The 71881-nt window shown below is 40.0% G+C and overlaps 2 protein-coding genes across 5 annotated transcripts; one reads left to right on the forward strand and one right to left on the reverse strand.

Moving 5' to 3' along the window:
* Window positions 1-277: 277 nt before the first annotated feature.
* On the forward strand, window positions 278-32298 carry LOC128074160 (N-acetylated-alpha-linked acidic dipeptidase 2-like). 4 transcript variants are annotated; one of them, XM_052669758.1, is made up of 20 exons: window positions 278-376; window positions 2198-2309; window positions 3180-3366; window positions 4713-4814; window positions 5595-5720; window positions 7346-7532; window positions 8637-8730; window positions 9008-9106; window positions 10958-11043; window positions 12849-12968; window positions 13391-13473; window positions 15627-15690; window positions 18385-18452; window positions 20875-20966; window positions 22165-22255; window positions 22906-23170; window positions 26597-26678; window positions 27720-27812; window positions 29178-30136; window positions 30503-32298. In XM_052669758.1, the coding sequence occupies exons 2-19, from the start codon at window positions 2278-2280 to the stop codon at window positions 29365-29367; spliced, it is 2061 nt and encodes a 686-aa protein (XP_052525718.1). In that variant the 5' UTR covers window positions 278-376; window positions 2198-2277; the 3' UTR covers window positions 29368-30136; window positions 30503-32298. The 4 variants fall into 4 exon arrangements, with proteins under 4 accessions (XP_052525718.1, XP_052525726.1, XP_052525712.1 ...); XM_052669752.1 differs by lacking the exon at window positions 278-376 and adding an exon at window positions 912-1115; XM_052669766.1 differs by lacking the exons at window positions 278-376; window positions 29178-30136; window positions 30503-32298 and adding an exon at window positions 910-1115 and having other exon boundaries at window positions 26597-26717; window positions 27720-27810.
* A 7027-nt stretch (window positions 32299-39325) lies between these two features.
* CHORDC1 (cysteine and histidine rich domain containing 1) lies at window positions 39326-52476 on the reverse strand. Its single transcript, XM_052670198.1, has 11 exons — window positions 52272-52476; window positions 47825-47874; window positions 46059-46115; window positions 45395-45555; window positions 44713-44813; window positions 43818-43876; window positions 42731-42801; window positions 42410-42515; window positions 41163-41282; window positions 40582-40644; window positions 39326-40060 (listed from the first exon to the last, which is right to left on the reverse strand). Exons 1-11 carry the CDS (start codon window positions 52333-52335, stop codon window positions 39917-39919), a joined length of 996 nt encoding a protein of 331 aa, XP_052526158.1. The 5' UTR covers window positions 52336-52476; the 3' UTR covers window positions 39326-39916.
* Window positions 52477-71881: the final 19405 nt, after the last annotated feature.

The raw sequence follows: 71881 nt of genomic DNA on the forward strand, positions 1-71881 counted from the left end.
GCCGCATGCTCAAGTTCATGGCTTTGAGTGGAATAGAATCCCCAAGTCTTGCAACTCTTCTGTATCTCAAGCCTTCTTGAAAGGCCCTTCCTGCTGTGACTGGGATGCTAAGCAGCCTTTCCAGCTATTTCTGATTATTTTCCTCTCGGTACAGTCTGAGACATTTGATTTACTTGATACTTGGAGCACTGCCGTTTCTTTCACAGGATCTATCTCCTTTGGACCTTTGGGATTGAGCAGTAAGAACAGCGTGCATGTCTGGGTTCCCAGAAAAGCTTTCCTGCCTTCATCCTGAGAAGCTGTCTCGTGGGCAGGCCCTCAGTTCCAGAAAGATCTGCCTTGGCTTCAGTGGCAGGGAGAGAGATACAGAGCCAGGGTAAGTTTCCACAAAAAGAATTGGCTTTTCCCTGGGCTGAGGCTGCATCCTTTCCCACGAAATACTGATGGATTTGGTAGAATTAGACTGTCAAAACTAGATCCGAGGGACCTCGTAGTCCAAAATGTAAGAAGCTAAAGGATGTAGGAAATCCTTTGGCAACGTATCTAAATTGGAAAGTGACATCTGGAAGTGTCCCCATTGGCTAATTTAAGTGTTTATTGCTTGCCAACATAACCACAGATTACAAAGAGGAGCGATTCAATGCTTCCTCAGTAAAGAGAAAGTAATTTTCCCTTCCTCCATTTCATCTTGCGGTCACTTCCACAGATTGTGGTTTCAGCTTGAAACAGGAACTTTCAAAAGCAGAAAGTTCTGATAATTAGTAGAAAATGTTTTTAAAAATAATAGTTAAGCACTGCTTGCTGCACAGCCTTTGTTCTGATACACAGACTGTCATGTGGGGCGGTTTGCTGTGCTCAGAAAATCCTCCCATTCTCATCGCCGGGTTGCAGCTTCCTAGGCAGGACATGAGCTGAGGATCACTGAAGCTAGAGGCAGCCCTGGTGCCGAGGGGTGAAAGAGGAGGGGGAGAGAAAGGAGGAGAAAGAAGGCAGCAGCTTGCCTGCCCTCTTTGCCTGTCACAGAGCTGCCCGTATGGCCAGGAGCCGGGCCACCCTCTGCACATGGCTGGGCTGCCCTGCGCTGCTGGGCTGCTTTGTGCTGGGCTTTCTCATAGGTGAGTACAGAGCTCTGGGACTCAGCCTGCAGCTCTTGTCCTCCACAGACACTTCTATGCGACCCGTGTTGTGACTAACTTCCCATCTAGGAGCTTGGGCTGCTGTCCATGGACTTCAGATAATGCTCACTTGCACCAAGAGTGTTCATCTCTCAGATTTGTGTCTTTGGGGAGGGAGAGGAATACAGCAGTCACGCTTCAGCAGAAGAGGAGCCACAGTGAGCTGACAGCTCCCTGCAACAGGCAATCCAGAGAGGAGAGGTTAACAGAAGAGTTTGAGATTTACATGACTGCAAAACCTCCAGGATTTTTCTTTCTTTAATTTTTATTTTGTGATTCCTTCTGAAGGTCTATTGAAATGCTCCTATTCTGTTAAAGGAATGCAGACAAGGAGGAGTGCTGTCTAACAGCCAGGAGCGGAGCTGCTGAATTTTCCATTGTGTCCAATGCACTGCACTACAACTTCAGATTCATTTCTGTAGTCACATGCAACATTTGATTTTATGTCTAAAATTGCATGTCTGCATCTGTCCTTTCTAACCTTGTGTTGCAACCGAAGCAAAGGGCTAAAGCATGAAGGAAGGCTATGAAATATAAAAGTTGTTGCTTTCATTTAGGAGATCCCTAAACAGCAAATTTCTGGTGGTTTTGCTACAGGGGCTTTTGAGTCCTAGGCTTTTGCTTTGAACATGCTCATACACAGGTTTTTAAATACCTGTAAAATTAAGGAAACTTCACACATAATTCAGAATCTATACCATAGTTAAAAACTAACAAGAGATGAATCTGCCTTAAAAATCAACAATATTTACCAGAGGTTTAGCTTATGTTCTTTTAATGATGTCACTTATTTTGCAATTCAGCCAGTAAAATTTTTTTTGCTTCTCTGTTTCACTCCTCTGTTTGAGTCAGCAGGCACTGACAGAGAACACTTTAAGCCCCAATCATCCTCTTGACTTTAATGTGACGCTCTGTACTTGAAGTTCCACGTGGGCCCATATATGTGAGAGCTGGGGCTCTTGCTAAATAGGATCTTTTCAATAATGACTTTTTCATAAATAACTTTTCAAAATGTCTTTCAGGATGGTTTACAAAGCCAACCGAAAAAAACCCCAACTCTTCAGATGTCTTTCAGAATGTGAGACAGAAACTTGTGGATGAAATGAAAGCCGAAAGCATCAAGCGATTCCTTCGGTAAGCCCTGCTCATCTTGCCTTGTGATTAATTTCATCAGCCAGGAAAGCTGGGAAGTGATAACATCAGCTCCAAGAAACAGTCCCTGAAAGCAGAACTGCTAAGATGCATTGAAAATGCCTGGTTTGTGCAGGCTGCCTGGGGAGAGGGGAAGGGAGAGACCCACAACCCTTCTGCTGCTTTCCTCCCCATTTTTGAAACTGTCTTTTCAGCACATGGGTACTTCCCTCAAGCTCTATTGCTTCCAGTGCTCATCATAAAATTTTGCTATGAAGATTTTCTATAGTCTACATCTAAAATAGTACAACTGCTTTTTTCTTCATGATTCTCTGAAGCTCTAGCATCAGAGATGTGAAGAATTTTGTTCTTTGTTCTCTGACAGAGATTATTTTACTTTATTTGGTAAAGACTGATTGCTATTAATTACATTTGATTGATAATCTCTCTAATGTGTCCTTGATTTTTCAGTATAAGCAATAATCCAGTTAATCCAGTTAGTCCAAGTAGAAAATCTATACATTCAAAAGGTTACAATGCTTGCATGCCACTGAGTTATGTGTGTAGTTACAATTTGGAACAAATGATGATGAAGAGAAGTGGTTCAGGTTTGATATTAGGAAAAATTTCACCTCAGATAGAGTGAAGTATTGGCACAGGCTGCCCAGGGAGGGTGTGCAGTCACCATCCCTGGAGGTGTTCAAGAACTGTGTAGACGTGGCACTGAGGGACATGGTTAGTGGTCATGGTGGGGTTGGACTGTTGTTTGCATTTGATGATCTTAGAGTTCTTTTCCAACCTTAATCATGATTCTGTGATTCTTTGATTCAGTGAACTGATAACTACTACTGGTGACCTTTTGTTTTATTCTAGCTCCTTTACCAAGTTGCCTCATCTTGCAGGAACTGAGCAGAATTTTCTTCTTGCCAAACAAATTCAAGGCCAGTGGAAGGAATTTGGATTGGATTCAGCAGAACTTGTTCATTATGATGTGCTGCTTTCCTACCCAAGTGAAACACAGCCAAACTACATCTCAGTAATTGATGATCAAGGGAATGAGGTGATATTTTTAACGATTAAGCTATATTTATGTAAGATCTCTTTTAAGAAATAACGTCTTCCTCTGTCTTCACACTCCCTGATCCCAGCACTGGGCTTTATATTCTGATAAAAAATCCAGTGGAAAGAGAACTCAAATGTAAAAATAGTTTTCCAGTCTGTGCAGCAAAACAGAATGGTGTGGCTTAAATCTCAGTGCCTCATACAGAAGAGAAAGGACGTGAGGATGGGCAGGGACTCAGCACATGTATGCCACAACATGTAAGAATGACCACCACTGGTTCATATTAGAGGTACATCTAGACCAAAATCCTCTTCCTGCAAACAGCTTTAAGTAGATGCCCAGGCAAATTTAAGAAAAAGAAACGTGTCAAATGTGCATAATTCTTCCAGTGTCTAGATGTTTTCAGTTCAAATATGATTGTATCACATTCAGAGGACTTGTTAGACCTCTTTTTCAAGTATTTAATTGGTTAGTACTCTTATTAGCTCTCTGTTCCAAGTGCCTATCCAGGGTCTGCTTGAATGTCTGTACAATTGTTTCCACACAGCTGAGGAATGCTGTGCAGTGCTGCTCACTGTATGGAGTACTGCCTCTTTTCAATTGCTCTGAATATGATCTTACTGCCTTCCTGGGGTGTTGGAAGTAATAACAAATGACTCGTATGTAGTCACCTTCTTCATTTTTTACACCCAGGAGAATTAATAGGTAGCAGTGAAGAGGGAAGATGGAGCTGCTAGGGAAGCATCATAGCACACTGTCAGGAATGGAGACCACTGGTAGGAACTGAGGAATATGTGCTCAGGAAGGAATGAACTTAAAGTTAAAAGAGTGGAGAAAGCCTTCCAGAAACTTACAATCACAATCTCTGGGAAACACAATCTCTGGGACTCTCACAAGGTAACAAAGAATAAAAGTAAACCTTGAGACAACATGAGTGTTACAGATAGGTAGTGGTGAAAGGCTGCATGTTTAACTGGAGTGTAAGTACTTCAGAGAGGTGAATAATGAATAATAACATAGGTGGGAGTTCTCACAAGAAATGCCTGTGAAGGCATGGATGAACTAGGTGTCTCTGTATTTCCATCACCTCTTGGCATTTTTCAGCTACTTCTTTACTTAAGTGACTGATGAACATCTTCTGACAAGTGATCTGTATTCATAGCAGCGTTGTGTTATAAAAATTCAGCCATGTATCCTCAGCTGATTTTTCTTTGAAGTTACGCATGATGCTTAGCATTCCATCTTTTTGCTGACAGTTTAAGGAAATTAGCATATCATTTGCATTAGCCAAACTTACACCTTGAGTTGCACTGCTTGACCAAAGACATGTTATTTATTGATAGATTTTCAATACTTCATCATTTGAACCACCTCCTGAGGGATATGAAAATGTTACTGATATATCGCCACCATATAATGCTTTTTCAGCGCAAGGAACACCAGAGGTGAGAAAGAAAAGTAAGAGATTTGTTGACTGAAATCATGTTTTGAGAAACACTTGGTGGAGTGGATTGCTTCAACATTTCAAAATATTCCTTGTAGAAATTTTAATTAACCACTAGTAAAAGGGAAGAAAAAGACAGCTAGGCCACATATTGTGCGAAGTTCAGAAGGCTATTTAAAAGAAGCCTTTCTGAAAGTGTTAGAAATGTGGTTGTGAAACAAGTGAAGAGCTTCTATTTCTATGGAAAACTGGATACATCTCAGATTACTCCACATTACTCAGTCACGTGGAAAGGTTTTCCATGAGTGGAAATAACTATAGAAATCATTTTGAAAGACATTTCGGATTGAGTGTGTGTCTTTAGAGGTTAAAAAAATCACTCAAACTAATAATTCTTCATGGATAGATCAGTCAGGGGCAGCACTGTTTTATATATATATATGAATAAAATTATATAATAGCAAGTGTCTATGTGTACAAGAAATAGCGTTATCTATCCATGGCCACAGAACTTTGTTACGTTAGCAGACTGTGTTGCTTTCATTTGCAGCCTTGCTTTGTACGGCTGCTGGGCAGCATTTAAGTGCAGGGTAATACAGGAAGGTCAGCTGCCTAAGACAAGATTTCCTGTAGATATGATGGAAATATTTTGCCATTACTTTTATCGGGGCTGGAACTCATGTATGGAAATGCAAAGTATATCACACATGAAGAAAACTGAAGAGGTATTTTGTTTGTTTGATGACCAATTGCCAACAAACTGATGTTCTTTACTGTACAGGCAGATCTGGTATATGTGAATTATGGCCGCACTGAAGATTTTTTTAAGCTGGAGCGTGAAATGGGAATTAACTGTACAGGAAAGATTGTCATAGCCAGATATGGGAAGATCTTCAGAGGAAACAAAGTGAGTACTGTGTTTAATTTTTTTTTTTTTTTTTTTTTTTAATTTTATTTTATTTTTTTTGTAGGTAGCTTTGTCTAATACTGCTCATAGTAAAGCCTAATACTGCTCATAGTAAAGCCTGCAGGAGTTAACGACAAATGTAAGTTGCAATATATGAGCAGAATCATAGAATCATAAAATAGCTTGGTTGGAAGGGACCTCAAGATTCATGAAGCTCCAACCTCTCTGACACAGGCAGGATTGCCAACTGCTAACCTGGCCTTAAACACCTCCAGGAACCACAGCCTCTCTGGACAGCCTGTTCCAGCACCTCACTCCCATCTCAGTGAAAAACTTCCTCCTGACATCGAATCTAAATCTCCCCTCCTTTGATTTAAAACCATTTCCTCTTGTGTAAGCACTATCTACCCATGTAAAATGTTTATTTTCCTTCTGTTTATAATCTCCCTTTAAATATTGAAAGGCCTTAATGAAGTCACCCCACAGCCTTCTCTTCTTCAGTTGAACAAGCCGAGCTCCCTCAGCCTGTCTTTGCAGGGGAGGTGCTCCAGCACTCTTATCATCTTAATGGCCCTCCTCTGGATGCTCTCCAACAGCTCCCCATCTTTCCTGCATTGGGACCCCTAGACCTGGAAGCAGATGGGACCTCATGAGGGCAGAGTAGAGTGGGACAGTTATCTCCCTTGCACTGCTGCCAACCTCTTCTGATGCAGCCCAGGATATTGTTGGCCTTCCAGGCTGTAAGAGCGCACTGCTGGCTTGTGTTAAATTTTCCATCTACCAGAACTCTAAGTCTTCAGCAAGGCTACTCTCAAGGATTTCTTCCCCCATTCTATATATACACCTGAAGTTACCCTGACCCAAGTGCAAAATTCTGCACTTTGCTTTATTGAATCTCATTAGGTTGATATGGATCCATCTCTTGAGTTTATCAAGGTCCCTCTGGATGGCATCCCTTCCTTCTGCCCTATCAACTGCAATAGTCAGCTTGGTGACATCAGCAAACTTGCTGAGGGTGTGCTCGGTCCTATAATCTGTGTCATTGATAAAGATGTTGAAGAGTCCTGGTAATGCATTCAGCATGTCTGCCTTCTTTACTGTAACTTGTAACAGAAGGAAAATTGTTAAGCACACTAATCTTGTGAGAGTGATATGACTACAAACTCTTTAGACAATTCTTGCAAGAGATTAGTTTGGGGAATGGAGTATTATGTAGAGCCAAAATATTTACTACTTTTCATCTAAAGAACTGCAGTATTTTGGAGAAGGATTCAGCATGGATTCTGATGTACAGACATTGAGTAACTACTCCTCTGGCTTTGGACATCAACTCCAATAAAATTCAGGATAGAAGGAAAAGGATGGTAGTGGTTAGTTTTTTTTTTTTCTCTCAGTGTTATGCCGTGTGCTTTATCTCACAGCTTTGAGGTATGATTTAAAGGTGTGACACAAATAATGAACTTAATGTCTTTTGTTGTGGTTTGCTCTGATGAGTCTGTGATCATTTTCACTTTTCCACATATATATCTTCTAAAACTACGTCCCCATGGGAATAAATCACAGCACTCAAAATTGTTATTGCACTTAAGAAAATCTGTATTTCTTAATGTCAAATCATTTTACAGGTTAAAAATGCCATTCTAGCAGGAGCCATAGGGGTCATACTTTATTCAGACCCTGCTGATTACTGTGCCCCAGGAGTAGATCCTTACCCAGATGGCTGGAACCTTCCAGGCAGAGGAGTCCAGCGTGGGAATGTGCTGAACCTGAATGGAGCTGGGGATCCTCTAACACCTGGTTATCCTGCAAAAGGTAAGTGGCAGATCTGTACCTTGGACCATCAAGTACTTTCTAAAATGATACTGAAAGTTACTGTAGCTCTAGAAATTCGTCTGGTTTTGGTACAGATGCAAAGAGAAAAGCTACTTAAAATGTCTTCTAGCAGTCATTCATTTTCCCGGTGCACAGTAGATTCTGCCTGTATATCATGGGGATGGTTACGTTTTCTGGAAAATCTCTTTGCATTTTCTCAGCCTTACAACACTCAGATGAATGATTTCAGGTTCACAGACTGCAAAGTAGTTGAAAATGAGTAACAATTTACAGCTGTTTTTAAATCTCTATGTTTCGCAAGAGGACAAGTTTAAACTACATTATATTCTATGATCAAAGAGAAGTAATAGTTTTGCTTGGAGGTATGTTTTCTTTCTCATCCGAAATTCCAAGTAGAAAAACAATTTAAAATTCTCTATACAGGGTGTAAATTTCTGTAATAAAAAATAACAATAGCCTAAAGCCTTTTGAAACTTGGCACCATATGCTTGTCTTGTGTCTATAGGCATCCTGAATTAAGGTGCCTACCAGTCCTGTCTGCCAAAGGGTTGGCAACAAAACAGTGCTTCTGGCTTGTGTGATCACTACTGGAGGCATCACACAACACCATTCAGCTTTGAAGAGACACAATAATGTAGATGGACATGCTAGCATGTAGATGGAAGGCTAGCAAATCTAGCCTTCAGTCAAATGTGCATTCAGATTAGGGATTCATCCACACCAATAATCTCTTTCTACAACCAACTTTAAGGGATGCCCATGCAAGGTTAGAAACAAAGAAGTGTGTCTGATATGCATAATTCTTCCAGTGTCCAGATGTTTTCAGCTTGAATGTTCTCTGAATGTGAAGCAGTCAGTCTCTTTCAGAGTCCTCTTTAGACCTCTTGTGGGGGCTGTGCAGACTCTCTCATTACGTTTTGGTTTTCTAGAAGCAATATCTGAGAAATGATGTAAGAAATGATTTAGGAATTGATGTATGCTTGTGAGCGATATGTGGCTGCATCGATCAAAAGAAATCTCAGTCTAGTTTGGTGAAAGCTGATAAGAATGTTGTACAATGGATATTTTGTTCTGGCTTTTTAGAGTACACTTTCCGATACAAAGTGAATGAAGGTGTAGGGATTCCAAAAATCCCAGTTCATCCCATTGGATATCATGATGCAGAAGTGTTATTACAGTGAGTATACGTCAATGCTCTTCACCACAATTTAGCATTCACAAATGTACTGTGAGATTTTCTTGTTCTAAGATGGTGGAATCTGTGTAGTTACTTATATTTATTGTTATTCTGTAGTAGTGTGTGCTTCAGAAATTTCAAAGATTTGGAGCAATGTTTCTGGCATGATGTTTTTAAGAGTTTTGTAAGCCCACTTTGGTTTAGGCGCACCAGCTTTTAAAGGAATTTCTGGTTTTAGCCCACTGTTCAACTGCTTTTCTTGGTTTTCACTTAACAGTGCAATGGGAGGACCTGCAGCTCCAGACAGCACCTGGAAGGGAGCTCTGAATGTATCATACAATGTAGGGCCAGGATTTGCAAACAACTTTTCAACAAGGTCTGTTTTAATGCTCACCTGTTCATAAAAACTGCAAAAATGTCCACAAGAAAAAGTCTGTGAAACAAAACAACCAGATGTGTTCTAATAGCAACATACAATCATAGAATGGTTTTGAATGAGAGGGACCTTGAAGTCAAATCTAGTTCCAGTCACTCTGCCCTGGATAAATTAACTTCATTCTCAGTGGGGAACACTTAATGATAAATATTAGAATTTGGAGGTAAATGGTCAAAACTGCAGTGTTGCTCAGTGTTTCCCAATGTAAATGGATAGACAGATGCAAAGAGTATATATCCAGTCCATCTATCTATTACTTTTCTTTCGTGTTTCTATTGACCAAGGGGAAAATAGTTAATTTGTAAATGTCCAAAAGGGAAGCACTACTAATTAGGTAGTCCTCTTCTAGATAGCTTTCCATTGTCCACTGGAAGCCCCCCCAGTGTTTCTTTGAACATAAGAGCTGTGGAATGGTTTGTGAGTCCATCAACTGTTTCCCAAAGTTGGTAGTTCCCACGGTGGAAAGCCTGTAAAATAGTAGGATATAAGAAAATGAAGCTCAATGTCTGACTAATTTGAATAGGGAGAAATTGGACGTGGAACTATTGGATTAGCAATAGTATTTTGCTCTTTGCCTTTTTTCATCTCTGATGGAGAAATAAAACTGGTCAGGTCTCCAGCAGTTGCTGGAGCAACTTTGAGCAACTTCTTCCTGCAGAACAAGATATTATTTTGACACTATATAATTCTGCAAAGACTTCATTTATCCTTTTTCTTTCCTTGTCTGTTCTAACACTATCTGAAAATGAGCAAAGTAGGAACAAAGTAGGAAAAAAACAAGAAAGCGTAATCAAGGTGCTGTTTTAAATGTCTTCAAGAGTAATAAAACCAACAGTTAGGAAAGAACTACCATGATTCATTGTGAACACGTATGCAAAGGAAATATTTTTGAATGCACTTTTTAACATCTTCCCACTTGATAGGAGAAGTAGTTTTTGTAGAGACTAATCCTGCATATACTTTTCTATCAGAGTAATTCCATATCGAAAGGAGACTTTTGAGTCTAGGTCGACAGTCACTTGTACATGGAAATGTGTAAGTATAAGCATGTTCAAGCCACAGGTGCCAGTTTCTTTCTGGGCAGTGATCCAGTAGCTGTCTTGAGAAGTGGGTCTCGATTTTGACAGCCATGCAGATCCACTGCCGAAAAGATGAGAAACTCTTGGAGTTTTGCCAGACCCCAAATCAGTGCTGTTTCATTCTTTGTGTCTTCTATAGGTTAAAAGGGGCTGAATAGTACATTATTTTTAGTTCTTCTAATACCTGAATTCCCTTTCTTTTTATGAAATTTCATGAGAAGTTTTTTTTTCAATGTTGTTTTGCTTTGACAAATTTTGATCACTTTGATCTGCTGTCTTAAACAGAGATTTCAGTGTATTTGTGCATAACTGTTTATAATGACCATCTCTCCAACTTCTATCACAATTCATGTAGTTTTGCTAAAAAATCACAGTGTATTCCTTGTAAAGATATTTATATCTGCAGTTATCATTTTGATCAAAATTCAGGTTCATTTTTAGTTACTGTGTAGGCTTTTCATTTCCTGCTCTAACATACCTTTGACCAATTGTCACCCAGAAATAACAATTCAATAAATTCTGTCACCATTTGAAACTTCAGAAGCTGACCTGTATAGACCTCTTCCTGTCAACAGTTTAACTTGAAATATGAAATGGGAGGCTGATGCAGCATGATGGATTAGATAACTGCTGAACACACAAAGCAAAACAGGAACATAAACTTTCTTAGAATCTTCTCAGAGATGGTTACACCAACTGCTTTTCATTTCAGAAAAGTCAGAATGCACATTCATACAAACAATGAAATTGCTCGAATTTACAACGTCATTGGTGTCATCAGAGGAGCTGTGGAACCAGGTGAGCATAAGAATTCCTTCTTTATTGCTGTTTGGTGAAATTGTCATCGGGTTTCAAGAAAAAGTCACTTTCTAGGATAGCCAGAGAGTGTTGGAACCTGAGAAATCTTTAATAGCTTGTCCCATCCCTCCACTACACTGTTTTTAATAGGCATTCTCAAGAATATACTTGAATTATGATGCTAGAATGATAGACATAATTCTTTACATGCCTGTCCTTTTACCATGGGATTCTGCTTATATAATTAATATGCTTTGTCTGGCAAATCTTGACAGAATGCAAAGCGCAGAAAACTGGTTATGATTTAGGACCTTAACATCCTATTGTTGGGACTGAGTAACAAGACGTGCATAAAAGAATGTTAATTCAAAAAGTGTGTAGAATAGATTTGCTTGCATTGGAAGGGGCAGTAAAACCCACCCTGTTCCAACCCCTGTCATGGGCTGGTTGCCCCCCACCAGCTCAGGCTGCCCAGGGCCCATCCAACCTGGCCCTGAGCACCTCCAGGGCTGGGGCACCCACAGCTCTTTGGTCAGCAGTGCCAGGGCCTCATAAAAAAGGCCCTGCCAAAACTGCCAAATAAAAATTTTCTTCCCTATATCTAATCCAACTCTCTTTTAGTTTAAAAGCTTAACTTGTTGTCCTATCTGCATGCTTTTGTAAAAAGTCTTTCTTCATCTTTCATATAAACCCCCTTTAGGCACTGAAGGGCTGTAGTAAGTTCTCCCCAGAGCCTTCAGTTCTCCAGGCTGAACAACCCCAGCTGCCTTAGCCTTTCTTCGTAAGAGATGTGTTACAGCCCTCTGACCATCTTCATGGTACTCTGGACCCACCCAAAGAAATCCTTGTGTTTCTTTTATTGGGGATCCCAGACACAGATGCAGTGCTCCAGGACAGTACCCTCCCTCACCCTGCTGCCTCCCTGCTTTTGATGCAGCACAGGAGACTGTTCTCCATCTGGGCTGTAAGAGCACACTTGGCTCATGTCAAGCTTCTCCATCCTGAACACTGGCTTCTCAGGGCTGTTCCTCAATCTACTCATCTCTCAGCCTATATCTGTGTTTGAAATTGCCCTGAGCCAGATGTAGGACCTTGCACTTGGCCTTGTTGAACTTAATGAGGTTTGCTGGGTCCATCTCTCCAGCCTGTCCTGATCCCTCTGGATGGTATCCCTCTCCTCCAGTATTTCAACCACACCGTGCAGCTCGGTGTCACTGACAAAGCTGGTGAGGGTGCACTATCAAAGAATTACCAAATCACAGAATGGCCAGGGTTGCAAAGGACCTCAAGGATCATGAATCTCCAACCCCCTGCCACATGCAGGGCCACCGACCTCCCCATTTAATACTAGACCAGGCTGCCCAGGGCCCCATCCAACCTGGCCCTGAACACCTCCAGGGTCGGGGCATCCACAGACTCTCTGGGCAGCTGTTCCAGCACCTCACCACTCTCTCTGTGAAGAACTTCCCCCTGACATCCAACCTGAATCTTCCCTCTCTCAAAACCATTTCCCCTTGTCCTGCTGCTATCTACCCTTTCAAAGAGTTGATTCCCCTCCAGTTTGTAGGCTCCCTTTAGGTACTGAAAGGCTGCAATGAGGTCACCCTGCAGCCTTCTTTTCTCTGGGCTGAACAAGCCCAGCTCCCTCAGCCTGTCCTCATAGGAGAGGTGCTCCAGTCCCCCCGCTAAATCCCACTGTCCATGTTACTGACTAATATGTTGAATAATAATGGTGGAATCAATAGAAATGCAAATAACCTAAATGCATTTTTAAGTCAGGATTGATATTGTGTGCTTGTTTGCAGATAGATACATTATTTTAGGAGGTCATAGAGACTCCTGGGTATTTGGTGGTATTGATCCAAGTACGGGTGCAGCTGTTCTTCAAGAGGTTGTTCGAAGTTTTGGTAAAATGAAGATGGAAGGTAACTTAATTATTATGGACTTAAAGTGATGGATGTGGAAAAGAACAGCTTTGAGAGACTGTGATGAATATTCCCAGTAGCAGCTGCTTTGATTTAAGCTTCACCTTTACAGAAAGTTGGTTGTATATTTCATTATGAAATATACACATTCGTTGAAGAGATGCAAATGCAGCATTGCATCTTAGTTGGCTGAATTTATTCCCTCATCTTTCTTGTCAGTGTAATATTACTGCTTTAGTTGTACGGAATGAAAATGTTACATTAAGAAGAAATGTCTTTGCAGTAATATGTTTCTCTAAAGAACCTAGAATTGTTGTTTCTTTTTTTTTTTTTTTCCTGCTATTTCAATTAAGTCTATTTTTTTTAAGAGATTCAATTAACTGTGGTGAAATTAAACTTGAAAATTAATTTGGTGACTGCAGGCTGGAGACCTAAGCGAACTATCATTTTTGCTAGCTGGGATGCAGAGGAATTTGGATTGCTGGGTTCCACAGAATGGGCTGAGGTAAATAACATGGTTTATTAGCACTGGAACATTTAACAGATTATTTGCTGTTAAAATTTCATTTATTATACATATTCTGTACTTATAGAACTTGGATTTTGCTTTCACAATACGTAAAAGAAAATACTTAAATGTTTTTATTGAGTTTGTTTATCAGTAGAACACAAAATTGCAGAACAAAAACCAGAAACATGAAACAGCATCATTCATCTGTTAACAAAGCTGAGATTTCTCTTTCCTTGGACTTGCACTAACCTTTTCTCCCATGAAATTATGTTTTGCTTCCAGCTGCAATAGACACTCTGCCCCTTAATGTTGTTTTATGGGATATTAGACAAAGGAAACATAACATAAATTACTTTTAAAATTATTTATTGACTAGAGGGAGTTGGTTCTAAAACTTCATCTCTCCTGAATTCCAGTGGTAACAGAAGTGTACTGTATATTAATCTTTTATTTATGGTTTCTTTCTTTATGTATCTGGGCACGTTTAGATGCGATCAAAAGAAAAAAGAACAATTTTAAGTATGAGGTGTATGGAAGCATGATATTTAAAAGATCATTTCTCTTGAGCAAGTAATGAATAGATTAGTTCTCTATATGCTTGTTCTCATATTACTACTGCTGCTCTGTGTTTTTTGTTAAATAATTTAACAGCCAGTAATCTATCATCTGCTATTTCACTCCATGACAGCTGTAGTAGATTAGAAGCCTCTAAGCACCTCTCCTATCTGAACCTCAATGTTTTTCTATTATTGTTTTCCTGCTTTGTCTCAGTGGTGTGCATTCCTCCTCTTTGACACCAAAATTAGATTTTAGTTTCTCTGGAGACATTCCTCACAGCTTACATTCGTTTTCCTGCAGCTGCCAGATCTGCCATCTACTAAATCTTGGGAAAAATTAATCCATTATATTTACTGTCTTCTCTGTAACAAAGACTCTGCAAGTGTGGCAGTGTCCTTTTGTCACATAAACACATCATGAAGGAATTTATGCTGCAAATATGCTTTTCCACATATGCGTGGCCCTGTGTATGCACACACAAGATTGCTTTCTTCCTTCATATTCTCCTGCAGAATCTTTCCAGTGTTTGTTTTGAAGATAGTGAGTGCATTGTTGAGTTATCAATTATCAAGCTAATTTGTAGTTTGCGTGATTTAAAAATAATTAGTTGGTTATAAATTGAATCAAGTATCAATTACTAACCTAATTAGAATATCTATTACAAGGCTGAGGTTTAGTAACATATCCCTTCCTGATTAGAATATCAATTCCAAAAATAATTACCGGTTTGCAAAAAAAATTCAGCATATGTGTAAATATTTATCATGAAAGCAATGCATAGTTGACTCAAAACTGCTTTGATTCATTGTTTTTAGGAATGAGTGAGTATAGATATGACAACAATACCCGCTTCATCATTGTTAAAATTCAGTTAAATACTGGAACGTGATACCAGTAGCAAAACTGGTGAGGCTACATTTAGAATACTGTGTCCAGTTCTGGGCTCCCTGGCTCAAAAAGGATAGAGATCTCCTAGAGAAAGTCCAGTGGAGGGCCACAAAGTTGATACAGAGCCTGAAGCATCTCCTGTACAAGGAAAGGCTGAGTAACCTGGGTCTGTTCAGCCTGAGGAGAAGAAAATTGAGGGGGGGTCAGATTAATGTTTGTAAATACTAAAAAGAGGTGGGAGGCAAACAAATGAGGCCAGGCTCTACTCGGTGTCTTGTGACAGGACAAGGAGCAGTGGTCTAAAATTTGAACATAAAAAAGTTCCATACAAACATGTGGGAGAGCTTCTTTATGGTAAGGGTTACGGAGCTTAGGAAAGAGGTTGCTCAGATAATTTGTTTAGTCTCCTTCTATGGAAATATTCAAGACCCATCTGGACTCTCTCCAGTATGAGAGGTTGGTTGCTTTCCAGACAAAAATGAGTCCCAGAAGCAAGAGTGAATGTTGTATGCTCAGATCATTGACCCATCCTCAAACACCACAGTGATTGGTGAAGAACATTGTGCTACTTATCCTGACTTGTTTTCTAAAGGTAATGTGGTTAAAACAAACGAACAATAAAAAGCCCACCTAGTATACTTAATATGCTCTTCAGTAAATGTCACTACCTGAAGGTAATAATCACACTTTTACAACCCCAGGAAAATGCCAGAGTCCTCCAGGAACGGGCAGTGGCGTACATCAACGCAGATTCTTCTATAGAAGGTGTGTCTTACTTTTAAACTCACTTTACTTTATGAATGTCAGTTTTAGTAGTTACTGTGTATTATTGTCGCATCCAGAGCTAGCAAACATCAATTATGTAATATTCAGTAATTGTAGCAAATACAGAATGAAGTGGAGGGAGAGGACAATCCAAATCCTCATGTTGCTTGCCTGTTGCAGGTAGTGCCATCCATGAGCTGCAATCCACATATCTGGAAGCCAGAAGGCCTCCTCTGTATTCAGTGTTCTGTGCAAATGAGCTGAGCAGTCTGAATTTTTAAATCTCTCTTAACTGCTTTAGCAATTATTATACAATTATTGTTATGATGTATGGCTGACTTATACCTGCAGCTCCAGCTCCATTTACTGTGGAAGTGCAGTATCTTGGGACACTATAATTATTTACAGTCACGGGACAATTAGTGTCAAAACCTTGGGGTTATGTTTTGTAGGTGTGGGAAATCGTTTTGTTGCTTTGGGATGGGGTGCACCCCTTTGTGCAGTGCTGTGAAGAGGGAGGCTGTGCAGAGTTCCTTGCAGAATATGCCTGAGCTGACATAGAAAAATAGGCTCTCAGGAGTGATTCACAAAAAAAGTGACCCACCATTATTTAATTTACTGTGTCTTTCAGATTCTCAAAAGAATCTGGCATACAGGAATGCTGCTTATAAGCTAGACTTGGGAAGTTAGAGCAAGCACAATGACCTAAATCAGAATAGCAAGGATAATGTCATTAAATTATTTTGAGCTTTGTTACAGAAGATCTTCATTTGCTGTTTTCTGTGCTGAAATCATCATAGAATCATAGAACTGTTTGAGTTGGAAGAGAAAGAACTCTTAGAGGCCATCCAGTCCAACTCCCTTGCGTTGAACAGGGACATGTACAGCTCCATCAGGTGCTTGGAGCCTGTCCAGCCTCACCTTGAGTGTCTCCAGGGATGGGGCATCCACTACCTTTCTGGGTAACCTGTGCCAGTGTCTCACCACTGTCATTGTGAAAAACTTCCTAATATCCAGTTTAAGTCACCCCTTGTTTTGTTGGAAACCATTTCCCTTGTCCTGTCACCACAGACCCTGCTAAAGAGTCTGTCCCCTTCTTTCTCACAGCCCCCTTCAGATACTGAAAGGCTGCTCTCATGTCTCCCCGGAGCCTTCTCCTCTTCAGGCTGAACAGCCCCAGCTCTCTCAGGCTGTCCTTGTAGGGGAGGAGTTCCATCAGTAGAGCCCCATGAATCTGTTCAGCACAGTTCTTTCTGGCATTGCTTTTTCCATGTTAAACCCAACCGTTTTGTGCTTACTCTGTGTGAATAAAATGGATATCAGTAGGCACATTTAAAAGCTCTTCTTACTCCTGTCAGCAGAAAATTCTGTCTGTCACAAAAGGATTGGAAGGAAAGAAAAGACAAACCCAGATTCTAAATGCTGTGTTGGAGGTTGGCTGTAAGGACAGTAGAGCTGTTCCTTCAATTATACAGCGTACATGCTGTGGAAAAAGTGGAGCAGAAGTTCACACTTAGATGAAATAATAGCTTTACAACTGCTTCATATTCTCAGCATGGATTGTAACACGTTCATATTTTTCAGCTGATCTGCAGCCAACATGCTGCTGCATTAACTATTTTCTTCCAAATCCTCGTTACTCAAACACGTCTCTTGCTTTGTGCATTAAAAAAAGTGTGAAAGTAAAACCAGTGGGAAAGATATGTAGCAAGGCAAAAAAGCACCATCACCAGAGGACTGTTTTAAGTATTTGGGCGTCTTTCACTTTCTTCTGAGCATCCGCTGTAGAGCCAAAACATCCATATAGTCTGGGAATTAATTTTTTTATCATCATGCTTTTTCTACAGCGCTTCTTGTGCCATGTTTTGAACGCAAATTCTTTCTATTCATTGGCCTTGAGATGTGAAAATCCATAAAAGGAATAGCAAGTCATTCTTTTGAGTATTTTTGTGTCTCTAGTTTCCAGTTCTCAAATAGAGACTCTTGTTGGAAACATTATTAATGTTATCAAGTGATTTTAACATTATCTAGAATTTTTCACAGTGTTGTTGGGTTTTCTGTAATTGTTAGTCCAACGCTCGCTCTTGTGAGCATGCAGTGGATGACCCCAGGTCTAAAGCAGTAACAAGACCTAATAACAGTGTTTTCTGATGTTTCATTATGTCAAAACCTTCTCACCCTTCTTGTTGTCCACATCTGAGGGGAGAGATGTTTGCCCAGCTGCTGTTGGGTGGCTACAGAAAAGACTGAGTTGCAGACCTGCCTCCCTCAGCAGTGGCAGTAGTTTCTTTGCAGTGGGGCTCTTGCTGCTATGACTGACAGCTTCCCTATGAGATACTTACCCACTTACCACTCCATTCTGTTAAATGCAGGCTTTTGGGATCATGTGAGAGACAAGGGTCAATGAGTGACAAGTAGCTGATGAAGGATAGTTGCACATATTCCAGAACTACGTGGAAACTTCATTACATTACTTTGCATGTTCAATAACCAGTGCATAATTGTGTAGAAACAGGAGCTTACAAAGAGTGACCAAATAAACAGTCTGTTTCTGTGTATATTCTGAGGAAAGATCTAAATTCTTTGCCTTGGAGTCAAGGAGTTTGTCTAAGAAAGGACTGCAGGGCTTAATCCATTAGGAAGATAATGCCAATTGTATGTGGAGGGATTTCCATGTCTGTGCTTCATTTTCAGGCAACTACACATTAAGAGTTGACTGCACCCCTCTTCTCTACAAACTGATATATAATCTAACGAAAGAGGTACTGAATCAGAGTGTTTATTGTTCTTGATTTCCTGAGAATGCACAAATTTATTGGATAAAATGGGACTATTGAGTAATATTGCTTTTGTCTTACAGCAATGCTGAAAGAATCTTGATCCTACTCAAATCAGTAGCAAAACATTCTCTCAGTGGTACACAATCCTGGCTTACAGTTCCCTGGTACGCTGAGCAAGGCTGAAATGTATTGCTGACATAGCTGGAATATTATTTACAATGTATAGTGAAACAATTGTATGTAGAGATAACTATACATATGTATGTATAAAACTTGGAATATAGATAATTGGATAAATAAATAAGTTTGAGATAAGAAAACACTTAAGCGAGATCAATTCTTGTAAGCATGCAAGGAAATAAACTGCATTGGACATTCAAGTGCGATCTATTACAATCTAAAATCTATTTCTTTTCACACTGGCTAGATACCAGTTGTTCTCAGATCCCCTTGAATTACCTCCAGATCTCACTGATCTTCTGAAACACTGTAATAAATATCAGGGGACTGAATGGGCTTTGTAGTGGGCCAGATGTATGGATTTGCTTTACTACAAGTGGTCAGATCATGTCTCCTTTGCTTTTTTAACTCTCAGCACAAATTATCATGAGGCTGAAAGACTTATTTTCTCTCTCTGAAGAATCTCATCTACATCTCATCTACAATGCATTTTCTCTACATACTCTTTTTTTTTTTTTTTTTTTTTTTTTTTCAGTTTTGTGCCACAGTTTTCTAGAGCATAATTTCTGGCTATCTTTTCTTACTTCTTGACTGGTGACTGCCTGCCATGGAAAATAAAATCATGGCTCAATTTTTACAGTGCTTCAATTTTGTAGTTTTCAATTCCAAACCACCTCAAATTTACCAATGTTGATGTGTCCCAAGTGGCCGCCTGTGACCACATATCTCTCATTCTGAAACCTTTCCTTCCTACTCCTTTGACCTTCCCTGTAAGATCATTAGAAGTTTTTGGGATTTCCCCAAGGAAAATGATGTTTTTTGATGGACTAAAGAAGAGAAATCAGAGATACTAAGGGCAATGTGTTGAAAAATTGCTTCTACTTAGGCCACCATTTCTGGTAGCATAGAAACACATGTACAGGTGACTGATTAACATTGTAGAGCTGTGATATATCTTTTCCTTGCCTCACTGATTCTAGCATCACAGAATAAAATTTATGTAAGGATTTGAACATCTTTTTTCTCCTGGGATCTGATTCCAGACTTAAATCTAAGTTAGAATGGACAGTTCATTTTACAAGGTTCTTAGCATTATATGAAAATGCTGGTCAATGGTTTTGATATGAGCAGAGCTGTTAGAATAACGTCTCTGACAGAGCATGAAGCACTTTCACTTGCCTGTGTCAAGAGTTCAGCTTGCTCCTTTTATGCCATTTCCAATTTAGCCTTAAAACTTTACTGAAATGCCCTGAAAATGACAGCAGTCAAATGACTGCTTCACAAAGTTGTTATTTTTTCTGCTAACTGTTGCCATAAATTTAGAGGTCAGAGCTCCTAGGATTTTCAAGGATTTTTGGAGTCTGTATGTTTTTCAGTGCTGTATTAAGACTCAACAATATTCCGCATCTACCCATGCACATTTATGCTTTGCATTAAAAAAAAAATAGAGAAAGAAAAAGAGAGAGAAGAATCCCAATCTTGTGCAGATCATGGCCAATTTTACACTTGAAGGACAATGGTAGCTTTAGCCATAGCTGTCACAGACAGGTAAGCATAGCTGGAGACCTGGACCAGGGTTTTGATTTATGTGAAACTGCCATAGTTCCTCTAGCAGCTTTGGACAACCAATTTCCTAGCTTCCTAATTTTCCATCATGGATACATAACTACCCATTTCTATTTTTTTTTAAAAGGAAAGTGTGTCTCGCACAACAGGGCTCCAATCTTGGCTGTGTTCCGCTGACACTGCTTCAGACCACAATTCCTTTATAAGCTTCCTGTAAGAAATGCCCATTTCAGGCTCAGCCTCCTGAGGGAACGCCATTGTTTTGTGGTGCAAAGTTGTGGTGGCTTAGGGCTGTCTGTTCTTCTTGCCAGCTGAGAGGTGAACAGCTGGAGCAGCTCCTCAGTACTGTCCTGTGCACTTGTACGTGTGCATACACAGAGCTATAATAAGTTGGTAAAAAGTCCTGGAAACCCCAAGTACGCTTCTGCTTTCTTCCAAAACCAGATGGGTTTAATTTTGTGTCTTACAGCTTTTGTCTTGCTCTGCCCTCTGCCTCTGGTTGGTTCCAGGTGCCTGTGTGATGCTGTTTAGTTGCATATAGCAGTAAGCAGGGTATATGTGCCTCCTTGCATACAGCAGTGCTGTTGGTTAAGGTCTCTTTTGATACCAGTTTGACTTTGAGGTACTTCCAATGAGATTATAATGTATTCCTCTCCAGATTTCAAGCCCTGATGAAGGCTATGAAAATAAATCTCTTTATGAGAGTTGGCTTGAGAAAGACCCTGCGCCTGAAAATAACAGTCATCCTAGGTAAGTAATTTGTCTGTTTTCACTTTCCCAATGTTTTCATTTTATCACAGCATGGCTCTTTGGAATTCTTCAGGATGTGCTGTTATTGACAGTGCTGCAAAAATCTTTTAGTACTTGAAGTCTCTAACAATATCTAAAACAAAATAAAATGTCATGACCTTTTTTTGAATGATTGTGACATCTATGTCCACTACAAGAACAAAATCTCACGCTCTTTGAAAGTCTGTTTTGAACAGAAAAACATTTTGGAAAACAAACACAGAAGTGCAGGGTGGGGAAAAAATCAAAGTATAGTTCAGTTACTCTTCTAAATAATATCAAGACTGTTATGCTAAGCAAGTACTTTGTTGAAAGAAACTGCCTCAGGCAGTAGTTAAAAGCTCTCATGATATTTATTCTTTGTTTCTACAATGGATGTAGACGTTATATGTTAAAAATCTATATCTGAAGATATTAAAATCTCAGCATGTTGTTTAAGCCCATGACTGGTAAGGCTAAATCTTACATTCTCATAAGGCAAATAGAACTGCTCCCTGTATCATTTGACCCAAATATTCTGCATGGATGACCCTATCAACTTTTAAGCCTTGGTAACAGCCTTGGTAAAGTCTTCTAGACACATCAAACTCAATTAAGATTTCTTCCTTTTGAAAAACCTACTAGATCTAATCCGTCTTAACTGATATTTTGCTTTTCCTTTGTCTTGCAACACCTATCCAGCAGATGGCAATATTTACTTGTAAGAGACAAATGTTAATGTCTTCTGCTGTGGAAATTGCTTGCCAGGCTTTGTGCTGTGGAGTACTCTAAGTATGTAAGCACATCTGTTTTTACATATATTGCCTCCCAATTCCTTTTAATTTGGGAATAAGTATTTAATATTTTAAGACTGCAGAGGCTTATCTGATGCAAATCTACACTTCTCGTGCACGCCACGTTCATTTTTTTTCCTAATGTGGTCAAATCAGGGATGCTACCATTACGAGATCCTTGTAGTAATACTGGATATTGGATGGAATAAAATCAGTTAGGGTAATTAAGCTTGCTGCTCATCTACTCTCTAATCTGACTGGCGTCCCTGGTGTGCCCTTCAGAAGCCTTGACCTCCATTTCTATGAAAATCTGCATTTTGCATACATTACCACCATTTTATAAAATAAGTACTGCCTCTCTGATGTGTTCTGTTTCCTACATGCAGAATAAACAAACTGGGATCAGGCAGTGATTTTGAAGCTTACTTCCAGCGACTGGGAATTGCATCTGGCAGAGTGCGCTACACCAAGAACAGGGTGAGCCAACAGATTGCTCTGAGGGGTTAAGTGGTGCTGAACAGTCATCTTTTAAAAGCATTTATTCATAGTTGATAAAAAAAAGCTTCAGTGAATTTTTGGCTCGTTTTTGACTCATCAGTACCATTTTAGAATTTAACAAGAAACCTAATGGCGTGGAGAATAAAAACGTTACTGTAATGTGTACATTTTATGGGCTATCAAGTTCTCAGGAGTATATTTATAGTATCTGATTGGGAGGGTGGATTTCATTCCACTGTGCTATTAGCAGTCCCCTTAATATATATATACATCCCCCTGGAGTTTGTTCAGGAAACTGTGCATTATTCAGAGGGGCCACGGCTGAGGATTTCTGTGATCCCAAACTTCAGACTGATTTCCACATCAGTGAAGGCCATGTCTGTACAAGGGAACTGAAGTCAGGTCTGCGTAGGTGGGAAGAAGGAAACCTGCTCCCTTATTCTTGTGTGACAGTCTGTGGATTTGGGTTGCTTTCTTTCCTGAGGATGAGCACACAAAAAGAAGGGAAGGAGAGCAAATTGTGTTTTCTAAGAAGTAGCTTTTTTCATTTGGAAGCTGTGCAGAACACCATGGCAGCATTACAACCTTCACTGTAGTCACTGACAAATTTACCTGCTCTTTTTTTTCAGAAAATGGACAAATTCAGCAATTACCCTGTTTATCACACTGCGTACGAGACCTTTGAGTTAGTGGAAAAATTTTATGACCCCACCTTCACGAAACAGCTAGCAGTTGCCAAGCTGCGAGGCAAACTGGTTTATGAACTTGCAGATTCCCAGGTCATTCCATTCGACTGTAGAGACTATGGAGAGGCCTTAAAAGGGTACAGCGACAGAATTTATGAATTGGCTAAGAAACATGAAAAACAGTTGGAAACATACGGAGTATCATTTGGTGAGTAATAGCCAAAGCAGAATTTGTTGAGTGGGTCAGTTGGATTTATGCAGTGACATGATGTATCTGTTCTCTCTCTGAAACTGAATTCCTTTTCTGTTTCCAACCTGCTATCATATTAAGATCCACTAAAAAAAAGATCTTTCTGAACCTAACTGGAATGAATACGTTATTGTTTAGAGATGACTGAGTTTCAATAATGTTCATTCATATCATTAGGTGTGTTATCACAGTACTGGTGAGCAGCCACGAACCAGAATCAAAAGCAGAACAAAGAGATAGTATCAATCTGGTTCTCACCCGTGACCAGATTATTTTCTCTTCCTTAAAAAAGAAGACAAATCGCCCCCCACTGTAAGGGCAGAGCCAGTCTGAGACTGCCTCATGAGAGTGAATGTGTACAAGTCTATGGGGCCGGTTTCTTGTAGCTGTATTAGCAACTTCATTTCCAATTCAGAGCTTATTGTAGAAAAAGTGGACCACTGAATGGATAAGAAACTGGTTGAAAGGCCGCAGACAGAGGGTGGTCATCAATGGCTCTGTGTCCAGGTGGAGGCCGGTAATGAGCAGCATCCCCCAGGGCTCTGTCTTGGGACCGGTGCTCTTTAACATCGTTATCAGTGACATCGATGACAGAGTGCACTCTCAGCAAGTTTGCTGACGACACCAAGCTGAGTGGTGTAGTTTACACGGTGGAAGGAAGGGATGCCATGCAGAGGGACCTCAACAGGCTTGAAAGGTGGGCCCAGGTGAACCTGATGAGGTTCAACACAGCAAAGTGCAGAGTTTTGCACTTGGGCCAGAGGAATCCCAGGCATCCATACAGACCGGGAGGAGCGGTCCTTGAGAGCAGCCCTGTGGAGAAGGACCTGGGGGTTCTGATAGATGAAAAACTTAACATGAGCCAGCAGTGTGCCCTTGCAGCTCAGAAAGCAAATGGTATCCTGGGCTCCATCAGAAGAGGGGTGCCAGCAGGACAGGAAGGTGAATGTCCCCCTCTACTCCTTGAGGTCCCTTCCAACCCTGGCCATTCTGTGATTCTGTGAAGACAGATTAAATATTGGTGGCAGCTGCCTAAATGTTGAGAGACATGGGTCAAAGGCTTAATGTGACCTTTGGAAACCTGCTTCATTCCACTATCTATATCAATGCCTGGGTGCCACTTTTAGGCAACAGAACCCTTTAATTTCTGCATAAATGCATTTACTGAGCACGTGAGCACATTGTAATGAGGCACATAGCATGGGAGAGGCAGAATGCTGTGGATCACAAGCTCGGAAAGAATCATGGAGTGGCCAGGGTACAAAAGGATCACAAAGATCATCTAGTTTCAACCCCCCTGCTATGTGAAGGGTTGCCAACCACTAGATCAGGATGCCCAAAGCCACATCCAGTCTGGCCTTGAATGCCTCTGGAGATGGGGCATCCACAGCCTCTCTAGGCAAACCTCTCCAAATAGTTTTCACAGGCATTCTCTTTTTTCTCCCTCTCTTTTTTCTTTCTCCTTGTCTTGTTCACCCCTTGTGTTTCTGTATCAAAGAGGATTTTTGGTCACTCCTAACCCATTTGGTATCTGATGGATCATAGGTTAGAAGACGTTAGCTTTAATATAGTCCTCTTTTGAGTTGTCTGAAATGTGAAGAAATTCAAATCAAATCCCCACTCGGGGGAAACCTAAAAAAGACATTTAAAACTTCCTATAATGGCGCAGGTAGAAAACTCTTGACCATTTTGTAGTGATGTTGTTTTTTGCCATCAGACCACAAAGGAAGCCCTTTGTGATGTTGATGAGTTGCCCGGACTGAGAGTTTACCTAACAGAAAGACTTAATTCATTGAGAATTGCAGTATATTGTATGAGGAAACATCAAGACTGGACTTTCTTTTTCCACTATTGGAATATCTCCCAAAATTTCTATTCAATCTTTTATTTCCATTGTTTGTATTTCTTTCCCATTTCACATTAGAACTTGACCAAATTAATTTCTAAATGATGCATACATATACTATACTGACATATACTATGTCAGGTAGGCTCTACAAGCAATTTTTGAGGCTTTTTTTTCCCTATCACTGAAGTCCTTAAGAACTTCACAAATGGGGCACTTTGACAAGGCACATTTTTTTAACCTTTTCATTATTTTTCATTATTTTCATGTCTCTCCTCTGATGCCTGATCCGTTTTAAAATATTTCTCAGATAAAACTATGATTCTCATTCTGTGTTTATTCAGTGGCACCAGAGTGCATTGCAATAAAGATGTAGTTTTTTACATTACTGTGAAAATCGAAATTCATTTCACCCAACATTTCTATGGAGCTGCTTATTGACATCCCCGAATGTCAGAAAGCTGTTAATTAAAGCTGAATAAATCACATAATTGTCCTTCAAAACAGTTGATGAAGTTTTTAATTTGCCTTTGTGCTACCATTTCAGCTGTTCCTCTGATACAATGAATGCTGGAAGCCTTTTCTTCATTAAATATTTACTTATAATAATGAGCTATTTGGAAATAAGGCCTGTGGGGGGAAAAAAAAAAAAAAAAAAAAAAAAAAAGTGATAATATTTCTCAAACAAAATTGGCAGCATGGAGTAGCTCATGAACATGAGCACAAATTCTCTTATATATTTTCAGATGACCTTTCCTTTTTCTCTTAAATCCCCTCCTACTGCTTCTGAAATACAATCTGCTGCCTCAATGCAGCCATGATGTCAGCGGGACATCTGTCCTCTGGCAAGGTGATAACTACTGCCCCAGGGAAGTGCAGTCGTGGACGAGTGCAAATCCTCCCCAGCAAGGTGACTCCACACCACAGTCCATAAACAGGTTGCAAGGGCAAAATCTGTGCTTCTACTTACGTAGATTCTATGATATTCTGGATTATCTAAAGATTTCTGAAACTTGTAGGCAAAATATGCAGGTTGTGAAACTTCCTTCTGCGCAGTGAGTTTTGGTGAGGCCATTTCTGCTCACAGCACTCGCCTTGTTCTACAGAAATCAGCTGCAGAAATGGCTTCTTTTCCCCAGGTCTGTATCAAACAGCCCCTTCCACAGGGAAACCATTGCTGCTGATATTGTCATTAGCAGGAGGTCTGCTGCTTCTGTGGCTCAGCTGTGGCACAGGGTTGGATGGGCTGCCAGGGGCAGAGCTGGAGAAAGCAACCAAATGTGTGGTCAGGTGTAGCAGGCAGAGTCTGGGGTAGCAATGATGTGGATGGCACACGGGGCCGTGGCTGAGGTCTTTCTTCCTGCTGGTAGTGCAGCTCTTCCAAGCCTGCGCTGGGGAAAGTAATACATTCTGTGACAGATGGGAAAACTATGCAAGCAGCGCAGCCAAACACATGTAGTTGTGCTCCCCCTGGTTAAATGGAAGGTGTATTGGGCTCTGCAGATCATCTGAAGTTGTTTAAATCCTTCCCATTCCAGATCCTCTTTTTTCTGCCGTGGGGAACTTCTCAGAGGCTGCTGCTGAATTTCACAGGAGGCTCGAGCAAGTGGACAGGAAGGAGTAAGTCTGAAAACATAAGGACGTGTGTATCTCATTTTGGTAAAAGCTCATCTCTTGGTATTTCCCTTCTTTGTCCCAGGGTACTCCTGAAACCCTCCATCAGACTTTGGTTGGTTGGAATAAGTTACAAATGCAGACCAGCTGAACTTTCAGTCAGTTTTGGATTTGCTCCTAGTGCAGCCTGCATTTCTGTCTCTCCTTGGGGTGATATTTATCTTGCTTAGTTTTCAGCCACCTTAAAGATATAATTACTTGTCTTGAGTCCCTTTATATTTAATGGAGCAAAATTAGTATTTTGAAGGGGCAGTTAATCACATCTTCTTTGGGTAGCGAGGGCACTGACTGCACAGGGAGTCTGTCTGATTAGTACAGAGCAGAGCCCTTGAACTCTGAGACAGGCAATATCTGCCAGGATTAATTCTGCTTTCAGTGATGAATAGTATCAGCTGTAGAGCTTATAAATATCAGTTTGTCATTACAATTATTGTAATAAATGGAAAAGCAGATAGCAGTGGAAGTTAAAGTTGGACTGAGCTCTGTATTTAGACACCTATGCTTGAATGTTGTATGTGTCACAAATATTTATACTTTTAGCACACCTGAAGGAGATAATGCTTGAGAGTATATAAAACATTCATGTGCTTGAAAACCTAGGGGGCAGCCCTATGGCCTTAAGTTGCACCAGAAGAGGTTCAGGTTGGAGATTAGGAAACACTTCACAGAAAGACTGTTGAGGCACTGGCACAGGCTGCCCATGGGGGTGGTGGAATCACCATCTCTGGAAGTGTTCAAGAACTGTGGAAATGTGGCACTGAAGGATGGTTAGGAGGCATAGGGGGTGGGTTGATGTTCGGGCGTGATCTTAGAGGTCTTTTCCAATCTTCATGATTCTGTGGGACTCACATGCCCTATGGGTGCAGTGGCTGGAGGCCACTATTTGCAAAGCTTCACCTTCTGTCCAAAGAAGAGAAGTATTTGAATGAAAAGGAGCAGTCATGTTTCCTCACTATGTGAAATGCATCTTGTTTCCATTTTCTGCAGCCCAGTTGCAGTGCGAATCATCAACGATCAGCTGATGTTTATAGAAAGAGCTTTCATTGATCCTCTTGGCTTACCAGGAAGGAAGTTTTACAGGTGAGATAATAGCTTTCTTAACTTGTCCAAGTTCCTTAACTAAGTCCTCTAGCTCTTAAATTTCTTAGCTGTCCAAGGTGATTTTGGAGATGAATTCCACTCAAACAAGTCAGCCAGTTTAATTCCTATGTAGGCTGTAGGTAGGCATCATAGCTCAATGGATACTGTTTTAGGTATTATTCAGCAAGTAGGAGACTTTGTTGATAACTTGCCATCTGCACCACCCTCATTGGTCTTCCCAGTTCCAGCAGTCTATTAGCCAGGATACTCTGTGAAGTTTTTATACAGCCCATGAGCTGTTCTGTGGAGTCCTGTCCATCCCACCTTTAGTTGCTTGTTGTTGTCTTTAATCCTTAACCGGCTGTTATTGAAATTTTCTCTGTACAAGCCTGTGGGTGTGGAGGAAGGCAGTGCTTGATTCACCACCCTCTGTAGAAGTCCAATGCGTTTCTTAGTTCCACTTGCCAGAAGCTAGCTTCCAATGTCAGGTGCGCAACTGCCTCACTTTGCTCACAATATCCCCCTTTTTCCAATGGCTGGATACATCTGATGGCTGGATGCACCTGATTCACTGGCTGATGGCATTTGCACCATGCCAGAAATCTCTCAGGCAGAGGGACTTCCATCCTCCTAGGATAAAGTGTTCACACTTGTGTAACAGTGAAATGGTTGTTTTTCTGCAGTTCTTCTTGTGAACGTTGATTTATTGTTTATTTCTAGTTGGGGGGCATCTTTCACATACTACAAATGCACTTTTTTACCTTTTATGAACAAAATAAATTTAAAAGTAGGACTGCAATTATTCATTATTAAAAAAAAAAAAAAAGTTATGATTTTGTCCACTAAGGATCCCATACAATTAGTGCTCCTCTAAAGAATCCGTGCCTTTCTTACCAATTCTCCCATAGTTTTCCACATTCCTTTCCCAGATCTCACAGTTATCACTCATTTGCTGCATTATTTTTTGAGACTCGTGTACTTTTCTCCTCTGTTGTACACCCATTTGCTATTTTATTCCATGTTCTGTACTGTCACATTAGTTCAATATATTTGTTGAGCTCTCATTTACAAAAGTTCCTAACGTGGTTTCATTCCTAATTAGAGAAATGCACTGTGTTTTCCCAAGGAGAAGGTTCTCTGTGCTAAACCTGATCCCTTCCCTGTAGAGTTGGTCCTATGGGCTGGTCTGTTCTGTCTTTCTAAAGACAGTTCCAGCTAGACTACCTTTATATTTAGTGAATTCTAGTCATCTTGCAATTCTTTAAGCGTTTTGTAGCACACATTTTTACAGTTTCCCCCAATGAATGCACATAATACTCATGATTTTTTTACTTAGTATACTTGCACTTTTTTTTTTCCCCACAGACATGTCATCTTCGCTCCAAGCAGCCACAACAAATACACTGGAGAATCCTTCCCAGGTATCTATGATGCCATGTTTGATATTGAAACCAAAACCGATCATCAAGGAGCCTGGGAAGAAGTTAAGAGGCAGATTTCCATTGCAGCCTTCACTGTGCAGGCAGCTGCAGAGACACTGAAAGAAGTAGCATAGGATGATGGCCTGGAAAAATGCGCTGTAGGCAGACTACTGCAGTGACCCAGCCTCAGCTAACTGCTGCTGTCCCTGAGCTCCCAACCTTCGAGTGTTATCTTGGAGGTTTACACAAAGACTCATAACAGTGAAGTTCCACCACTCGGGCAGTTACTGTGTACTTCCATCCTGTAGTTGCTTTTTGGAAAACAGATTATGGGATAACTGAGAACTGAGATCTTTGCTCCTGTTGATGCTCTCGCCAATCCCAAACCAGTGGCAGCTTTTGCTTTTTTTTTTCTCTTCTGGAAGAGCTCTTTCACACAGTGATGTCCCTTCCAGATGAAGGGGGTGGATGACAGCATTGTCACTATTGCTGTAGGGCTGGATGTATGGAGTAATTCTGTCTTCTGATAAGAGAGTTTCCCATCAGGAGCTGCATGTAGAATCATACAATTCTTAGAGTTGGAAGGGATCTTTAATGGTCATCTAGTCCAACTCCCCTGCAATAAACAGGGTCATCTACAGCTAGATCAGGTGCTCAGGGCCTAGTCCAGTCTCACCTTGCAAGTCTCCAGGGACAGGGCATCCACCGCAACTCCAGGCAACCTGTTCCAGTGCTTCACCACCCTCACTGCAAAATACTTTTTCCTTATATCCCACTTAAATCTACCCTCTTTAAGCTAGAAGCTATTTCTCCTTATTCTATCACTACAGTCCCTGCTAGAGAGTCTGTGTCCCTCCTTCCTGTAGATCCCCTTTAGATATTGAAAGCTTAAACTGTACAAAAGTGTTTAATTTTTTAAAATTATATATATATAAAGTTTCATTTGCCTCTAAGTGTACCTCTGATCTGCTTTACAACTAATACAGTTGCTAGAATTTTATTAAATCACATTCCCGTTTGTGAGGGAGCCGATAATAAAAACTGGTAATAACCTTTTTTTTTTTCTTTCTGTTGTATAAAGTATGATACAGCTTTTCTCACAACCATAAATTGCTGCAGGTTGTGGGAATGAAGTGCTTTCTGTTTCATGGGGAGTGGAACAGGTGTGGTGCTAAAACAGACAGAAGTGCAAACAGGGCAGCGGACTCAACAGGCTACAGTAAGAGTTATTCTCAACCCAAATGTCTTGAATTCAGACAAGGGAGTCAGAAATTACAGTAGTTCAGTCCCTCGGGTGTTGGTTGCAGGGGAATGTGCTACCAAGAACAGTGACTCGACCATAACCACTCTGGTGACTGTTCCCTTTTCTTGGGTAGCTCTGCCTCCCTCATAGATTTATGTTATGTTATCAACAAGTAATTTATGCATCACTAGTAACTGAGACTTCCCCAGGGAGAGGTTCCAATGCTCGGATGGTGGAAGAAAAGCCACTGGTGCCTCTTCCTCATGAACAGCTGTTGGTGGTCACTGCCTGGGTCCTGTCAGAGGATGTGACAGAGAAAAAAGAAATATATGGAGTAGCATGATTTCTTCATAGTTGACAGGATCTTCATAATAAAATAAGCCACCTTTCATTTAAGTGAACGAATGCTCCACCAGTACACATATACTTTCAATGCAAGTTTGTGAAGCTCTGTGCCATTACCTCACCACTGCAAAGTGACCTGTCATCTCCTGTGGTTTCCATGCACTATTCGAAGCAGTACAAAGAGTGCCTAGCTAAAATCTATTGTTTCCTTCCCCTTCTCAACTTCACTGATAATTATGTATGAATGAATGAGTCATTATGACCTGCTACGTCCTGAAAACTCTGTGGAGCTTAGATCTCTTTCCCTTCCTCTGCTATGTTATAAAGGAATGATGATGCCCAAACACTTATAGATGGCTTATGCTCACAGACTCACAGGAATTTAAAATTGGCATTAATTTAAAATGATCTCCAAAAACACCTTGCAGATCTTAAGCTTAATGAAAACAGAAGCTGATGTGGTACCTTTGCAGATGAAGCATTTGGGGGTAAGTGAGACCAGTGCTTCTCTCAACACTTGTAATGCTTCGGTTTAACAACCCTTCCCAACACAGTCATTCATCAATAGACTGTTTTTGTGGAGCAATGAAACTGAGGTTTCCCTGTCCCACTATCCTGACTACTGAAGTACACCATCAATTTGTAATTTCTGGTTTTGTAAGTCTTCTCAATGACAGTGTTGTTCATCTGTTAGAACGGAGCCTCAAGCTGTCCATGGTTTGGATCCAACCAGGTTGCTTCAGCTGATCTCAGACTGCCTTCTTTTACAAGAGTGATAGAAACAGACCACACAGTGTAACTCAGGTACCTACTAAGGAAAAGGCACTGCAAGAGGAAGGTCCTAAAGCTATGAATCAGCCCATCAAGCATATGGTCACAATCAGTACTGGTGCTGTATACGCTGACTTCTGCACCAAGCCAATTTCTATAATTCAGTCCTTCTTCTATAGACAACCTGTAACATCTCTGCATGTTTGCAAGTGCCAAGAGAATGTGAACCATGTGGGCTGCCCATGATTTTGCTGCAGCAGAGGACCAAACCCCTCCTGTGAGCAGATTAAACATACCTGCTTTGTGCCTTTGCTTTGCTTTAGGAATCTGTGATTGTGAGTTTGCTGGGAAAATAACCTCTGTACTCTGAAACTGAGTACAAGGAAGCAGACTGGAATTTCCAGGCATCAGAAGCAACTGGAGAGCTGCCCTGAGCAGGGAGGAACAGGGTGTACTCACCATGACCTGTTAGTTTCCTCTCACTCTAAATTCCTGTTTTCAGCCATGAGATTTTAATGCCATACAGTTAAGTGTGCCATTACCAGACCTAGATGAAGGTGAACATCATGGACTACACTGTAGCACTGAATGCAAAAGTGAAATACAGAAACCTTGTGTCTGCTGTGCTGCTCTGACCCAAACCAAAGCAACGTGCTCCTTGCTGAGAAACACATCACCATGCAGCAACTATCCCTAGAGAAACTGCAACGAGACCAGAGCATTGCCATTGCATGCCTGAGACCTAAAGTAACACCAATAAAGTACACGTGGCTCCTGTTTAAGCCTGTAACTCAGCTGTAAGTATACAGCCTGCTAGACTTGAGGATCAAGAGAAGTGCAGCAGGGACATGAGTTTCTGGCGGAAATCGTTGGGAGAAGCACAGAAAGGCTTAGGACCTTGCAATGGATTGTTTCTATACTTGCTTGTGCCAGTTATAATCCATCAAGCCAAGGCAGCTCATATCAGTATCAACTGGTTTTCCTGATGGATCCAACCTGGGGAGCTTCCCAAGTGTAGGAGAACTGGGTTCAAGGAACCTCATACAGAAGAGGCTGGACCTGGTTCAAGTAAGAATGCGTTACAGCCTTCCATAAGGGGAAAGAACGTGAGAGGCGATAACGGGAAAAGCATTTCACAGGAGGGCAGCAGATAAGAATAGACTTGCTATGTTTACATGGCAGCTTCCCCAGATGTGCTCTGCTAGGCTGCTCGCTGACAGAAAGCTGCTGACGCACTCCTTACTCTGCCATCCCCATTACCTCCAAACTTGGCTGTCTTTTTAGGAGACAAGCCCCGGTTGCTGGACACAGCGACTGTTGTGGCAACACATCCTTAGGTAATCCACAAGCAGCAGGACGTCAGCCTGGAGAAACAGGGTCAGCTGCGAACACAGCACAGAAAGCTTTCGCTCCTCTGAGATCACTTTTCCCTCCTGATATTCCTGAAACCAGCATCTCCCTGCTGAACAAAGCAGCTGAGCTTCAGTCCTCTGGCACCTCCTACATGCCCTGAAATACTGACTGCAGCCCACAGCTCAGAGCTTTGCCACCCACTGTCACAGCTGTGGGATAAAGCTGAAACATCCTCCCACTCTTGTTATGTGCAGAAAGAAGCACACTTCACAATCAAAGCCAACCTTATTGTTAGTACCATAGAATCCTAGAATGGCCTGGGTTGAAAAGGCCCACAATGATCATCCAGTTCCAACCCCCTGCTATGTGCAGGGTCGCCAACCACCAGACCAGGCTGCCCAGAGCCACATCCAGCCTGGCCTTGAATGCCCGCAGGCGTGGGGCATCCACAGCCTCCTTGGGCAGCCTGTTCCAGTGTGTCACCACCCTCCGGGTGAAAAACTTCTTCCGAATATGTAACCTGAACCTCCCCTGTCTCAGTTTAAAATCATTCCTCTTGTAAACCATTCCCCCACAAGCTGCCTGACATGGCCCTGGGCACCCTGCTCTGGGTGTCCCTGCAGGAGCAGGGTGGGCCAGGTGACCCAGAGATCCCATCTCCTCTTAACTAGTCTGTAATTCTCTGTGTGATTCTTTTTCCATCAGCCAAACAAGCTAAAACAACCCACCAGGAAGGTGGGGAGCACTCCAACCAAGCAGACTTAGCGAGTCCCAAGAGACTGCAAGGCCAGAACGAAGCCTTGCTGCTAGCCATGGCAATGCTGTGCTCATGTAGCTGTTCGCGTAGATCTGCAGAGGGAGTACATGGGGAGAGCCCAAAATTTTCATAAACCATAAACAGGGACAGCTGTCTATACACTATCTAAAGACATACCCAGTTTTGGTAAACCTGAGGAACAGATGAAATGGACAGCTTTTCTCCTTTCACATAATTCTGCCTGAACATGCTTTAATTTTAGAAACATCTATCATTTCTAGCCACCTGCAGTCTGATAAATGATTTTTTGTTGGAGGGCTGTATGTCTATATGGGATTCAGAGAGTAACTGCAGAATTGAGCACTTGCTTCTTGGTCAGCACTGCACTCAGCCTTGTAGCAATTATCAGATGATATATCATAGCTAGCGCTCATTCTATACACAACCACATTCAAAATTTCTCAAATGGCTAGAATGTATGGAGACAAAATCAGAATTGTTTGAGTTGGATGGGACTCCTAAAGGTCATCTAGTCCAACTCCCCTGCAATCAACAGGGACACCAACAGGCAGATCAGGTTCAAAGCCCTGCTCAACTTGACCTTGGATACCACCAGGGAGAGAGCACCCACAGCTCTCTGTGCAATCTGTACCAGTGCTTCACCGCCCTTACTGAAAAAAACTTATTCCTTACATAGAGTCTAAATCTCCTCTCATAAAAATGAGGGTGCACAACAATGCCACAATTCAAACATGCATTTCAGTTAATAAGACAACTGTGAGGTGGAAAAACTCATGCAAATGGCACATTTTAGGTTTAGAACTATATATTCAATGTCTTAGTACTGCCACTCAGCAAAGTGCACGCCAGCTTTCGTTGAGCAAACCCCAACCACACCTCAGTTTTCAGGCAGTGGATCAACATAATGGTGCAATGATTTTAACAGGGTGATTTAAGAAAAAAGGACTAGAGAGGAATAGAAGTAAAATACGCTCCACTTACTTTTTCCACCTTTATCTTCTTTCAGTTGTTAAACCATGGCTCTTGGCAAGCATAAGCATCCAAATTAATTTATAAATTCACTGAAGTAAAAATTCTGTCACAGAAGCGCTGACAGGCTTCTGATTTTCAGAGCGAATATCTAAGAGTAATTCTGAACAGAACACCTCTGCTTAGGTTATACTCATGAGTACACAATCCAAATGTTAACAGCATCCACAAGTAAAAACAGAAGTTCTGAAGTTTGGGCTCTGTTTATACAGTACTACCTGATTACAAAAACTAAAAAGTCCCTCAGGGTGTGGAAGTGCAGAGTAGCAGGTGCCTCCAACACACAGATCTCAGTTTCAATAAAGGAAGAACAAATGAGGGGAAGCATATTAAGTTTGAAGCACAGTCAGTTTTACCTTAAGCAATGAATTCTGTTACAGTACTGTAGTATCAATATTTATGTCAAATTTAAAATAAACATTTCAGAGAACAAGGTTTTTGGATTACAGATATTTCGGATGGCTGAAGGTGCAGCGCTGCCTCCAGCTGACTTCCGATGATTTTTGGTTGCAACGCAGCTTTTATTAATATTTAACCAAGAGTGATTTTTTCAAATACTCAATGCAAGAGGATGCTTCCTCTCACACAGGAGCAACTAGATGCAAAAAAAAAAAAAAAAAAAAAAAAAAATCAAACACAAAAAAACACATTCTGAACATCCAGAATTGGTTGTCATATAGTGGATGATATTAAACTCATCATTCAACCTCAAGGAGAGAAGGTTTAGATTGGACATCAGGGGAAGTTCTTCACAGGGAGACTGGTGAGAGGCTGGAACAGACTGCCCAGAGGGTGTGGATGCTCCATCTGTGGTGGTGCTCAAGACCAGGATGGATGGGGCCCTGGGCAGCCTGGTCTAGTATTAAATATGGAGGGCGGTGGCCCTACCTGTGGAAGGGAGTTGGAACTCAATGATCCCTGCGGTCTCTTCCAACCCAAGCCATTCTGTGATTCTGTGACTGCTCAACTGCACGATGAGTTAAGCTGAATTAAAAACACATTCAAGCTTTTCACATACCTCTACATAACAGGAGCTGTTTCTACAACCCTTTTTCTCTTGGGCTCAAAAGACTGACTACAAATGCAAACTTGATGGCACTCATGGGCAGCAGTGTCTTCATTTCTGTTCGTGCTACCAAGAAAATAAAAAGGTCAGCAGTTCAACTGCAAATGTTGATTTTACAAACATCACTGGATGCTTGTGCCACTTGGCCACTGCATCCCTCACAGCCAACAACTTGTGGATAATGCCCACAGCATGTTAATAACTGCATTACAAATCAAAAGAGAAGTTCTCTCCTACAATAAAGTAAGTAAAAAAATCCGATTTTAACCAGCATGTAATAAGAATTTTATTGAGAAAAAAAGAAAACGAAGACATGAGATTAATTTCTGCATGAGTTTTATGAATGTGCAGAATCAAATAACCATGCAAAAGGACATTTTCCACCCTCCCCCAACCGTAATTCAAGACTCTTATTTATGACAAAATTATCATTTCAAACAGTGTTCCAGACACGTAACTCATTACTTTAAATATGATCTCTCTCTTTCCTGAACAGAGACAAAAACAAACAAACAAACAAAAAAATAGTAGCAACTGGAGAACACCATTGATTAACGGGTAGAGTACTTAACCAATAATCATGCCAGTTTTAAAGAATGCAAGCAAAAAAATGCATTGTTACATAGAATAAGTAGCTGTTTTTTTTCAAGGCAAAATCCTATTCAAAATAGAACTAGTCCCTAAATTATTGAAATGGTGACTTGATAGTGCAAGTGCTCCAGAAGATCATCAGATGGAAGGATTTTTGTAAAGTTACATCAGTGCCATGTAAAATGTCAGAGCAGCTGAACAGCCCAGTGCTTAACAGTTCTAGCATTAAAACTAAACTACATCCAAGGAATGTTCTGTTCCAGATATGCAGTGTAACAGTAAATAGGAAAATGGGCCTAAACACGAAGGAAAAGATTAGAATTTGTCACAAATTGGTACATACACATACTGCTTTTCTTATTAAAAACACGTTATGAAGAAAAAGCTTGACATGCACCTGGACAGGTCTATCTGAGACATGTAACACTGTGTTACATAAGGTACACTGTGCTACCGTATGGGTTTGAAGTCTTACAAATTATAAAATTATAGCTAAACCATTAACCAACTTGTTAAATACAGCACAACGTCCAAGAACATGGAAAAGAGGGTAAATTAAACTGCAAATAACCCAGTATGTATTTGTTTGCACTACTGAATTTCACCATTATCAAACAAAAAATGCTTATCTTAGCTTTGAAATCTTGCTTTGGAGAGGTATTATGATTCGTTTGGTATACCACACTTTTTTTCCCCCTCATTTACTAATAAAAGTCACAGTCAAATCCACATACCATTGCAGTGTCAGCTCTCAGTAGCCATGTAAAGGTATCAGACATCAGTGTGCTAAATACTGTGCTGTGTACCACTCAAAGCACTCAGATTCAGCAAGTACACTCAGCAAGTTTTTGTAACTTGATGATGGTAAAATGAATTTAAAAAGCTGCAAAGAATGCAGTTAAACAAGAAACTTAGCACAATCCATACTGTCCTTCCATTTCGAATGCCATCAGCCATGGAGGACTGGGCTGTTATTTGTAAAACCTAGACCTTCTCACCTCATCTAAGCTGGGATTTTTTTGTTTGCTTGCTTTTTTAAACAGGTGCTATTTAAAAGCCTTTACATCAACACTGATGTGAAAAAAAATCATTATGCAACTCCTGATGCATTTGCAGAGTTCCCTGATGAGTATGAACAACAGGGAAAGAGTGGAAGGAATCAGTGAAAATACTAAAGCACAACTGAAGACCATGTCTGTAGCTGTAGAACCTTTCATCCCTTCACTACCAAGCTGATCCAGGTCCCAGCAGAATCTAGTTCTAAAGAGGCAAATAGTTACAGGGTCTCAAAGCTGCAGCATTAACAGCAGAATTTCCATTCACTCAGATTTTCATGAATTGAGGGTTAAATGCATTCAGGCCATTTATTAAGTTAATTGCTTAAAAACATATTTTTTTCCTGATGAAATTCAGTTTCCCTTGTAGTGCTTTAAAAAGGATTCTTACAATGTAACTCACAGCGTATGATGCTGCAATTATATTGAAAATCTGTAAAAATGCAGAAAGGATACATTTACAGTATTTATATATCCACATGCATTTTAACCTGCTTACTAAATTAAAATTTTATCCTGCATTTAAACATTGCCCAGACTTCTACATGCAAGAACACAGATGGCATGCTGATAGCTACAGCTGTTTAGAATTCTTCATCCACTTAAAACAATTTTTCTTAGCACTGGACTAATAAGAGCTCCAGCTGTTGGCTCAGAACACATTGGGGAACGTTGGAACAATTTTTAGAGGACCACCTGCAGGCCTATGCTTCCATAAGCTTGTACCTTACCACTTCACAGTATCTGACCCTTAAACAAAAACAGTTTTGAAAAGGGCATTATTAGAATTCGGTTGAATCTGTCATGTAAAATTTTGAGCTGCAACTTTTAATTATGGCCTAGCAGCCACAGTTCCTCCAAGTTGATGAGGAAATGGATGAAGAAGCACCAAAACACACCATTGGTGTGAGGGGCAGTTTATTTGGTGAAGTGTTTGCTACTTCATCAGAGATATATACTGCTAGAGGCAGAACTCCGGACTCAAATTATACCTGCTGGAAAACAGTAGGAGTCTTAGAAATCCCTGCTTCATTTCAGAGTGAAAGTTCCCCATTTCTGTTGGATATCAGGTCAAGCAAAGGCAGGTAGGTAGATGAGCATCAGCACATTTTGTGATCAACAGAGCTGCTTAAGTTTTAGCACAATTTTATATACTTTGCTTAACTTATATATGTAAAAATGTGTTTTCTTCCCCTTACCCCCCTTTCAGCTGCAACCCCAGATTGCTTTTACAAGCAGAAAGAGAAAGCAACATTAGTGCATAAGTTTTGCTTAGGTAAAAGCCTCATCTGTAAAACCATCGTGCTTTCAGACACAAATCCTAAACGCTACAGAACTGGAAACAAACATAAGGTCTAGATTTCTAATTATAGTTCTGCTTATGCTTCTTCAAAAGAAAAGGTACTTTTAAAATATTTTATTTCAATGGTACACTTATGATTTGAGACAGACATTTTAACACTTGTTGTTTGCTTCTCCTAAAACTTGCTCTGTAAATTTAATTCTCAGATCACTCAGGAACAAGAGAAGGCATATCTGTAACAAAATAATTTTCCTGAGACAACTACATTGTGTACTGCCCTCTCCTACTACAGACATCCACACTGAAAATATTTAAGATGTTGAACCTTGTGGGATAGAGCAGAGCATACATTCTGAAGATGCTGTGAAATACATACAGTAGTTTGGCAGTTTTACAAATTTGAGGTACTCTTGTTCATTTTACTACTCCTTGGCTTTTGCATTTAACAAACCAAACAGCAAAGGTACAAGAACAAGAAATATCCTCTCTTGTCACCTTTGTTTTTATTTTAATTTGATCTCCTGCATTTATGCTTGAAAGACAGCAAGAGTCAGGAAGTACTGAAGCTCTTATGAAAATACCTTTTATTCCATCCCTTTACAGCCAACAGGTATTGAAACAAACATTAGTTCCAGCAGACAAGAATAGAAGTCTACAAGTGCTTTTTAACATTTACTTTCATGGGTATTTTTAATTTAGATGTGGAATTGCATGTTCACCACTTCAAAAAGTCAGGCTTTTTTTCCCTTTAAAATTGTGTGCTTCACAATGAAGAGCTCTGATTCTAACACGTACCACCGAAGAGTCCCAGTTTAAACACAGCACTTGGAAAATTAACACACACTGCAGACTGACAGCACATCTGCTTTCATGGTCAGTGCACAGTAGGTAAGATGGTAAGCAGAAAGCAATAGCTCTTTTATTTTAAATCCTCATGGAGACACTCCAACTAGAATAAATATTCTCATGGGAGCAAGAGCAGAAGAAATAGCTATTACTCTTGAAGTTGATACTTTCATTCGCTGCGCATTAGAACTTTGTTGTAGAATGGAACAAGATCAAATATTAAAAAAACTATATAAAAATTAAATACTTGATTACAGTAGCAAGTCACCACTTCACAATAGGAAATCTCATCTCTTGGAATTATTATTGATCTGAATTCTCACTTGTTTGTTGGGTGTTGGATACTGGTAATTCAAGACTTGCCCATAATAGAGGCTCTGCTTTTCGCATAGTAACCTCAATCTTTGTAGCTGTCATGTTCACATAACTCCTCTTTACATCAATTACCTGAAACAGAAAACATATTTCACACTTCGTCTCAAGAAATAAACATTCAGAGGTTTGGAATCAAGTTAGAAAGAGTATCTTATCATAAGACATCAGCAAATATTTAGGCAGGTGAAATTCCCTCTTATCTGGACAAAAACAGCTATCTCCCATTCTCAAGTTACAAATGTGTGTCACAAAACATGTGACTAATGCACACAGTATACATACAACAGATCAAGTCAAGAGTTTTCTGTAACACAACTATCATTTCCAGGATAAGATCTTAGGATATAACTGGCTTAGAAGGGGTTTCAAGAAGTCACCTCATCTAACCTGCTGATCTAAGAAGAGTCAAATAGTCACTCAGGGCATTAGCTTTAGATTTGAATTTAACTATTGAATGATATGCAATTGAATTTCTTTCAATAAGCAAAGAAAGCAGGAAAAATAAACAGCTTTTAAAGAGAAGTAGCTGAAGTTTTGTGTGTTTTGTTGTGCTTGGTTTTTTTTTAGAACAGAAAAATGGCTCTTATACTTACTCCCCATAATTTCACATTGCGATGAAATTCCTTTTCTCCTTCAAACACAATATGGATATTTAACTGAAGAGGAAAAACAGCAGAAAATTTAGTCAGACTAAGAATATGAAGCACCTCAACTATGTTTAAGTATGCTTAAGTAAAATGCATTACATCAGGACTCAGATCCTAAATGAAAAGTGATCAAATGGTCACTCACACACAGAAGTGGAAATACATTCTACGAGACTCTGACACAGTACCACAGTGTGCATACAGTGGAAATCCTTGCATTTTGTCCAAAAGAGGAAGAAATCACAGAAACATCATTTTTAGCACTCCCTAAATATTACTGCCTGTGAAACCGCCATCAAGAACAACGTTCAGTTACTTCAAGTCAAACACAATGGAATTAAAAATCTGTAATTATTTACATATATGCCAATGGAAGTCATTGCACTCAGGATTTAATTGCAGAAGTCTAATTAACGATTTTTTGCAGCCTTATCAAAGTACAGACGTCTTAACAGGAAGGAAAAAAACCCAAACTACATATAATTAAACACAAGGGTCAAGAATGGCATCTTAAGGCAGACACTCACCACTGTGCTATTTGCTTCTACATAGCTCAGATCAGGAACAGAGTTCTTAGCATATATAGAAACAGTCACTTCTCCTCCAGTCTGATGCCAATCATGCCTGCATGGAACTACTTTCTTCCCCTGTATAAAGAAAAGGTCATGGAAAAAGAAGAATTCAGAAGTATTTTTTACAATATTAGGATAAAATTCTGGGGCTATTCCAACAGCCAGTAAACCCAGCTACGATATGTTCAGAAGAGAGCAAAATACTTTTTTATATACACTATACACACATGTGTATAAAACTATAATAAATATATGTTTCATGATAGAAAATATGGGAATAAAAGAGGGGCACTGAAATGCAATAGAAATATTTTCTGTTGGATCAACCTCCTTTTCAAGACTGGAGTTTTCCAGCACGTAGCAGTATGGAACATAAAGAAAAAAGAAGTCAGAACTCCAAGAAATTTTTGTATCGCTGCAAGAAATTAAGTATTTCTCCCTGTTCCCAAATGCATGAAAAAATGAAATAGTAAAAAAACAAAACAAAAAAAAACCCACAAGATCCAAACGAGTAAAAAGATAAGTTTAAAAACAAAAAAAATCTGCAGTCAAACAACAGTCAACTAGAAATTCATTATCTGAATAGAAAAACATTTAATGAATTTCTTAACATTTGAGTAACTACTCTACAAGGCTACTTTCTTGCTTTAGGTTTATCACTTCAAATTTTCTGTTGGTTATTTATGTATCTGAAACTACTGCTTAGATACAAGCAAATCTTAAAAGCAAGCAGCAATCTTCTAAGTAAGGAAGTAAAGCACTTGGAAAGCAGTCATTATAAAATGGGGTAACAGAATCACAGCTTCTGTAATAAATCTTTGATTTTCTTTTGTTAAGTGACACTTTGCTGCATCAAACTGAATTTACCCCAGCAATTAAGAATATTAATAAGAAACGTCTGTTAAGCTGCATCCAACAATAAGCCTCTCTATTAAAGCTGAATTTGCCAAGAACACTTTTACATTTAAACACGCATTAAGGCAAAGAAAGGCAGAAGCACACTTGTGATGGAGTACTACCACAGATCACTTCAAACTCCTTTTCTGTTCTGCCATGCTGTGCACAGTATCCTACACATTATTTCATAGGTAGTGATACAAAGCAGCTCAACAATAGTAAAACCTCAAACAGCCTATGAACTACGTTTCAGTACTGAAAGTTTAGAATAACCAGCTGCATAAGGCCATGCTAATGGTACTCACTGCATCCTTTTTAGTCCATACGTGTGTTCCTGTTGCGCAGCCCTCTTGGGCTAAAAACGTATTGAAGTCAGATGTTTTCCTTTTACAGCAGCTCCAGTATTTCATCCTTTAAAGTTTGCAAAGAAAGTAATGAAAAAGCAATCTTCAGGACACTGTTGTGGATACTATTGTTCCTTTAAGTAGAATTACTATTAATTTAGTAGACGTTTTTCAGTCATTACTATTTTTGATTGCAGAAATACAGAAGGAATACAAGACAACATCTATGACAAGAGCAGTAGCAGATTAAAGACTAATTAAAAAATTAAACTGAGTACCAACCCTTCGTGAAATATAGGCACGCCAGAATGGTACTGACACACTTCTTCAGTGCTGTGTGGTCCTTGGTATGTCTAGTGAAACAAAGCATTTTACCATTACAGCAAGTTGGACCAAAGTTGAATAAAAACAAAAAAGAAAACAAAACACAACAAACAAAATGAACACTGAACAAAATACGATAAAGCTTTCCAGCAGTTAATCCAAGTCCAACTGGAATTATTATTTTGAAAAGATATCTCCATTCACAAAAGCTTCCTTGGCACGCCATGCTTACAAGCTATGCTTTGTATTGCTTCAACTGATACAGCATTGGTGTCACCATTTATGTTCACAGAGGACACTTGAAAAACACTGAAAATTCAGAGGGAGTACTTAAAGTTGCCATTCATAAAAAACATGGATTCTCAAAAGAAAATAAATGATGTATCTCTAATACTGAACACTACATCAGCTCTTCCTAATACAAACAAGTGAATTACATGAATTCCTCCCCCACCACAGTTTCAGCCAAGAGCCCACATCTGTCAGATGTACAATGAATTACCAACTTAAAATTTATTTTTCTGTATATAACAATGGTGGCAGCAAAAAAACTTAACTGTCTGTTTCAGTGAGAATGTAATAAAAAGTCTAATTTCAGTGTTAGATGTTAAAATATTTTCTTTGGGGATTCCTCGGGCAGGATGCACTGTGTGGTAACCTCTGAAAATGCTTCTGAGGAATATACTGGTATGTATGTACATAAAAACAATTCAAGTGTTAACAGTAAGTCACCTCTTACCAATATTTTGTTTAGCATTTTAAGTTAATGTTTCAGTATTGTATGTTTGGTAAGCTTACTAATTAGAAGTTCAGGATGGATAACAAGAGAAAGAAATCTTAGACCTACTGCATGCACAATACAAAATAGCCTACATGTGTCAATACTAATGTATGTTAACAACAGTATATTTGTTAAGCCCAGTGGAATTTATCTTATTTCCAGTCAATTTGTAGCAGAAAGAAAACAAAAAAAAGAAAGAAAAAAACAGAACCCTGCATGTAATAGTTTAGGAAGAAGGCATAAATGTGGAACTGAATGACTTACTTTTGAACAGCCTGCATTTTTACATGGTGTCCCTATCTTGATTTCATCACTGTCCTCCTCTGTAAACACAATCGTATTGTAGAAAAAAACAGCTTACAATAAAGAAGTTTACAACGTAAAAAACAATTTGCTGCTATTGAGAATTTAAAGGAATTAAAGAGTAGATTACAAAAAAAAAAAAAGAAACAAGCAACTTCTGCATGTTATTGAAGTCTTCCAGAAGGGTACAAAGAAACAGAAATTATGCTAATATTCCAATAACTTCATTATTTCTGCCTCAGATTTTAGCTTCTATACATTTACACTGTTTTAAGTGAAAGAAAAAAAAAAAAAAGGCTAAAAAGGATTGCTACAATCATACACAAAGAGAAACAATCAGAAGACGCCAATCACTCATTATGTTTGGTTTATAAAGACTATCAAAGGATCCAATTGCTGCCTATAAATAGATACAAGCAAAGAATCTGAATACCAAGTACAAAAAAAAGCTAAATGACATTTTTTGCTAAAACATAAAAGGGTATAAAATTGCCATAAATGCACACAGATTGAATTCAGCAATTCTAGCGTCTCTAAAGGAATTAAATTTGAAGTAATCAGTGAGATAAAAAGAGGAAAAGCAGACAAGGGAGAACCAACCAGTTTTCAAGGGAATGTCACTGGTTACGAATAAGCAGCTCCAATAATTGCAGTGGGAATGTATTCCACCTACTACCCAAATTCCCACACTGTTCACATTTAACTTGGATTATAATTCTACAGAAGCAAAGTTATCTCCCAGATTACTGAGAACATGAATAATCTTGTCAAATAATTGCCTTAGAAAGAACAACAAAAAAAGTAATTTGTCTGATGGTAAGTATCACATATCAACTTAACTTCCTTATATCCTTACCTTTTTTCTCTTCGTTTTCTGATGAGAGTTTCAGTTTATCTAGAGCTTGCTTCAAGGAAGCTGAAACTTTCAGCTGCAAATTTGTCATTGGCTCATCTGGGCTAAAAAAAAATAAAAATAGTCCATGCATTCATATCAACTTCATGGAAAATAACTTATAAAAGATGACAGTAGTAACTTTTAATCTTTTGATAAGGCCCTTCCTTTCTAATGTCCCTTGAAGTAACAAACCAGATTTCTTGGTGTCCATTCTTACAGATTAGAAATTTCAAATGCCTTTCAACAAAGGCTGAAAGCAACTAAGTGCTGTACAACAAAAAAAAATCAGAGAGATTAGGGAATCTACATACAAACTCCTTTATGTTTAGTGTTAAGAATATATGAAACCACAGACATTACTACAAAACACTTTATAAGCTACAGAGCTTTACACTGCAATTTTGGTTTGCCGTGCAGCTGAATGCTCAGCAATCCAGTGCTACCTTGTCTTAAACAGAATTCTTTTAGCTCACTTCGAAGTTAGAGACAACATAGTAGAGACATCACTGCAAGCAAAACCAAACTCTTTGGGAATTTTTACACTGTATGAAATGAGTAACACTTAATAATCAAACAAGCTTTAATTTGGCAAATCAACCACCACACCAAATTTGGGAAAGAAAAGGGGTTTTGTATACAATACCTTGGTCTTTTAATTGTTTCCAGTGGTTTTGGTGCTTGAATGATGTGTTCCTGAAATTTGGGTTTCAGTTCAGCTAGCTCTTTTCGCTCAGTGGTACTTTTGACATCTGGTTTAACAGGCTCAGGAGGTTTCTCACTGTTATGGAGACCCTTTGTACAGCCCTATCAGGGAAAGCATATGTTTTTATGCTTATACTTAAATGCTGCAGTTGCTACAGTTTTCGATAAGTGTGCATTTATTTATAAGTTTATTTTTTGTGCACACTTACCAAAAACTGCAGCAAGTTCTTTTATATCTTCAGATCATCTTCCACTTTAGCCCACATATCACATTGGTCATGAAGGTAATCCTACAACTACGACAGAAAATACCTTCATTTGGATACACTTTAAAGAACAATACATATTTTTTACAGTTGAGGGAAAAAAAATTGTCCTTCATTCCTACCAAGTGTAAATAAGTTTTGATAAAACAAAGCACGTCTATTAAAGCTTGAAACATAAGACGCAGCTACAGCTTTAGAGCAAGAAAATCAGTGTATCCAAGATTTAAGACAGCTGTAAAACAAGTAAGCAAACTTTAAACATGTAAGCAGATGTACCACTTGATATTTATCACTGTGATTTCACAAGCGTAATAACTGCAAATAGACATGAATACATACCACAATGCTTAAGAAGTCAGAGAAGTCTGTTGTTCTTCTCTTACAGCACGACCAACCCTATAAACAGTTTGGAACAAAAATAGAACAAGTGTGACTACCCTACTTAGCTGCAGCTTCTGAAAGACCAGTTCTATTCTTTTACAAGATGGGACAATATTTTCAATCCCCTGCATTTTTAGAAGCCAAGTACAGCTGTTCCTTCTGCCATTTCTACTTCACTCATGTTGCTTTCATCAGAGAATTCACTGAACATTTTCATGACAAGTTAGGTGTCAACTCCATACGAGGGAAAGCAGAAATGTTACTTCAACCCTTAAGTTAACATTTGAGAAGAATAAACAAATTTTATACCTGAGAATACATTCACCTGTGGCAAAAGATAAAATGAAGAGACTTTCTTTCTAGTCAGATCTCTCAAGTACTCATTTCCCCCCACAGTTCTGGAAATCTGCACTGCAGATACACTTTCCCACCACATTGAGAGCTGAAGCAGTGAGGCACTGGCTCACTGTTCAAGTAGATGGTTTGAAAATATACTTAAAATATTCACTATTTACACAGTCCAAGAGGTAAAAGGTTAACCTCTGCTCACTTGGATTACCTACAATCCACATTAGGAAGAAAACCTAGAAAAACTATGATAAATTTAATTAGGCCTAGAGTTAGAAAAGCAGGGGTGAGAGGGAAGAAACTGAACCATGCTCATTTAAGAGAAAGCAAACACAGCCTTTTGAGATATCTTTATAATTTTTGTCCTTGTAATTATGTAGAAGTCTTAAGCACTGTACTATGAGTACAGTTGCAACCTTATTTAGACTATGGCAATTTATTTTTAACTGAATTGTACTGCACAGCAAAATCACCATCAGCTCACAGAATACGTGATACCCAGCACATAAGTACCTCCATGTACTCCAAACCACCACATGGCTGGACATGGATGAGACATACTGTCAGCAGAAGCAGTTTCTAAATACCATGGAAAACTGCTTGCTCCTCAGTTAAATAACAGCTCCAAATCCTATGAAAGGCCACTTACGCTTCAACTGTCTAAGTATTTTGAACAGTGCTGGGTCCTGGACACCAGATTCCTGACCTGCTGAATGGTTAAAAAGTATTTTCAGTATTGTTTTGGCCTACCTATGCAGTTCTCTGTCAAATAATTCCCAACAGGCATTGTGTATATACCGAGCAGATCCTGAAGCAGGAAAACAGTTCAGTAGAATGAATGCGGGCTATGGAGTTGGCCAAAGCACACACAGCGATCACAGATACATTTAATTCATTACTGAAGATTTATCCTGAGAACACTGGACAGTTACACCAGAGGCAACGGGTGAGCAGTCCCAACTCAACCAAGGTATCAGGTTATCAGGTTAACATAATGCAATTATTTTCTGCAGCAGACAAATGTCACACTCACGTTAGTGCTCTAGTTGTATAAGAGTGCATGCATCTGGTCTACATTCCAAGCAGATTAATTAACAGAGAGTAAGATAACTCTCAATACCTCCAGAGATCTATTCACAGGACCTAATTAAACCGTTGAGAGTCAAATGATAGAAACAAGGCACGTGAACTTGTATGACTTAAACCATATGGATACAGTAAGCTACACTAAGCTTCTTCTGCAGCTTTGTGGAATTTCATGGGGTTGCTCAAAAATGGCAGACCGGACAGAGAGACTGACAAAGAGAAAGAGGAAAGTGCACTGTTTTACATATATGGAAAAAAGGTGAGACTTAAAAAGGTATCTGCATACTCACTTTGAGAGCATCATGAAAGACTGGCACACCTGGATGATACGTGCATGAATCTAGAAAAAAATGGTTATTATTAATATTCAGGTGTACCAAGAATTCTTATCTGTTTGATCACAAACATACAAGCACTATGAGTTCACTGAAATCAATAAGTACCTTGTTCTTACACCACTGCTTGTGATCTCCTAGGTTTGAGGTCATGAAGACAGAGGCCAATCTCCAACATGCACAATTTAGTTCTGTCAATACTATCAATTGCTACTAGGTTCTGTACAAACGATGCTAAAACACTTCTTTCATTAACTGAACCGTGGATATTCATAGATGTTTATCAACATTACAGTTTTCTACGTAGCAACTGTTCCTTTTTACTTAATATATGTACACTTTCCAAGTGTAATATAACTGCCTTCAATATGTAACACTTCTGACATATACCGTATGCATAATTTAATGATGTGAATCAAAAACAAGATGGGAAATACCAGCTGCATTCCAGCCTTTAAAGCAATTTGGTTTTTTATTTCTATTTTTTTGTAGAAACAGCTAAAATTTAAAATGACACAAACAGTAACATTTTTTTATAAGCCTCCATAAAACACAAGTGTGCATAATACCACATTTCAAATAATAAGATGAGCAACACACAACTTTACTAATATGCTGCCTACAGATTTTAAGTGGACTATCAACAAATCAGTATGTTCTATATGTGTGTGTGTATATATATATAAAAGTATGTAGAATTTGAAGGACTTTTTTCTCTTGCTTAGTATCTTCTTTCATCATATACTCAGTGCTTAAGTCTCAAGCACTAATGTGTTCAGACAGACACACTGCCTTACGATGATGCTTCTTATCTCAGTCAAAAGGAACACATTTTAGGACATTAGTCCTTCAGGAAAACTTACATATCCTCATACTACCACCAATACTTTCAGCTTCAGGATGAAAAGCTAATGCTAATAAAGCTTCTAAGAATAAAAGAAAATACATTTATTTTATACAAAGAACACAGGGCTTCACTGTTTTTTGTTTTTTTGTTTTGTTTTGTTTTTTGTTTTTTTACTTAAAAACAAAGGGTGCTCTTTTCCAAATTTATGAAAGCATGCCATCACAAGCATCATCATGGTAGCAGAACTAAGCTATTTGCACCTCAGATTATTTTTGAATGAGAAGACCTAAATTACTACTTAGCACGTGAGTTGAAAAGAGAGAGGTGCTATTAATTAGAGCTATGTTTCTCAAAACTTAGAGACAATCTTAGAAACAATTCAGGGTAGCTATCCGTCACATATCAGATGCAGACAAGCACCTGTTTGGCCTGTTTGTCCATTTGGCCAAGCCCAGTCCTTTCTCCTTGTTTCCTTAAGCCCCCTTGGCAGGCAGTATATTATGAAGAAACAACAACCCACTCTCTGCTGCTATCTCATGAGAGCCACATGCACACAACAACAGAAGCTGCAGCGGCAAGCAGCTCTACAGTGCTTCAAGAAGAGGCAGTGGCAGTTTATCTCTAAGCAGTCTGACCATCCTGTGCATCAGAGAACAGAATAACATCCCTTGTTACCATTTGTACTGAGACCAGCAACACTTGTCTAAGTGAAGTTTACATTCATAAACAATATCCTGTATCTGATTAGCAGAGAGTAGAAAGGATCAGGACACACATCAGCAGTATGCAGAAGTATGATCTATGTCTGATTTGTTTCAGCTCAGCTTCCAGCCTTTGGGTGCTATTCAACATTTTTTCAACTCACCTCTCCAGTGCTGTTAATACCTCTCCTTAAAAACAAAACAAAACAAAATGCTTTTCAAAGCAATCAATATTTCTCTCTTCACTTCTCAATGAAGAGAGAAATCATTTCAAAACATTTCTGCAGATGCAAGTACCACACTGTCATGTTTCTTTAAATGAAAATCTGATACTCAAATCAATTCCAGTCTACCAGTGCACACGTTGTTGCCTGCTATTACTTTACTACTACATCCCTGCTTACCCATTCTTATACTTCCTGTTACAAGGCAAAGCAGAAAACAGTCAAGGTTTTCCAAACTTAAAGATATTTACAATGGAATCCTGCTGAATTCTTGATGACAAAGTGAGGTATGTCTACATATAACTTATAAATGATTTGCTGCCCTCTGGAAGCACTCCAATACTTCACAAGCTATGCTTTGCAGCTCAGAAGCAATGGAAGTTCATTTAACTCAATGAACTTTATCCAGCTCCTCGGGAATGTGAATGTGATCGGGAGAGTTCTGATTCCACTTAATTTCTCAGTGTTGGAATAAAACGTAAATAACATGAAAAATATTGTATGTGAAGAGCTTATAAACAGTTCACAAAGAAAGATTCAGGCTGAGAAACAGAATGGATCAGAGGATGCACTTTAAAGTAACAGAGTTTGAACAATGGAGACCAAAGTCAAACAAAGTTGAAAGGTCAGATAAAAATCTAGGCTATCACTGCTTTCGACTCCAGCTCACCCCACCTCAGAAATATGTAAAATAAGTTTTCATCAGGATCACATTGATCCTGCAGGTGCAATACCAATACCCTTGACAAATGAGCTAAGCCCTTCAGTTCTGGCAACAAACCAAATAAAACTGCATTAACAAAGATTCTAATTGCAGCCTAAAACAAAGCTCTGCAGTAAAGTGAGGAAGCTGAGACAAACATGTGTACACCTTCAACCTCTTTGTGAGCAACACCCTTTTAAATCTATACAGAAGTATTACATTACACCACTGTATTAGTGGCAAAATTGGACGTGGTATTGAAATGGATTAGAAATATCCACACGGTCATTAATTCCCAGAGAAATAAATTAAAACTTTACTGCCCCTTTTGGAAGCTAAGTTCTACATCCAACACTGCACAGCTCTCTAACTGTATGGATGTAGCTAGTTGTTACTGTATTTGAAATGCATGTTAAATTTGTACCTTGCTAGGCATGCCACAAATGATTTCATAACTGTGTTCAGTCATACCTGTGCAGTCATACCTTTAATGCTTTCCCTCAGGCTGTTTTTTCTGCCTCTCTTTAAAGAGGCACTGCGTCCTTTGTGTCAGCCAGTTGCCACCTGATCATTTGTTTGAAACAATGACAGCTTCTACAGAAAATACATGCATGTTACACCAGCCCTCTGATTCTAAAGAGAACATTAAAGGCCTCTTACATCAATCATTGCTATGGGATATCTATTCTGTAGGCTGAAATTGTGATACATCCATAACATCTTTGAGGCCTCTGGGCCTCATCTTCTATTTTTGTTGGGGAAAAAAAAGATATAAAAACCTCCTCATAACTATTGATTCTAAGCTTAAGTGATAGATTATATCAATATAAAGCTTATCAAAGATTACAGGAATACATATTTTGGTGTCTAATATGCATTTCACTTAATCCTTAAGACTTAAATGTTCTCCCCAGCTCTAAAACACTTAAAGCTGACAGCTAAATGCAGCCAGATAGGGTCTTAGATGCTCAAGTAGCCATCGCCTTATTGATCTTAGTGAAGTTTAGTGGTGCTGAAAGCTTAAATTACTCTCTTTCAGCTAAACATGTTAGACCTGGTCTTCTAGAGCACTCCTGAAAAACCGCATCAGAACTGCTTAGGCCAGGACATAGGAACTCCAAGACCCAGTCACTTACTGAATAAACTTCATTGTAGAAAGCTGCCTGTCACAATCACACAGTTAGCATAGGGCCATGTCCGTCAGGTCTGGTCCACTCCAACTTATATCACGTACATCAGAAAACACAGTGAAAAACTGTTGTTACAACAACGAGAGCAGGTCATAAAGACCTAATGAAAGTTTCTGATATAGGAAAACCTACCTAAAGCCTGTCTACTTTGCCTTTTGAGCCGAGCTGGAGTGGGATAGGATTTCTGAATGGCAGCATTCCAAAACCGTCTGCCCACTTTTGCTGTTCCTAACGTTAGCAAGCCTTACACAAAGCGCTGCCCCTCTCTTTGCAGATATTTATCTCAGAACAATAACATTTTACGCAGTGATTTCTTAGTCGCACGTGTCAGATCGCATCAGCCGACTTCTAAACTCGTGCACTGCGCTAGAAATTACGCTACCACAGAAGGCCCATCCCCTAGAAATTAATCCTCGCAAATCAGACGAGTTGCAAAGCTTGTTGAGAACTGCAGCCGGTCGGACGGGGGGCAGCCCGATCTACTGGGGGGCAGCCAGCCCACAACAGGGCACTGGAACAGATGGGCTTTAAGGTCCCTTCCCACCCAAGCCGGAAGGACAGGCACTCGCTGGCAGCCCCCAAGCGGGCAGCCGGGCTGCGCGCTCAGCCCTGCAGGCTCAGCCGCAGCTCAGCCGTCCTTCGCTATCCAGTCAACCTGCGGCCGGGCCCCGTCACCGCCCGGCATCCCGGCTCCCTCAGGTCCCCGCGCCGTGACGGACCCCCCGCCCCGTCCTCACCCTCCGTGTTGGTCTCGGGGTCGAAGCGCTGGCCGCAGCCCCGGTTGTAGCACAGCAAGGACATGGCGGCGTTCCGCGGAGCAGAGGAGAGCAGCGGCAGCGCGGCGAAACGGGATGCGGCAACCGGAAGCCGGGGGGTGATGGGGGGGCGGCGCGGCGGAAGCAGCCGGCCGCAGCCTTCCGGAAGCTTCACGAAGCTTCGGGGGAAGGGGAGAAAGACCGGCGGTCACTGCGCATGTGCTGCCGCGCGGCGCGGGAGCCGTGAGTGCTGAAGGGAAACCAAAGAGCCCGGAGTGCCGTGGCGGGGCGCATGCGCACGGCGGGGCGCATGCGCGTGGTTTGGCGGGAAGGTTGTGTGGGAAGGTTGTGTGGGGTGGCGGCTGCGTTTTGTCCGCAGCGACGTGGATTGGAGATGATGAGTGTAGGGATGCTATCAAATGGCTGCACTCCTCTGTGGTCAGGAGACACCGAGGAACCGGTCTGAGGCTGATTCCATCACGGCACTTGGCTTCTGGTAGTTTAATTATGTTTGAGGGTTGCATAGTCGCCTCAGAAATATATATGAAGATGTGACAATTAGAGCTTTGGTTGCTAGGTGTCTGGTATGTGGGCACTTAATTTAAAAAACGTGTAGTAGGGATCATCTGCTTTGTGCTGAAATGAGGGCAATTGCATCCGGAATTTAGAATTTGTATTGCTGATAGGATTTGTTCTGCTGAGTGCTGCCGTCACTCGATGGCCCTATGGCTTCTTTAACGTGTTACAGCAGTGATAACGACCTACATTTGTATGGGCAAAACCAAATAGGCTTCTTCTAACTTAATGTCTGCTACAGTTTTTAACTATGGAAATGCTGAGTTTATAATGCCAGTTTATAAGGCATGTGGTATAGAATCATAGAATCATAGAATCATAGAATCACCAAGGTTGGAAAAGACCTAAAAGATCATCCAGTCCAACCGTTCACCTATTACCAATAGCTCCTACTAAACCATGTCCCTCAATACAACATCCAGCCTTTCCTTGAACACCCCCAGGGTCGGTGACTCCACCACCTCCCTGGGCAGTCCATTCCAGTGCCTGACCACCCTTTCTGAAAAGTAATACTTCCTCATGTCCAGCCTGAATCTCCCCTGCCGTAGCTTGAAGCCATTCCCCCTGGTCCTATCACTAATGACACGAGAGAAGAGGCCGACCCCCAGCTCACTACAGCCTCCCTTCAGGAAGTTATAGAGAGCAATGAGGTCTCCCCTGAGCCTCCTCTTCTCCAGGCTGAACATTCCCAGCTCCTTCAGCCTCTCCTCATATGGCCTGTGTTCCAGACCCCTCACCAGCTTTGTTGCCCTCCTTTGAACACGTTCCAGGGCCTCAATATCTTTCTTGCAGTGAGGGGCCCAAAACTGGACACAGTACTCGAGGTGCGGCCTCACCAGTGTTGAATACAGGGGAACAAATCCTAAAGCAGACGTGCTTTTTGCTAAAAAAAAGACCATGAGGAGATTTCTTCCAATGTATCTACCAACTGGAAGTTAATATCATTCACAGAATCACAGAATGGCCAAGGTAGGAAGGGACCTCAAGGATCATGAATCTCCAACCCCCGTCACATCCAGGGCCACCAACCTCCCTGTTTAATATTAGACCGGGCTGCCCAGGGCCCCATCCAACCTGGCCTTGAACACCTCCAGGGATGAACAGGGCATCCACAACCTCTCTGGGCAGCCTGTTCCAGCACCTCGCCACTCTCTCTGTAAAGAACTTCCCCCTGACATCCAACCTAAATCTTGTCTCCCTCAACTTAAAACATTCACTTCATTATATATCATACCTGATGCAGATATTTGGTAGAGCTATCTAGACCAAGAGGTTGCTTCAGCTCTTAGTCAAAATAAAGCTCCCATGGAGGCTTCTCGTAGGATAAACGTCTGCTTTGAACCCAGCAGGAAAAAAAAAAAAAAAAAAAAAGCCCTCTTGCTATTTAGCAAGAACATTTTAATGTAGGGTGTGGTAATAACAATTTACAAAGGAATGAGTAAGAATATAATTAAGTCTTAAGTTTTCTTATTCATATTGAAAACATTTCAGTTGTTTCTGTTTGTTGGATAGCTTCGTTTGTAAGGAGAAGATTGATGGGAACATACAGAATCACAGAATGGCTGGGGTTGGAAGGGACCTCAAGGATCATGAATCTCCAACCCCCCCACCACAGTCAGAGCCACCAACCTCCACATTTAATACTAGACCAGGCTGCCCAGGGCCCCATCCAACCTGGCCTTGAACACCTCATACAGGAGAATGTAATTAAGGGCTTTTGTTGTCTTAGGGCCAAGAATTGTTCTTAAAACTTGAAATTCACTTTACACAGTGTCAACAAAAGTAACACATGAGAATAAAAATCTAATTTACATCTGTAAAGTAAACATTGTGCTCTTCCTGTGTCTGTGGTTGTATTTTAACCATTGTGTGTATCATGCTTCTGTTTGAGAAAACCAATTTCTTTCATTCTTGTCCTGAGAATATTTGGGGAACAATTCAAAAACATTATTATTATGACATTATGTTTGCTGGATTAAGCAATAGCATTCTTATTGACTTAGTAATGGATTTTGTTATAAACATTAACAAACAAAAGATGGAGAAAAATGAAGTAGAAAATCCACAGTTTCCCAGAAGTATCATGTGGTGCTACTCCACTCTTAGTTACTACTTCAGTGGCATAGAAATCTACTCATGGATTTTCCAGAAGGAAATCCATTGAAAGTATGTTTGTTTCACAGTTCAGAATTTTGTGGTGTATCACATTAAAAAATATATTTTTTGCTACTAACTTTCATATACACTTACTGTGAAGGTTACTAAGCTTTATTGGTCTTCTCTGCACGTAGTGTTAAAGAGACTCAGTTTTTCTGTTTCCCAGCATACAAGTGAATACCGTTTTGCAATTAAGTGGGTCTTTTGAAGTTGCCTATCACTGCCTACATGAAGCACTGCAGTTTGCAGCACACAATGATGATCTCACAGAACTGGGTATAACTTCAAATGGCAGTTTCAATGCTTAGAGGAAGGCATAAGAGATTTTCAATCCACTTTTGAAGATTCGGAGAGTAAACTGTTCACATAAGATTTCGACTGTCATTATGTGTGTATGACAGTACATTTTAAAAGCTTTGTTCATGATTGTAGAATATTTATTGCGTAGAAACCTCTGTTTTCAGGAGATTTGAAATGATACTCAGTATCTTTTCAATGTTTTCAGATCCCTGGCATTTAAAACATTCAAATTCTATATATAATTTTTGATGAGTTTTATCCTTTGATTTACAAAGTCTTCCAAACTGGTACGATGTGTTTAATGACTGACTCTTTTATTTGTTTTTCTGAGAAGCTTTACTAGAGAAGCAGTAAATGATGGGTGATAAATAATCTGTCAGTCCCAGTCTGACAGTAAGAACACAACTTATTCTGCTGATTGGAGTTGGTGATAAAATAGGAGAATTTTCTGATAACAGGGATTTCTGAAGTAACTCTAGAGATAGGTCAGACTTCATCATTGTATAATTCCATGGAAAACTGCTCTTCTAGATACAGTCACTGAAATTAATGAAAAGGAGTATGAAAATCAATGGTGGAGGAAATAAATCTCTTTTTCCCAGAGAAAACCCTTTTAATTTGGGAAAGACTGAAGTGTCAGCAACACATTCATTACGACGGTATTTTTTTCTCTTTCTCAGTCCTTTCTGCTTTCGCCGAAGTGGAAGTTAGAGTGAACTAGTACCACAAGAAATGCGTGTTCATTCCTTGTTTGCAGAGCTACTGCCCATCCTGTGATGCTGAGAAGCCATGAAATATGTTTTCTTACTAGATCCTGGAGATGACCACTGTCATACGAAGCATTCTCATCTTTTCCATCCAACTACTGTGGGGTATGCTGTATTGTTCTTAACATTTATATTCCTAAAACCTATGCTTCAATATTTGATGACTCGGTAGCTAAGTTTTCATTTCAAGACACTCTGTACCAAGTAGGAAGCCTCTACCAAGTTTGTATTTGCTGCTTCGGAACAAGCAGGTGGGTGAAAGGAACAGAACACGTGAGCAGAATCATAGAATCACCAAGATTGGAAAAGACCTAAAAGATCACCCAGTCCAACCGTTCACCTATTACCAATAGCTCCCACTAAACCATGTCTTTCAACACAACATCCAGCCTTTCCTTGAACACCCCCGAGGTCAGTGACTCCACCACCTCCCTTGGCAGTCCATTCCAGCCCCAGCTTGAATCTCCCCTGCTGTAGCTTGAAACCGTTCCCTCTGGTCCTAAGAGGCTGTTGAATTGTCAAAGGACAGATTGCAGAGCAGTTCTTTCTCAAAGACTGCCTTAGGTAGAAAGAAATGCCTATTTATTGTGCTTGGTGCTTGAAAATGCATCATTAGGTCTATCATGTTTTAGTTAAGTTATTCTCTGTCAGCTCCACGGCAAGGTAGCATGTCAGTATTTCCCACATCGATCCCTTGGATGCTGAATGCTTTCCATGTAGCCTGACATGCTGTATGTGTTTTCTGGCTATTAGCAGAAGCATTTGGTGTCTCTGAGCTAGATTTTGTGCAGATTCCCTCTGCCAAAAAGTCACTCTGGATATCTAACAGTCAAAAGTTGTCCCATCACACACATACGTTATGGAACTGACAAGAATTGTGTTTGAAGCAGCAGCATTTCACTGCAAACATGAATCTTTAAAGAAAAGGAGTATTTCATTTAACTTCTCGAAATGCAGAAGCTGCTGCAGTATTTTACTATTTTTTTTTTCTGGAAGATCATTGAGTCTTGCTATCTGCGAGCCAGGACATTTTTCACACAGACTTGCTAATCCCAGGATTTCCCCAAACCCCAGACTACACCAGTTCTGAATAAAACTGACAGAGGCAGGGGAGTGATTGTCAAGGCTCTACCTCCAGATAGTGACAGAACAAGGGAAAATGGCTTTAAACTGGAAGAGGGTAGATTTAGACTAGATATTAGAAATAAATCCTTTACTGTGAGGGTGGTGAGAAACTGGAACAGGTTGCCCAGTGAGGCTGTGGATGTCCCCTCCCCGGAAGCATTCAAGGCCAGGCTGGATGGGGTTGTGAGCAACCTGATCTAGAGGGAGGTGTCCCTGCCTATAGCAGGGGGTTGGAACTGGATGATCTTAAAGTTCCCTTCCAACCCAAACCATTCTGTGCTTCTGTGATAGAGCTGCTGCTATGGGTAATAAAATGCTGCCTGAATGTTCTAGCTTCTTGTTAGTGGCAGTGGGCAATTTGGCCTCCCTCAGCTTCCTTGGAACAGTCAAGGAACTCTGGAAATTTAAAGGGAATCTAAGGAGTCCATGACAGTCAGGACAGGGAGCTTTGTTTCAGATCTGGAAATATAAGAATTAAAAACAATTCCTTTCTTCAGGTAACTTAGGGGAGGTTTAAAATAAGATGTAAATCCCTGAAAAACTAACAGAGTCACAAGCCTGCAGAGCTTGCAATACACTGTCCAGTTCAACTGAACATAGTCAGATATGATGGGCAGAGAACTTGAAAATGTCACATCTCACAGAGAAACAGAACAACTGGCTTTTCAGGCTTTTTTCATCCCTTCTGTGATTGCTGTTCCTAACATTTTTTAAATGCCAGTTTTTCCCAGGAGGTAAGAGATTAAAGAGCACCCACTTCTAATAATCCACTTGAACTCTTGCTGCTAAAAGATGGCCCGAATTTGAGTAGATGCTTCATTAAAGCTTGCCATCTCCCTTTAATATCTGGCTTTGCTGGCTTGCCTTTTGATTTTAAGAATTCATTTAAGGTGGAATTTTCAAAGATGTCATCTAAGTAACCTAGATGCCGGCATCTCATTTTGAGAGACGCTTAGACAGTTATGGCTGGATTCCCAAGGGGTCTTTGAAATCTAAAAAACGTGTTTTTTTAATCAATTTTCAGTGGTCTGCTTTCAGGAGACTGGAAATTTCTTTATTGAATTCAGTAGGATATGGGTTAAGTACAAATAATGCAGTGATACTTCATCTGTTTTTTTTTTCTAAGCCTTAGTTGCGGAATGGAACCTCTTTGATGCAATCTCTACCTTTCTTTACAGCCGTTATGTAGAGTAGTGCTTTGTAATACCTTGCAGTGGTACATATATTATAATGATCTTTTTCATCCTTCCCGCAGCTGAAACAAGGATGAAATACAACAGGACCTATGAATATTTAAAAAATACAACTCCCTAGGTGGGAGAAAATACTCAGATAAGTCATGTACTTGTAAGTACACATAGTGCGCTAATGCTGCGACCCAAAGGAATTTGAAAATAAAGGTGTTGGATTAGATGAATACCTGTGGGAGAGAAAACAAAACAAAACAACGCCACGACAATTAAGATATTGAGATCAGATATTAAAAATGTGTTCACTTCAACATGTTCAGTATAACCAAATGCATGGTTGAGCTTCCGCTATCTCCAGGTATTTTGTCCTTTTCCCTTCTTTTTACTAGAAGGAAGTAATGTGTACAATAATGTTTTTGTGGATGATGATGGGGGGGAGGGGTTCAAACCTCCTATTTCAGCAATAGGGGAGGCTTATGTTAGATGAAGAGACCTGGTTTTCGTTATGGAAATTTCTAATCTTTACTCTGTACTCTTTGCTCATGTTTTCAGTCTCATTTGGTCAGTATTGCCAGACTCAGACATTCAAGGTTCTCCCTTGGAGAGCTCCCCAGGTCCAACACTGTTTTAAAGTAAGGTCATTTAAAGTATTGAAATTCTTTTTGTTTACCATCAAAATTATTGCTGCAGGTGTTACTTTTGGGGGGTATATTTCTTATTTATGAATTAAAGAAAATGGGACAGTATTGTGTTAAGTGTGCAGACTGAAGGAACAGTAGATGCATTATGAACTCTGTGTGCTGGTTAAATAAGCATGAAGTATTTCTGGCAGCCAGAAGGTGGTAGCAGAATCCTCTCTAACAGCTCTGAATTGTGTTCCAGCAAGCATTCTTAATACAAAGTGATTTTGAAATGCAGTTCAGAAAACATATTTTTTCTAGTGGCAGGAACAAATAGCATTGACACTTTTTTTCGTTTGGCAGCATTGTTCAGTAGAAAAGTGCCTGCTCTTATCCCTGAGATGTGATGCACTGGGGGTGTATGTGGGATCTGTTACTTGTTTTTTGTCTGTGGGTTTTTTTTTTTATTTGCAATTGTAATTAAGATTTCTACAGACTTTTTAATGCCAAAAGGAGTCATTTACAGGCTGACATGACAAGGTATGTATTATATGTCGTAGTATTGCAAGACTGGAAGATGTCAGTATTATGAGATGACCAGATAGTGTATTATTTCCACCCCGAGGAATTATATAATTGTCTCTGGCTTTCCATTCTTCCAGATACCAGCAAAAGGCAGAGAGTGTCCCCCAGGGCTGGGGCTGATGCCACATTATACTGTTAGCATTCTTACCAACTGTTACACTTTGAAGATGTGAGATATAACTCTTACTATTGTTCTATTGTTTTGTGAAGGACTTGTGATACTCATGTGACCCACTGATAAGTCACTCACTGTGCAGTCATTCATATATCACCAGAAACACTCTGCATTACTGAGAGAAACGAGTGAGGAATTCAGGCTCAGGAACACAGCCTCCATTTCCTTCTGAAGCACTGTATCACTGCTCTGGTGATGCTCAATCCTCCTGTGCAGACTTCTTTAAGAAACTGTTCTCTATCTTAGATATAGTTTCTATGGTAACTATGTGTGGTATTTTTTTTTTTTTTAACTTAGTGGACAGTTTGGAGATGGAAGGAACAGAGTTTTAATGTGACATTGGGAATGCAGTGATGAAATAGGCTGGAAAAACAAAATATTCTGTATCTGATCTGTTTATCTGTAAACTGAAATAGCAATTCAAGAGGCCATCAGTCTCCCTACCTGGCTTGTAAGACAAGCAGCTCAGAGCTGCCAGAACTGTAGAGGAAAGCAAAGAAGAAGCCCAAAGCAAGTCCTGCCGCTGCTAAAATTTTGCAGCTAGCAGACTTTTAGAATTGGACGTTTTTTACAGTGCCTGCAGCTTTCATTGTTTCCTTCTGCCAAAGTTCTGACAGAGCAAAGTATTCAGCAGAGGTTACAACAACAGTGTTATTTCGTTGTTCTCTTCTCCTCATTTCTTGTTCTTCACAGTACAAATACAAAACTGTTTGTGGTAGTGTCCGTAGGGCAGTATGTATTAGATCCTCAGCAATTATAGTGATAAAGAGACTTGATGAGATGATTAAGAAGGCAGCAAACAATTGCAGCAGATGCAAATAATGGGTATGTATAGCTATGGATATTGAAACAGGGATACAAAGCATAGTTAAAAAGAACCTACGTGTATATACAACATAGAAAACATACATAGATATTTAGATCATCTGTTTTGCACATATGCAGGGAAGGCATACTCACAGGGCAGAGGGTGCTTTAGGAAAAAACTAGGTGTTACCTAAGGAAAATTGGCTGTGGATTGCCAGGTAGCATCTGAGCAATTGAAATGATGAATGGCAGTTTTGCCAATAACCCTTTTTTTTTTTTTTTTTTTTTTTTTTTAATGTTGATGCTATAACTCATACAGGGATAAATCAAAAGAAAACTTAGACGGTGAAAATAACTGCTTTTATGGTTAAAAATGGACTTGATTTAATCTTATTTAGAGATCTGAATGAGCTGACAAAGGATGATGTGAAGGAAAAGATGCTGTTGGTACTGATAAAAGAAATGCATTATCCTCGTGTTTCCTTACAGTGTAGGGGAAAAGAGACCACATTAATCAAAAGTATTTTGCAGATTAATTCAGCATAATACTGCAGTGACTGAACTTTCCCTCAAATGTACAGAATACAAAAGTAGAATTTCTAGATGGGCACAAATGAGTACTTTAGAAATAATATATATATTCTATATCTCCAAGTCTTTGAGAAGTGTTCATGAAACCCAGAGACGTTCCCAATTGCTTTAAATTGATACTTGGCATCTCCTTGGAGGTTTTTGAAGGTTATTTTCTCTTCATGTAGTGCTGAGTGACTACTTGCTGAGAAACGGAGGTTCTTTTAAGATGTTTTGTGTCAGACACCAAATTAATTGGGGTACCTGAACTCTATTAGTCATCTGAAACATCTTGGTCTGTATTTCCTGCTCCTACTGACTTATTAATGTGGTTGTGTCAAGAGTGTAAGAGGGCAGAGAAGAAAATGTCAATGCAGTTATTTGCAGCTAATGCTTCCATCTGGAGAGAAAGGAGCACAGCTAGTCTTGCAGAGAGGACAGAATGCACAAACATTCTGTAGAGTAAGATTCCTAGAAATGAATTGAAAACCCTATTCTAGTAAAGTGTGGGAAAGACCATAACAGAAAAAAAATGACTATACCTATCTTTAGTTATGAAAAGGTTAGGCGTGTAATATCAGCCAGCCCTTATACTACCCTTGTAGTCTGTGGAAAGAGGAAGCAGCATTTTTATAGTGATTTCTCCTATCTGGTTTTGATACATGCTCAGGAAGGCAAAGCTTGTATCAAACCCTTTGAAATTTTGCTCTGCTGTTAATGGTTAGAGACCAAGTGAAGCATGAGGAGGCCCAAATGCTACTTTTACTCCACACTGGTCTTATTTCTCTGTATCTTATAGCACTGATGAAAGTGAAATCTGTAGCCTGTGTCTATTTAACTGTAAATAAATGGATGTGTCAGTCAGTAAGAAATTTTACAAAGAAGTAGGAAAGCTGTGCAATTGATCATATGTAACAAGTATGGGAAAGTAAGCTCTGAAACTGCTGATGCTGATCATGTTGTCAGGCATGAGTAATTAGAAGAAGGACTGACAGAACCAGGGTGTGTGTAATTTAAGCTGCCTGGCTGGACTTGCAGTTCTCCAAAGCAAGATGCAAGTAGTCCTGTGTCTTTCTTGTTAAGACTAAATCCATAATAAAAATAATGAGTTATTGCATAAGGTATATGAGCAGGCAATTAAGTACTAGAACAAAGTATTCAAAGTACTGTTTGTGGATGATACCACATTAAGTGGGAATGTTGATCTGCTTGAGTGTAGGAAAACTTTGCATAGAGATGTGGATAGGCTGCATCAGTGAGTCGAATCTAATTGTATGGCATTCAGTAATTGCTTGGTGCTTCTCTCAGATCTCGACTACCCCAAGCAAGGCTTCAGGCTTGGAGAGCAGAGGCTGGCAGAGAAGGACCTGGAGCTGCTGGTCGACAGCTGGATGAACACAGGTCAGTAGTGTCCCCAGGTGGCCAAGAAGGCTGAAACATCCTTGCCTGCATCTGAAATAGTGTGACCCCAGGGCTTGGGAAGGGATTGTCCCCTTGTTCGTACATGGCGCTGCTGATATGCACCTCCAGTGCTCAGATTTGGGCCCTTCCCTACAAGAAGAATATGAATTTGCAAAGTAGAGCAACAGAACTGGTGAAGGTACCAGAAAAGAAGAGTTATGAGGAGTGTCACAGGGAACTGGGGGTTTAATCTGAAGAAGAGGAGACTGAGGGGAGACCTCATTGCTCTGTACAACTACGTAAAAGGAGGTTGCAGTGAATAGGATGTCAATCTCTCTTCATGTGACAAGTGATAGGACACAAGGAGATGGTCTCCAGTGGTGCCAAGGAGAATTTCCTCAAAGAAGGGATGGCTAGGCTTTGGAACAAGATGGGAGATGTGTGGATGTGACCCAAGGGATGTGGTATAGTCATGGGACTTGGTAGATCATGTTGATGATCTTGAAGGTATTTTTCAAACTAAATTATGATGTGATTTTGTGATGAATATTTTTCATGTAAGATGAGTTGGATGTTCTGTCTTCAGACTCTTCTTGTTGGAAAACAGGTCCCAGCAGATGTAAGAGCATGGAGAGCTGACTTATTGCTGCTAATAGAAGACCACAGAAGCTGTGGAGCAGTTCTTCTGGGTGGATGCTCAGGTGGAAAAAATTTGATATGATGATCACATCTGCTTTAGGATTATCCCAGCACTGTAGGTTGAACTGTAAATTAAAACAGTGCCTTTCAGTGCGTGCTCAAATATTCGTATGAACTACGCTGTGTAGTCTAAGCACAGCAGCACCTGCCTGAGGATGGATTCCTGATCTCTGCAGTTGATGACAGTTTCCTTTCCATGTCATTTGCCTCTGTTGTGATATGCCACAATCACTGCTTAAGATCTCCTCTATGGCAGCAATCAAAATATTTATCTATACACTGCAGCCTGTTTCTGAGATTAAGGTGATGAGGTGTGTATTTTCCTTACAATCTCCTAGTAATTTCAGTTACTATTCCACACTGGAAAAATGATCTCATCAGTAGGAGCTGTGAGATTTCCCTGTGTTCACAGTTATGTGAATGCCACCCTTCCTGGAGTAATAATCACTCGTTAACCTTACATTTACTGCTCTTTTGGATTTCACAGCCAGAATTGACACTGCTGACAGCTTGATAAACTGTTTGCCACTCATGATGGCTTTGCCTCTTCCCAGAACACTCTTTTCCGTGTGTACTCACTTTGAGGAACTACCCTTATTTTAATCTGAAGCTTCTGTGCAAATTAGGCAACCTTTGCTGCTGCAAAATTACTAAGGTTAACATGTGAGATTCTAGTTCATGAAAATATGACTCCCAGTCAATGAATGGTTTCTGTGCAATAATAGCTCTGCGGCACTGACAATACGGCTACGCCTTGTTGTGGGACCTTGTTGCACATGAGGTCTTGGCAGTAAGATGGCACCCTTGAGGATATACTTCGCAGGTCATATCACAACATTTCATTTTATGGTCTGTGCTGACGATTTCCTATTTGCTTTATATAACTTTGTAACAAATTTGCTGAGAGATGGTGCTACTGCACTGTATCCAGCGTATTCTGACTTGCTTTGGGAAAAAAACACTAAAACTTCTTTTTTTTTCAATATCACAGTAATTTCTGAGGCTCTAAAGAAAAATAATATTAAATATTACTCATGTAATCTTTTCCATGTATTCCTAGGATGAAAATTATAATAATGAATCAGGATTTTCTTTTTTAATTATAGCAGTGTTACTGTATATAGCATCTCTCAAAACAATTAGATTGTTCACACATGGGAGAGATCTTGGATTGTCTGACTCTTCTTCCATGGACTCTTGGAACATCAGTGTACATTTTCTTAATACTTTCTGAAGTAATTAAATATTTCCATGCATCATGCATGGGAACAGAGATACAGAAACATAGCTTGTCTGAATGAGACAGAAAGTCTTTGTCAAGGCAAGGAAATAAATCCAGGTAACCTATGTCATACCTAATTTGCTTGCTGATGGTCAGATGCTCCCTCCTTAGGAAATAATTTGGGAATGGATGTTTATCCAGTCTGGCAATGACAGAAACACATGTGTAACAGCAGATTGAGCAGGAATGTGGTTACACTACCTACGTCCTCTTTTCCAGAAGCAATGAGGCATAGCTATTTTATTACATTTAGTTTTAGGTATTTGTTAGGGCTACTGCTTGTTTGTCCGAGGCTACCTGTAGACACAGTGTGATTCATGCAAAACTGCTTGAGGAATGGCTCGACTCCAAAAGCACAGTTTAGCCTTTATTTCACAGTTGTTTGCTTAATGCAGAAAATGTCTATGAAAGCTATGAAAAATGAATCTGTGCTGTAACACACTGCTTGTATAATCCACTTCATGTATCCTGCAGAGGATATTACAGTATAAGGGAATAATAAAGACAGTGCCAACCTTGATTTTCTTTTATTTTTTTATTTTTTGACTATGTTGTCACCTTCCATATTATAGCAATAGATTTTGGCCTAGATGGAGATATCGTAACTAATAAAATGTCTTTATAATCAAAGTTATCTTCTGAGCTGAGATGCTGAGCTTTAAAAAGGACCTTTTTTTATTTTCATCTAATTGTAACATGCATGGAATTGTCTTCCCCTTGTATGATTACTCTGATTTAATCTTGAACCATATGGGAGAGATGCAATGGAACGGAATAATAAAGCACAGCTACCTCTCCAGAAGTAGGGCATTGTCAACATATACTGGGATGCTGTCATTATTGACACTTCTCTTTTTCTGTGGATAATCTAAAATAATGAGCAGAAATTAGGTCTCGGAGGGGCTTTCTACTTTTTCCTCAGATCTTGGAGAAGGTTTTAGAGTATGACAAGTATATTGTTTCGATGTGAAACAGAGGGTTACAATTTCCAATGAAAAACAGAAAATAAATCAGTATTCTATAAAATAGGAAAATTTGAAAATCGTTGTTCTAGACGGTGCTTTGTTCAGAAAATGAAAGTGCAGTGGTGAGCAATGCAAATGCAAAACTGCAGAAACAAAACATCTCCATGCTGTTTTGCAGGAAGGAAGCCAGATTTTTTTGACCTAGCTAAAGTAGACTAAGGAGAAAATAGTCTGAAATAAAATGCCAATTCTGGAACTGGATTCATCTCCATTAGCATTTTAATTTGGATCAAGAGTGCACTTTGGAAGTGAATCTCCAAACCCTTGGCATGCTTTGATTCACAGCACAGGATGGGAGTCTGGTAGCATGTCTAACACATTTTGGTTAGTGATGAGAATGCATGAGATGGGTTTGGACTAGAAAAATGCTGAAGAAAGCCCCTGAAATGATGTGATATGGAGTGAATTATAAAGAGCGTGACCAGTAGGTAAAGGGAGGTGATCCTCTCCCTCTGTTCTGCCCTAGTGAGTCCACATTTAGAATACTGGGTCCAGTTCTGGGCTTCCCAGTTCAGAAAAGACAGGGATCTCCTAGAGAGAGTCCAGTGGAAGGACACAAAGTTGATGAAGAGCCTGCAGCATCTCCTCTATGAGGAAAAGCTGAGTAACCTGTGTTTGTTCAGCATGAGGAAGACCGAGAGGAGTTTATAAATATCTAAAGGGAGGTGGGAGGTAAATGGGTGAGGCCAGGCTCTTGACAGCACTATGTAGTGATAGGACAAGGAGCACTGGTCTAAAACTGCATCATTGGAAGTTCCATACAAACATGTGGAATAACTTCTTTATGAGGATTGGGACAGGTTACCCAGGGAGGTTCTGTATTTTTCTTCTCACGTACCTGTGTGGCCTGTTTTCAGGAATTTGCTTTAACAGGGAGATTGAATTCGATGCTCTTGAGGTTGCTTCCAACCCCCACAATTCAGTGGTTCTGTTGTTACATCCTCAAGGCATGGCACATGCCTTTTGGTTACTGATCTTTTCGTGGCTGTCTGTACTTACAGACCCCGACACAACGGGCTTCAAACACTGACTATGGGCCAGAACCTTCATATGGAGACGCACAGCAGCATTCACACTTTTAAAATAGCTGCTTTCTGTTGTAGGTGAGACCTCTGTGGGCCCTAGTTAACACCCTCATTGGCAGTGAGAGAACAACTGCTGAATCGAGCTCCAGCCAACCAAGGTGACGAAGGTGGGTGGCAGGTGGGCTCTGTCAACAAGAAAGGGGACAACTGAGGGGACAGAGCCCCAGTGGTTGTGCTCAGGGACCAGTAGGTTTGCAAAGCACTCAAAAAAATTGAGGAATGTTGCATTCTCCCTGCTGGAGTCCCAGTCATGCATAATTGTTCCCCTAAAATGTTTATATTGGCCTGCTCTTGTATCTTCTTGTTTTAAACTTCCAGGCCCTGGTAAACACAAGTTGGTTTAGCTCTCTTACGTGGTATAAATAATTCTCTTCGTTCCTTGATATTGCATCCTTCTAGGTATTTGAACTGTTTTTATCATCTCCCTTCAGGCTCCTTTTATCTGACAGTATATATTAGGTTCCTGTTTTCTCTATATTTATGTCACAGTCCCCAATCTTGCTTTCATTTATTTGTCTATCTCTGTTTTTAAATGTGTGGGCTAAGCTAGCATACTGATATGGCATTTTGCTGAGGTAATATAACATTTCCTATAATTCTAGATAGATAATTACTCTATCATATAAAGCCCCACATATTCAGTTTAAACTGTATTAAAGACACCTGCTCTTATAGTTTCTCTTAGTTATCCAGCTTTGTTAAATTATATATCTAATGGATGTGGGGCTTTTTTGTGTGCATGTGAATAATTTCAGGGAAACTTGCAGTATTATGGCCATTCATTTAAAGAATTAATAAACAGGAGGGAAATAAACTTTTTACATGGGTACATGGTGATAGCACAAGGGGAAGTGTTTTTTAAAGCAAAGAGGGGAAAATTTAGATCAGATGTCAGGGAAGTTTTTCACTGAGATGGCAATGAGGTGCTGGAGCAGGCTGCCCAGAGAGGCTTTTGATGCCCCGTCCCTGGAGGTAGCAGGAGGGTTGAATTTTGATGATCCTTGAGGTCCCTTCCAACCCAAGCCATTCTATGATTGCATGATATTAGTTTTGTACAACTTTGTGAAAGAAAGGGGAATAGATTTTCATTTGGTTTGGTTCAACTAGCTGCTTCCATATGGAATTTTCTGGTTGTGTTCAGGATAGCAGAACCATATTTACAAATGTCTGTACCTGTTGATGGTTGAGAAGAGCCTGATTTTGGAACCACAGCATTTTTTTTTAACCAGCTTACTGAAGCAAATATGCTTTGGTATACTTAATCAGTCAGAGTTTATTAGTGTGAGGGGCCAGAACCATAAAGTGTAATTGGGCAAAGATTTCCTGGCAATTAATCTTACAGTCTAGCTTTAAAATTATATGGCACTTTTTAATCCTATATCAAATTCTTTAGCATATTTCTGTAGAGTTGAGCTTATCTACTCACAGAGAATAAGCTTATTTTCTCAACTGTCAGAACTACTGGCCTTTTTGTATAGATGTATTTTTCAGATCATTCATTTAAGTATAAATTTAGCCCCAGGCTGATTAGCATATGAAGTCTGAAAAGATCATAATGTTAAGTGGCACAAAAATAAGTTGTGAGATAATTCTAAATGTTCTTTAAATTGAGACAGGGGTGTCATGTATATTGCTCCATGTAGAATGAGATGAAGGATGCTGATGTTTTCCAGATAAAGCCACTGACATAAACATGTTAAACAAACAAAAATAAGGCAGAGATTTATCAGAGAGGAGCACTTTAGGTGTAAATAAGCCTGTTATCCACAAGGCCTTTCATAGGGAAGAACTGGCTGAAAAAAACTGTTATCTCTTGTCTTGTGCTTTGGTCTACAATTCACTCAGCACTGCTTCTGAGTGAAAGCTGCTGTGATGATTCCCCTAGCCACAGGGCAGCTGTCCATTTTCCATTCTCCTCCTTATTCCTCAGTTTACTCTTCCTTCATTCTTTTGTTCTTTCCTTCCTTTCTCTCTTCCGCCCTTCCTTCCTTCTCAGTTCCCTACCTTCCTTCCTTCCATCCACCCTTTTCCCTTCCTTCTTCTTCCCATCCCTTCCAAACATCTGATATGTTACTACAGCAGTAATACAGACAGAAAAGGAATGAACCATAAAGTCACTGACAGATCAAGAAAAAAAAACCCCAAAAACTTAGCATGTATCACAGGGGAGCACAGTACTCAGAATAAGTTATTGGATTTTTCTTTATTATTATTATTATTTTAAAGTTAGAATTGGAATGATAAAATCAGAAGTAATTGAAGAATGAAAATCCATAATGTTGCATGAATACTTCTGTAATTCTGAACAATGATTTCAAGAGCTTTTCAGTTATCTTGTACAGCCATTTCTATACCCGTCTTATTGGAAACCATGTCCTGTTCTGTCCAGATGCTGAAAGTATCCAGTTGGGATTTTCTGTTAAGGAAACATGTCTGACAATCCAAGAAGCTGATGAAAGAAACCTCAGAAAATTGCACAAAGACAGCTTGGTTGAGTCAACCTGTAGAGATCTAGGAGATGTTCACTTTTCATAGACGAGTCCACTGTTAACGTCAAATATAATCCTTAAAATTCATAGAATCATAGAATTCTTTGACTTGGAGAAGACCTTTAAAGATCATCTAGTCCAACTCCCCTGCAATGAGCAGGGACACCTACAGTGCCATTGGGTGCTCAGAGCCCATCCAGCCTGACCTTGAGTGTCTCCAGGGATGGGGCATCCATCATCTCTCTGGGCAACCTGTGCCAGTGCTACACCACCTTTACTGTAAAAAACTTCCTTGTAGTCAATCTAAATCTCTCCTTTTCTAGTTTGAAAGCACTCCCCATTGTCCTATCACCACAAATCCTGCTAAAGAGTCTCTCCTTTCTGATAACTCCCCTTTAGATTCTGAAAGTCTGCTCTTGGGTCTCCACAGGGCCCTCTGCAGGCTGAACAGCCCCAGCTCTCTCAGCCTGTCCTCACAGGAGAGGTGCTCCATCCCTTGGACCGTTTTTGCTGCCCTCCTCTGGACGCACTCTGACAGCTCTATGTCTCTCCTGGACTGAGGACTCCACATCTGCATGCAGTACTCCAGGTGAGGTCTCATAGAGCAGAGCAGCAGGATCACCTCCCTCACCCTGCTGACTACACTTTTGTTGGTGCAACCCAGGATACAGATGGCTTTCTAGGCTGTAAAAACACACTGCTGGCTCATGTCCAGCTTCCTACCCACCAGTACTCCCAGTCTTTTCCATCAGGGCTGTGCCCTGTCCTTTCGTCTACCAGCTTGTACTGACAGCAGGGGCTGCTGCCACCCAGGTGTGAGACCTTGCACTTAGATTTATGAAACTGCATGAGGTTTTCCTAGGTCCACTGCTTGAGCTAGATCTTTGTGGTTGGCATCCTGTCCCTTGGGTGTGTTCACCACACCACACAGCTTGGAGAAAGTAATATTAATTCTCCTATGGTAGAGAGAGTGGTATGTTCAGCAGCAGGGTTTTTTGTAGTAAAATAATTGAGCAATGAAAAATCCTGCTCAGGACTGTATAAACAATTAATCAAATTTGGGCATGTTATAAAATATGGCTTGGATGTTCATCCGATGCAAATCAGCTCTTGTTTGAAATCAATAGAGCTGTGGCAATTTATGCCAGCAAAGGGCTTGGCTCTTTTTCATTTGAATGAATAATATACCCAAACTATTCATTTTTCTTATTACAAGTGCCAGATTTCAACCTGATCATTCACAAAGCTGTGGAATACAACCAGTTTTGAACTTCCCTGTCTCACATAATTCAGTGCCTTCTAGGGTAGGGTTTGTCATTGTCCATTTTTCTCTTGTGTCATCCAGATTAAATAACACAATTGTGAATTTAGTCATGCTGCTCGTCTGACTTAAAAAGTTAAGTAGAACTGTAGTCTTCTGTATGCCTCCAAAAGCCAAATGCTCATGAAATTGTAAGTGTTACAGTAGCTTGAGATAACTCCTGCTGTTGGATAGTTAATGACATGAAAGCAAAGCCAGAAGATTTAGACTGATGAGGAGCTGGTTGGTTTTTTTTGTTTGTTTGTTTTGTTTTTGTTTGTTTGTTTGTTTGTTTTTCTTTCTTTTTTTTTTTTTTTTTGACAGGAACAGAGAAGTATTTGTAGGAAATAATGTAGCAAATCTCAGTGGGAGATGTTATAGCAGAAAGGTGATTATATTTCAAAATCAAACTGGTTTCACTGATTCATTCATATATTTCCACAAGAATATACAAGCACCAAGATGCATGTCAGGTAGTCTACCTGCTATTGGAGCACCAAGATGCTGGAGTGCAGGGCAAAAGGAAACAGGCCAGCTCCTCTTCATGTCCTCTGAGTTCAACTTACATTGCTGACTTTTGACACAGTTTTTGTTCCCCTTGCAAATTGGCAGGAATTGATCTCTGCCTTCTGTCCCACCTAGGAGTCATTAGGTTTTGACTGCTATCTTTTTCTTCCCAGGTTGGGTATCCTAGGAAGAAACACAAGGATGTTCTACCATCTTGATGACCTCATGATTTATGTGGCATCAACACATTGTTATTGTAGCCCTTCTCTTGCCACTTGCTCCTTCTGGTATTCCCACACCCGTACATCTTTATTCCTATCAATCTAAACATCTCTACTGTAGCTCTCTACAACGAAGCAGATGCTGTTCCATTCCCCCAGTGTTTAATGTAGACATTTCTGATGGACTGTGATGTTGAAAGATACATTAATAGGGGCATTACAGAACTGATATTCAATTCTTGTCATAAATTGCCATATTAAATATCAGTATATCATCACTGCTATATTATTTCCCTCTAGAAGAAATATTGCAATAGTAAGATGATTATGGGCTTGAGGAGAAGGTACATTAAGCTTGTTTCTTAATCCACAATTGAGTATACCTCATAAAGTGGGCAATTGCTGCTAAGATGTATTAACATAATCGGCGTCTCTCCTTGTTCGTGGGACAGAATTAATCTCATCTAAGTATGGACATCTGCAGAGCTGACATTTACTTTTGAGCTCCCCACCGAAATTTTATGTTATTAGTAAAGATAAATTTCTAGGGCACTGTTGTTTTGACCTGTTTTAGACGCTTACTTTAACATACAAAAATCAGGAACTAAAAATGTTTACTTTTTTCCTACTGATTATAGAAGAAGCCTAGAGAGTGTAGTTCAAATGCAGAAGTTTATATTTAAGCAGTAACTATTACTACAGATGTCTGCT

The sequence above is a fragment of the Tympanuchus pallidicinctus genome, unplaced genomic scaffold, assembly GCF_026119805.1.
Source record: "Tympanuchus pallidicinctus isolate F22 unplaced genomic scaffold, pur_lepc_1.0 scaffold11, whole genome shotgun sequence".
Classification (NCBI taxonomy): domain Eukaryota; kingdom Metazoa; phylum Chordata; class Aves; order Galliformes; family Phasianidae; genus Tympanuchus; species Tympanuchus pallidicinctus.

What these genes read in the sequence shown, in the direction of transcription:
- CHORDC1 (XM_052670198.1), bottom strand. Translation starts at nt 52,335, where the DNA reads ATGTCCTTGCTGTGCTACAACCGGGGCTGCGGCCAGCGCTTCGACCCC. An exon ending in CCCCGAGACCAACACGGAGG is followed by an intron (nt 47,875 to 52,271) that starts GTGAGGACGGGG and finishes ATTTTTTTCTAG; the next exon opens with ATTCATGCACGTATCATCCA. An exon ending in GAAACAATTAAAAGACCAAG is followed by an intron (nt 44,814 to 45,394) that starts GTATTGTATACA and finishes ATTTTTTTTTAG; the next exon opens with CCCAGATGAGCCAATGACAA.
- LOC128074160 (XM_052669752.1), top strand. Translation starts at nt 1,034, where the DNA reads ATGGCCAGGAGCCGGGCCACCCTCTGCACATGGCTGGGCTGCCCTGCG. An exon ending in AGATCTTCAGAGGAAACAAA is followed by an intron (nt 5,721 to 7,345) that starts GTGAGTACTGTG and finishes ATCATTTTACAG; the next exon opens with GTTAAAAATGCCATTCTAGC. An exon ending in GCAAACAACTTTTCAACAAG is followed by an intron (nt 9,107 to 10,957) that starts GTCTGTTTTAAT and finishes TTTTCATTTCAG; the next exon opens with AAAAGTCAGAATGCACATTC.